This window comes from Haliaeetus leucocephalus, unplaced genomic scaffold (genome assembly GCF_000737465.1).
Source record: "Haliaeetus leucocephalus isolate CR32 unplaced genomic scaffold, Haliaeetus_leucocephalus-4.0 Scaffold251, whole genome shotgun sequence".
Lineage (NCBI taxonomy): Eukaryota > Metazoa > Chordata > Aves > Accipitriformes > Accipitridae > Haliaeetus > Haliaeetus leucocephalus.
Window position 1 is genome coordinate 11,241,593 of NW_010972687.1, and position 71,874 is coordinate 11,313,466.

Genomic DNA, 71,874 nt, shown 5'->3' on the forward strand with positions numbered 1-71,874 from the left:
CTTTTGTCTCAATTACCTGTACAGTGCTGGTGAAGAGCCAGTGTGGATCATTCATCCATCCATGCATTCGATGTGTCTGTGTCCATGCTGACCTCCTTACCGATATGTCAATGGAAACCTCCTGCAGTCTCAGGATTAACATTTGGCAGCTGTCCCCTCTGTGTCCTAGCTGCCTTTGCTGTTGAGGACCACAAAGATTCACACAGAATAGAAATTATAGCAATTGGTTTTTTGTTTTAATTGTGGTGGAACATGGCTTAAGCTCTTTCCTTACTGAAAACCTAGCAGCAAATCAGTTATCTTCCACGCTTCCTGAAAGTGAGATTGAAGACTTGGAGCCTGCCTTCAAGGAGCACTTTGCCAGAGGTGGGATGATGTATGTTCATCTAACCAACAGTATCTGTGGTGCAGAGTGGAGTAAGAAAGAATGACATGGTGATATGGGCATGTCTGAGGGAAACAAGTAAGCAGGAATGAAAGAAACAGGAACTAGAGCATTCAAAGCCTCCATATTCATAATGGCTTTCAGATTAATAGAATCATAGACTCATAGAAACATTTAGTTTGGAAAAGACCCTTAAGATCATTGAGTCCAACCGTAAACCTAACACTACCAAGTCCACCATGAAACCACGTCCCTAAGCACATCGACATGTCTTTTAAATACCTCTGGGGATGGTGACTCAGCCACTTCCCTGGGCAGCTTTTTCCAGTGCTTGATAGCCCTTTGGTGAAGAAATTTTTCCTGATATCCAATCTAAACCTCCCCTAGTGCAACTTGAGGCCATTTGGTCTCATCCTATCACACTTGAGAAGAGACTGATGCCGGCGCTGCCTGGGGCGGCTGGCTCGTGCCGCCGTCCCTTGCAGCAGAGCTGCTCTCCGCCATGTCCTCCTTGGCACCCGATGCTGTGTCCTGCCAAGAAAGACGTGCAAAGCGCTGGAGCTTGTCTCTTGCTAGGACTAGAAAAGCCAAGGAAGCCCCAGAAGGCTGTGGGAGAGGGGAGGCAAGGGCATCCCAAAGGCTCTCTTTGTGGGCTGGAAAGCAGCACCCACAGCCCTGGGGCAGGGCAGAGAGATCCGGGGCCAGGCTGGGATGTGCCCCTATCGCTGCACCGCCTTGGATGTGGGCTGCAGGAGGGCAGGGAGGGTGAGATGGAGAGCAGGACGGAAAGCCCCCATCTCCTCCACATCTCCCCAGTGCTCAAGCTGGGTCAGGCGAGATGCCTGGGGCACGCTCTGACGAGCTTTTGGGGGGCCCTGGGGGAAGAGCTGGCACACCCAAGACACCCAAGCCCCCGTGCTCTCCCCCAGATGCCACCAGGTTAGCACAGGGCACCTGAAGGAGGTGATCAGGAAAGACAGAGGAACTTGCTGAGAGTCTTCATGGCTGCCGATGTCCCTGGGACCCTCCTCACACCCATGGTCCCAGGACAGGTGCTGACAGGACCCGCAGCATCGTGCAGCAGGGCAGAGGAGAGAGCACTGGAAGGGACTGCCTTTGCACAGCAACCAGATCTGCTCTCCCCCATGCCAAAGCTGGTAGAGCAAGACGAAGGTCCTCCTGGAGCCTGCACGCCTTATGTGTGCGCCCGCAGGAGCCCTGGACAAGATGCATGGGCACAGGGGCTGTGGCTGCTGAAAAGCAGCGAGGTCAGGGGCTGTCACAGCCATTCCCTGGTGACGTTACAGGGTTGTCAGGGGCTGCCCCCTCGACAGCCACCCAGCCAGAAAGACTGACACCCCAAAGGGGAAAAGCCTGCTCCACAGGGTGTTTCCCCTTGTTGGGCTTCACTAAATTCCTCCCAGACCAATTCTTCAGCCTTTCCAGGTCCCTTTGAATGGCATCACAGCCCTATGGTGTTTCAGCCACTACTTCTTATTTTGTATTATCTGTGAACTTGCTGAGGGTGCACTCTCCCCGTTGTCCACTCCTTAATGAAGATCTTAAACAGTATTGGCCCCAGTACTGACCCTGCATTACAACACTATTAACTGGCCTCCAACTGGACCTTGTACTGTTGATTACAATCCTCTGGCCCTGCATTATGTTACTGATATAATGCATTCTGTTTAAGGAAAGCTGTCTTTGTCTTCATCTGGTGCAGTTGAAATTGTCATATTGCATGGTATTTTATGCAGAATGAATATTTGATAGTGGCTTACTGAAGACTGCCTTCTTCTGTCTCTTCAGTTACACCTTTCTTTTGCAATTAATAAACAAAAGATATATCAGTAGATTAGTATGTGATCTTAAACCAGTAACCTTTGGTTGCAAACCACAAGAGTAATAAATAACATGCTGCACACAGCTCTATTTTGTAGGGCTGCAGTAACTCTGCAGCTTTGATGTCTCCCTTTTTTGGCAAGGTGGGAGAAGACCAGAAGATCTGCACAACACATGGTTTGTCCTGACTGTGTCCTGTCTAGTTTGCTATACTGTGTGAGCTTTGTTCATTCGACTTGTGTGTTCCTCCCCTCGCCTTGCCCCATTCTTCAAGTATTCAGAGAGCAGTACAGCTATTTATCTACTGTTTCTTGACCCAAGCACAAGAGACAGCAGATCACCTATGGTCCATTGATGGACCATATCTGAACTAAGCAGGAGGCACACCACAGCTCTGCCTGCTGCAGAGCTGCCAGGGAAGGTGCCAGCTTTAAGCACCCTGTGCCAAAAGGCCCTACCTTAAGATGCCCATTCTTCAGTGGCAGCTTTGCACTATGGACCCTCTCTTCTTGTGTCGTCCTCCATAAAGTCCTCTTCACCTGTGCTCATGTAACTTAGTTACATGCTTTGGCCAGCTGCAAGCCAAGAGGTCTATTAACCCCTTTCACATACATCCTGAATTATTTAGTGCTGATTCCACAGACTGTTGCATGGCTTCCCTGAAACTGTGCCCTTTGTTTAAGTGTGAAGAGCACATTGGTTTTGCTGCTATATCCTGCACAGCAATAGAAAAAGGAACTGAACTTCTGATCCTTTTGTCCGCTTCTAGCCAAGGTAATGGAAGGTGGGAAAAGAGAGCTGCAGTAACCTGAATAAAACACAGATAACAGTATTTTGTAGGTTAATGCTCATGGGTTTCATGCTTAGTATATATACATTTTACTTAGTATACATACATTGGAAAAAAAGAATACAAGCTGTGCAGTACTCTTGTAAATACAAAGAAACAACTGTGTTTTTCCTTTGATATACTTGTAGTGTTGCCTAGTTAGCCTAAAATCTGCATAATACACTACAGATAACAGAGGCTGTCACTTATTTCGTATAGTTGAGAGTATTTGAATATCAGATTGTCGCAACTGAACTTAAAAGACAAGGAAATAAAAATGTTGGCAATTAAGTGAGATATTTCCTAAGGAAAAGTTTAACACATACAAGTAATACAAACATAAGCATGTACTGCTAGTTTTATTCAGCATTTCATGTGTTCTCTGAAAGTAATTTTTCAGATGATGAAGTCATTTTACAGATGCACAGGCAATACTTAGTGGGATTTTTCTTTTCTTTCTAGACTGAAAGAAGATGTTGAACTGTTCCTAAATGGAGTTCCCTTCTTTTTATGCCCCATAAACTACAGATGTAACAGTCTGTGGCTAATCCTATTTAAACAGTGATTGGATTGGGGAAGCATTTGGAGGAGAAAGTGTATGAAAAACTCGTAATGTTGCAGGAAACAATTAATGGCTTGACTGGTGAACTTGTAATTACATAAGTAACTGTAGTTGTAGACCACTTCATCTGACAAAAAAGAACTTGCAAATACTGTTGCAAGAATACAGATCTCACTGGTGTCAATATATTCACTTCCTATCCACTTAAATATTATCAGCATGTAGCTGGGGTATTCTTCCCAGTGTCCATTAGATAGTCATTTAAATGTCACTAATACGAATAATAAACCAAATTCAGCTTTTGCGTTCTGATGCCTCCTCTTCAATAACTTGAAAGAGACAAAAGTAATTCCAGCACAATATTTAGCTGTCCAGGCAGTGTAAATCTGCCGTGGGGTTTAATGAAAATAAATTTCTCTGCTGGCAATGTAGGTTAGAGGCTGGGATAACTCAGGGAAGACAGGGCACAAGAAGAACAGTATTCTTGTAGCTAGAGTTCTATAGAGTCCTTGTGCATATTTTTTAAAATATATCATATATTAATATATATATAATCTCATATATATGATATATTAAATAAATATAAGATATTTTTATTGTTATATTAAGAATGTAAGAATTTCAGCCGTTTATGTTACATTCACTATTATTCTTCAGAGATGCTGAACTTGATTCTCTTCTGTGGGTTTGTTGGTAGCGTGCCTTCGTATTATTTCAATATAAGGTGTTTGAAATGAAAATTGTTCAAAAAGACACTATCACTTTTTTTCCCCCATTAAAAAAACATTTGGTAAGTCTCTATGGAGAGGAATGTTAACTATTTTAATAAAGGACTTTTGTCCATACTCAGCCCACATACTGGCATAAGCTACTCATAAGCAAAATTATGATGGCACAAAACTGGAATGAAAAACTGTTCTCACTGAATCTTTCTTACTTAGTTATTTCCTTTTATTGGGAAACACCTCAAGGCCAGTACGAAAGGATGGATAGAGGCATTCAGGCAAGTGAAAATGGCAGGACCTCTATATGGCTAGGCAAAGGAGCAGAGAGGGAAAGAGTTAAAGGAAACTTCTGCAGTTATAGGAAACATGTATTGCTATATAACAGGGAGAATCTTTCTACTGGGATTTAGAAAGACAACTTCCAAGAAGGTAAAAACAAAAATGTGATCTTCATCCGTCCTGGTTTTGGCTGGGATAGAGTTAACTTGCTTCCTAGTAGCTGGTATAGTGCCCCGTTTTGGGTTCAGTATGAGAAGAATGTTGATAAGACTGATGTTTTCAGCTGTTGCTAAGTAAGTCAAGCAATTCTCATGTCCAGCCAGCAAGAAGGCTGGAGGAGCACAAGAAGTTGGGAGGGGACACAGCCAGGACAGCTGACCCAAACTGGCCAAAGGGGTATTCCATACCATGTGACATCATGTCCAGTATATAAATTGGGTGGAATTGGCCTGGGGGCGATCACCGCTCAGGGACTAACTGGGTGTTGGTTGGCAGGTGGTGAGCAATTGCATTGTGCCTCACTTGTTTTGTATATTCCAATTCTTTTATAATTATTATTGTAATTTTATTATTGTTATTATTATCATTATTAGTTTCTTCCCTTCTGTTCTATTAAACTGTTCTTATCTCAACCGACAAGTGTTACCTTTTTTTTCCTGATTCTCTCCCCCATCCTAGTGGGGGGTGGGGGTGGTGAGTGAGTGAGTGACCATGTGGTGCTTAGTTGCCAGCTGGGGTTAAACCACGACATCATCCCAAAATCTTTTAAAAAATGTATTACTGACATATCACGTCAACTGCCGTGTTACTGGTTTATCCTCTTTTTTTCAACTGATACTCATGTCTCTGTCTTTGTTTTTCAGATACAGAATACTAAGTTTGCTACTTGGAAGAGAAAAAACATGGCTTCCAACACAGCAAACCCTGCTAACCATTTGCCATACTTCTTTGGCAATATTACACGTGAAGAAGCTGAGCAGTATCTGATGCAAGGAGGAGTGAGTGATGGACTGTACTTGCTCCGCCAAAGCCGGAATTACCTGGGGGGCTTTGCATTATCCTTGGCCCACGGAAGGAAGGTTCATCATTATACAATTGAGAGGGAGCTGAGTGGCTCATATGCTATTGCAGGAGGCAAGTCACATGCCAGTCCTGCTGAACTCATTAACTATCACTCAGAAGAAACGGATGGCCTTATCTGTCTACTGAGAAAACCCTTCAACCGACCACCAGGTGTTGAACCCAAAACAGGACCCTTTGAAGATTTAAAAGAGAACCTCATCAGAGAGTATGTCAAACAAACTTGGAATTTGCAGGTAAATCCAGGCTGATTTTGCCGTAAGGTTGTCTTTGTGTTAGGAGAAAAAGAGATTGCAGTGTTTGTTTCCAGCTGTTGCTGCTGCTATGTAGTATTTTTTCATAATGGAATCATAGCTGTTTAAGTTTTGAACAGTAGGGTGGGTTTTTTTCCCCATCAATACATGCAGTACCTTGGCCATAAGTGTAGTTTTCCTGAAATTTTACAAAACTTAGGACTTTTATGGTGTCTTGGGCGACCATAGCCTTATCTACCACTGCACTAACCTGTGTTACCAGATTTCCACGTGCACCAAAAATTAATAATGGTAAGGAACAAGATATAGAAATGGTTTGTTTGATTGCTTTTGATTCTGAATTTTTATGGACTGATGTGCAGGCAGGCATTGCAACATCGTGACTTGTTTTTACAACCTGCCCTCTTAGCTGGCCTTGTTTCTGTTATGCTTATTTAGATTATGTCCAAAACAGAAGTTGGTTTCTTAACTGCAGAGCACTGCCTATATGTCTTCGGTACTGCATATGTCAAGCAGGAATGTTCCATGCTGAGGAAGACAGGCTGGATTTTTTCCTTAGAATGACTGTGAAGAAGCCAGTCTTAACATGGAAACACTAGTGTAGGAGGCTGCAACAGGAATATTATTTCACCTTGGGATGCCATGAGTTGCCATTATGAACTCATGGAGTTACATTAGATTTTTCATCTCTTTTGGTACTAGCAAGTAACCCTATGTGTTCTGCTCTGTAAAATATGGGGAACAATGCCCAACTGGAAAAGCCTAAAACTTATACTACATTTACTACAAGCGCTGAGGCTTATAGTTTTTTCTGATGAATCTGAGCCCAATCTAGAAGGAAGTTGATGAACTCAAGTTGAAAACCTATGAAACTAGGGAGTTTTGCCCTTAGATTCTGGGTGAAATTTAGAAGTGATAGGCTGTAGATGGGTTTAGAAGTGTCTAGGTTATACCTAAAATATTAACGTAGTTCACTCTCAAATTGGGACTGTCCTGTCTAGTTTGGGGAAATTTGCATTGATGTCTTTAACATAGACATGCTACAACAATGCAAAGCATGTTCAGTTTATTTCAGTAAACTGCCATAGGATATGTAATATGGAGGTATGTTATGACATCTCAGAGTGACATTAAGTGTATATTTAGCTATGTCTCATTAGCATAAAAATATGATGTAATTTTCAGTTTAAATACTGATACACTAAGGGCTTAATTTACTGGTTATTTTTCCTTCAGTTTCTCAGAGGTAAGGGACAAATCCCAGCTTTGTGATGTTTAGATTACTATACATTAGTTTCTGGTTTATCTTTATAGCAACAGATCTTTCCTTCACATACAACAAATATGTGCAGATTTTGGATGTCCCAAAAGCAATCTTATACTGGGAGTCTACCTGTCATGTTTTTATTGCAGAAGACAGTTTGACTGTCCCACTGTGTTTTTACCACTCTGCAGGGGCATGCTCTTGAACAAGCTATCATTAGTCAAAAGCCTCAGCTGGAGAAGTTGATCGCCACTACAGCCCATGAGAAGATGCCATGGTTCCACGGCAGGATCTCTCGGGAAGAGTCGGAACACCGTATCCTCATTGGGTCAAGAAACAATGGAAAATTTCTGTGAGTGCTTTTTTCTGTGGTATTGCTGTTTGGCACTGGTGTTACTATACAATTCCCTTGAATGAATCTCAAATGAGGGTATGCCCTAATGTCTCCAAGATTAAGTTTCCACTTAACTAAAGATGGGAAGCTATAGCAAAAGTGTGGATTGTTGTTTTTTAATCAAGTACTAGGTTTAATTCTAAAGAGAGCATCAGAGAAACTCAATACCAAGAAAAACCCATTGAACTTTGTTTTATAACTGGTCAGCAGTACTAAGTCATTGTGGTAGGTTAACCTTGGCCCACCAAGCTGCTGTCACACTCCCCCTCCTCAAAAGAACATGGGGAGAAAACAGGATGGAAAAGCTTATGGGTCAAGATGAAGACAGGGAGATCATGTACCATGAACTCTCATGGGCAAAACAAACCCCACTGGGGAAAAGTAGTTTAATTTATTGTCAATTAAAATTGAGTTGGACAGTAAGAAACAAAGACAAAAAACATAAAAAACCACCTTCCTCTCATACACACACAGCCCCAGTTTTCACAGGCTCAACTTCACTCCTTCACACCCAACTCCTCTCCCCACCAAGCAGCGCAGGGGAGGATGGATGGGGGATGGAGGCTGCAGTGAGTCCCTAACAGCTTCTCTCTCCTGCTCCTTCCTCCTTGCTCTGTTCCGTGCTGCAACGTGGGCTCTCCACAGGAAATATCCTTCAGGAAGTATCCAACTGCTCAGAGGGCTGCAGTGTGGACACCTGCTCCACCATGGTGTCTCCCACGGGCTGCAGGGGACTCTCTGCTCTGGTACTGGAGCTCCTCCTCCCTGCCTCCTCCTCTGCCCTTGGTGTTTGTGCTGCTGCTTCTGGTTTGTGTTTGTTTTTTGATCTCCACCGCCAGCTCCCAGGTGTTTTTCTGCCCTTTCTTAAGGTTGTTTTCATGGAGGCGGAGGTACGACATACATGGCTGAGGGGCTTGGTGGTGCCCTGCAGGGCTGTCCACACTGGGGGCAGCTGGACCAGCCCAGGGCATTCCCCACCTTCCTCACAGAGACCCTGCAGCCCCGCTGCCAAAACCTGGCCAGTGCTAAAAATACAGACAATCTGCCTATGTTAACAACTGTTGGGATCCATAACTGTTGGGTCAGTTTTCCCGGGGGCAGTGGTGGTGCTTTGTTTTGCAGTTAAGCAACAGAAGGAATTGCTTTTACCTTGGTAACGGCATTTTTTCTCTCCTGCTGTCTGCATTTACTCGACCTCATGATCTTTTTGTTTTCTGAGTGGTAATGGGTCATTTAGGATAGTGACTAACAGCCATCATCTCCTGAGGGTTAGAGCCAGTCAAAATCTTCTAACAAAAAAGTTTTTCTTTTCGAAAATCCTCATTTGAAAAAAAATCAATGTTTTCACTGAGCCATTTTTCACCCCCACCCCACCCCCAGAGTATTTATATAATGATAGAAATTGAAGCTTAAAGGTCATGTCCAAGGAAGGATCACTTAGAGCTGTATAATTCCTGAGAGAAATTTCATCACCTACCTATGTAGTCTCCTTCAGTACTCAACTATCTTTGACTTTTTTAAAGCTAGTCAAAGTAAAACCCCAGGAGTGTGTGCAGGATGGATATGCTTCTTCAGTACCAACTCTTTCACTTTACTGATTTGCCGTAATTGTACCACACTAATTGCTATGTAGATGCAACCTTCATATGTTTCCATGTTTCAATCTTAATTGTCAGGAACTGGTAACTCCTCTAAATCTTTCTTTCCAGTACAGTTAATACCTATCAGGTCCTACCTATGAATACGTTGAGTGTACTGACATCTCATTTCTTGAAATCTCTTTCCTTCTCTCAGTCATTGAATTTTTTTCTGGTTCACGGTCACCCTCACCCACATCACCATGCGACTTCACATTTTCAGCATCATACTCCCTGTTTCTTGGGATCACACCTGGACAGTCATTTACGTGGTTGCTTTTGTTGCCATTTGTAACAAAAATGTTATAAATTTGTTACAGATTTTGTTACATTTGTAACAAAACATTGTTACCAAAGTTTGTGGAGCTAAAGATTCTCCTTAATGACAGATTCATCTTTTCTGAATGCTTCTTCCTATAGCAGAGGGGAAGTTTCATCAATTTGATGAACGTAGTCACTGTCGTAGATTACCAGCACAGCATTACCATACCACCTCTCCATTTCATTGCCCTGTGAATTTGCTAGTTTCTTTTCCTGCTTTTTAGACATAGGGGCAGGTGGATATGTAATCTGAAACAAAGCAGCAATCTTTTCTTTTAATGACCTGGTTTTTGTAAAAAATTATTACTTTCTGTATTAACATTTTACCAAATCGATGTTACATCAGCTGAGTCATGATGTTGATCATGTATTAAAACTTGCAGTTTTCTGGTTTACCTCTTGCACACATTAGTTTCTATGTGGTCAAAGTTCTTCTCTTTGGGGAAAAAAAGAAAGCTAATTTTTCTTCAAAGAAATGGATCCCTTAGCTAACATTTCTTAACAACAGGGATGGGCTTTGGAGTGAGGGAGTGTAATTTTTTAGCAGACTTGACATTCTCAGTCTCTATTGTAGACCCTGGTCTCTTTTTAATCTTCTATAAGTATTTCTACAGCTTTGAGTAGAAATACTTCCTCAGCATTTTCCTGTTTCACTTAAAGATGGCCTAGGAGGCATTTCTGGTGCTGTTTGCAGTGACATGCTTGATGAGCTGTGGAAGGAGCAGTCAGACCTTCTCCTGTGGGACTGGTTATGTCAGTGAGTGCATATCTTATATAGTTCTGTTGGAACTCAGATGGCTGCTTTCACATCAGGTGGATAAACCCATAGAGGGGAAAATGCTAACTTTAAGGCTCTGTTTAAACCATGAGAAGTGTCACTGGAGCTTAAATAATATGAAAATGAGTATGTTGAGCTTAGGTCCCTCTTATTAAGGACAACACTCTTTACTTCTGCATCTGTAGGATGCTTTCCGATGCATTAGTTGTTCTTGAATGGACTGCCTATCTGGCAGGTTTAGAGCTCAGTAGCCACTTAGCTGCCTTTTGCTCTTACGCTCCCAGGGAAAAAACAGGATCTTCATCTGAGATCTTCATCTGCCCCATAATTCAGCAGCCAGAGCAGCAAAAGAAATAATGTTGTTAATTTCTATCAGAAATCGGTTATTTTTGCTTCCGCAGCTCTTCTAGCTCTCAGATCGGTAGACCTAGCGGCTCATAGCAAATAGCAAAAGACCTGTCTAATTCAGAGAGGTTTTCTGTTTCCCGCAGTGGTTTGCCTAACATAGGCTTGCTCAGCAGGTGTTGAGAAATAAACCACTCATGTTAGCTAACTGAAACAGTAGCAGCAAAATTGTTGAGTGCTAGAGAGGTGCATTGTTATACACAGGCATCACATACTTTTTCCTTATCCAGCAGCAGCACATGTCAGAATCTTCTGTACACCTGTGGACTGAAGACTGAATTTGTGCTTGTGAGTGTAGCAGCTCAGGGACTGTTTTTCTGACATTGGTCGAGACACTCAAGCCTGGTAGCTGACTGAAAGGTAAAACTTAGAAACATTCAACGTCTGAGAGAAGTTTGCTTGTTGAGGTAGGAATTGGAGCCTGGGAACATAGAGGGAAGCTAGATTTTCAATGAGATGAGGTATTCTGAGGCTGTTCACCAAGTCTACAAGCAGGTGCTGGTATGTGACAAAAATAATCTTGTTTATTATGGAAAAAACCAATAAATTTTAGAAGGCTAGAATATTTCTGTATAGTCTTCTACAAGGGTCTCTAAAACTTCATTACACCAGAAATCTGCTAACTGACTGACCTAACTACCTTGAAACAAAATCAAGTGCAGTGGTCTCTGTGAGAACACATCTAATACCTAGATTTCTTCAGCGCTGCTTTGCAGCACTACAAGATTATCAAATCTAGATTTTTTTTTTAATATAATAAATATGGAAATATTTGCAAAGCTTCCTGACTGCAGTTCAAAATGTCATGAATAGCATCATAAAGCTAACACTGCAACTCATCCAAGCTGCTGAAAAAGTTCTGAGCTGTGGGTGTTTTACCATGGAATTTTCAAAGATCTTTTTCCAGTTTTTGTCATGACTGAAAAGTCAGTAAAATGAGTATGTACGTAGGTGCTATAGAGTTTGTTTTCAAAGCCAAATATAGAAACAATCTCATGAAATGACATGAAATAGAAAACAGTGCCCACCTCTTCCAGGAAGAACATTCATGAAAGATTGCCACTCCAGCCACAAATTTGGAGAAAAAACTATAAAACTACAGCAGTGGAATGGAAGGAAAATATCATATCTCTAAAATGACCTGAAGAGCAACTGAAAATAGAGAACTTCAGTTCTCAAGCCCCTGTTAGCTTCATTAACACTACTTTGCATGCTGCTTAGCATGCTGGTTCTTAGGTCCCTCTTATTAAGGACAACACTCTTTACTTCTGCATCTGTAGGATGCTTTCCGATGCATTAGTTGTTCTTGAATGGACTGCCTATCTGGCAGGTTTAGAGCTCAGCAGCCACTTAGCTGCCTAAGGACTTCTGTATTTTCATTAGACTTTGCCTGGTAGGGGGCATAATTGTAGAATATGGTGCTCAATATTGTATAGATGCTCATAGATAATACTATTAATATTATTGATACTGTTATTAATATTGTGATAACATTTATATTAATAATATATAATAATATTATTGATAATATTGTTAATATAATCTTTACAAGTGCATGCATATGTGGACCAGTTGAAAAATAAATTAAAAATTTGCTAACAGTGACAGACCAGCAATATAAGAAATGTTAATTTTCTCTGCAGTTTCACATAGGAAACAACTCTGGTAAGTATGTGGTAGCTCTTGGCATATCTTGGTTTGTCATCGGTAGTGACCACTTTAGTTATATGAACATGTGATCTTGCATATGTGTTAAGAACCAGCAATTCTGAAGCTGAAGGGAGATAAGTAATATTCAGAAATACTGTTAAACTTAAAGATTCAACATTAAGGAAATTGTGAGTGAAGGCATTGCATAATTAGCAGTTTAGTCGCTATAAACCTTTTATATGGGTTCATTGCCTTATGTAGTTCACATAAAATGTGATCAGTTGTTAAAAGGAAAGGAAAAAATAATTTTAGTGTCATAAGAATGTCTTCAATATGCAGTGAGATATACTAAAGAGGACAAAACTAGTTTAGACTGTTAAAATGACTCACAGCACTACTCATCATGGCATCTCATGACATCTAGAGACTAAACTGTCTCTTGTATGTCACAATAGTTAGCACTAGTAACGCCATTTCAAAATAACAAGTTTTGAAGTGCAGTTGTCTGTAAGAGTTTTCTGGTCTTTTTTCTGACCAAAAATTTGTGTTTCTGATACATGTGGCAGTCTATATGTACATTAATCTTATTGTCGTCCTCTAGAAATTTACCACTACTGGAGTGCATACTGTGCTAGGTGATTTATCTGACCTTGTAGAGTAGTCTTTAAATAAATCTATCAATATTATGTTTGCATCCATAAATGGAACTGGACATTGTTGACATCAGACAAGGTGAAAAGAATCCTACTAAACATGACATTAATTCAGGGATATTAATTAATGATCAAGTTCCTCTTAAAAGTGCCAAGAAGTTGCTAGGCTTAGATGACCATAAAAATTTTCAAAGGTAAATGATAAAATACAGACAGTGAACCATGTTTGTGGAGGTGCTGTATTCCCTGCCACAGCAGCCTAGACGATGCCCACAGCTCGTTGGAAGAGCCGTTTATTGATCTTCAGTTAGGTGCATAGTTAGGTGCCACCTGCAGACCACCGCAGCAGGGCTGTGGCTTCTCAAGGCTAGCTCTACGCTGTATGCCTCAGCAGCAGAGTGGGTCAGAGGTGTGAAGAAAAGATGCGATCCCTGGCTGAGATAGCTGTACTAAGAATGTCCCCTGTTGCAGGTGCAGTTGTACAGCGAAGCTATTTGTTAGGGTTTTGGTGGAGTGTGGTGTGTCTTGCTGGGAGGGCAATGCTAGCAGAGCAGACTACAGTGATGCAATCCTTCTTGCAAAGGTGTTTCGTTACTGTGCAGCAGCACCCCACGATAGCCTTATCAGGAGATGAAGTTTTAGGTTCCATTGTAGATAACAATAGTGTATGGGTGAGCTAGCTCCTAAACAGCAGAGAAGAAATTATGTAAATGAAGACTGCAGCCAATCCATTTTTTCCTTTGTATGATCCTTTTACAGATGGCACCAAGTTCATTCCTTATTCCCTTCAAACTTCAAATGTGTGCAGTGTGCTGCAGATATTTGAAGTGATAATGAATAGCTTTCTTGTTAATAACATTACAAGAGAGACGGTGATAAGGGCAGACAAGCAGGGAATGGCTGGAGCTCGATCAGCAGCGGGGAATGCCAGTATCTCTGGCAGCAAGGAAGCTGAGAAAGCAAAGCAAGGCCAAGAACAAACTTTAACAGGCCCCTTGGATTCAGGAGTAAGAATAGTTTCACACCACTCCTAAAGCAAGCTTTTTGCTAGTTTATTTCCTTCATTATTCTCCACTGTAGAAAGCTGTGACTTCTTTTTTTCTACACAGTCAATGAGGCATGTTGTAATAGCTATTTACTTTTTTTACCCTCAGGGATTTTTTCCTTTAAAAAGAAAGGGATCATCTGGCTTTTTCACTTCGAAGGAGAAAAAATTGGGACATTGTTCTTTTTGCTTCCAAGCAAAAGTAGAGACTCTACCAAAGTAGAGAATGGATAGCTATTTACACAGTCTGTAATGCTACTGCTACTACAAATAGTTATTGGTTGCTATTTGGGTTACATTCACAAAAACATAAAAAACACTCAAACATAGATTGCATGAAAATTAAAATCAATAACTAAACCTTCTTTGCATTGCGTCACGTAACAATTTGAGCTTCTCAGTTCCTTCTAATATTGCTGTTTTAAAAGGTATTTCATAGAAAATCTAGATACCTTGGTACTTCTCTAATATATCTATGAATTCCAATTTGCTGTCAATGAAGTTGTTCATTTTTCTGATTAATCTCAGTGTACGAATGGACAATATTGTTTATTTACAGATGTTTATTATCTTTATGTCTTTCTTCTGTAGATCTGTAATTCTCTGCAATGACATGAAATGGAAGACCAGGTGATATTTTACTGCTGGCTTCCTTCCTTGTCAAAATACTTTTTTAAAAAAATATAGCCTTTTAAAATTAAGGGGGTTTTGTTATCAGTTTGTATTGAAGAACAGTAAATATTGTGTGTAATTTCAGAGCACATTAAAGCAGATAATGCATCTGGAATTTTGGATTTTTTTCTCAACCTTCTGAAAATTGTTACTTTTCATAGAAGCAGAGTTCCATGTATGAACAGAGCCCCCAAATCTGATGTGGTGACCCTGAGTAGTACAGCCAGCACCATCAAGATGTGGAAACCTTGATTTCTATTTGAAGAGGTTTCAGTTTATAACCTTTCAGTTTGAGCAGGCTTTTTCTTTGATTCCATTTTTTCCAGTAACTGTAAGGTACTGGATTCTGTGTACCCAGCTGGAGTTCTGGAGGTGTAGCCTGACCTAGACAGCCATTATCGCAGTCTACAAAGCCAAAATGGAATTGTGATACATGGCCTGTGACGATCCTTGTCAGCAGACTAAGTAAAAAGTTTTTTGTTTGGACTGTGATGGCAAGTTCTGTGAGAGCACTTTTTGGACCAGTAAGGGATCTGATTGCCAAAACTAAGACTTAGGCCGTCATTTGGCTGTTGCTTCAATACTCTTGATACTTCTGCTCTTCAGACATGTTTTGGAAGATAGCAGTATCTCCTGTTGCATTTTGTGGGGATCCAAATTGTGCTGGACACTTGGACCACAACCCCAAGAGAACGAGGCTCCCTCTGGACCCTGGTCAATCATAAGTGTTAGAATGGAGAGTTTTTACACATGCAGTGATAGAGCTGTCTGATGAAAGTTGCCATGACTGTGAACTGCAGTCTTCGGAGTTATGTAGCTGTTGCAGGGGGGGAAGGAAATGCTCAGAAATGCAACACTAACCTTATAAACCTGAACTCTGCCTAAATCCTGCTGGATACTGATAGGGCTGTTTAGATCTGTGCCATGGTCCTTAGAAATCAAGACTTTTCTCCCATTGATGCCTGTGCTCTCAAGAAACGTTTACGATGCCTTTTGTGATAGTAACAACTTGCAAATGAGAATCAGTTTCAGTAGAGCTAATTGTATTGGAGCCACCATTTCCTCATGTGAAACATGAAGGACATTTGTTACTGGGAAACAATCCATTGCATTTTTATAATCTTACTTGTGCTGTATTCTGAACAGAAGTCTGAATGCAATGAAATGCCATTCATTCGTGTTTTAGAAACAATGCCCTCTATTCTGAGAATATTTTTCCAAGCCTTATTTGCTAAAAGCAAGTCAGAGGAAGACAAAGTAAAAGTCATTCTTCATTTTAGCAGAACCTGTTGCTCTCCACTGGTCAGTCAGCACAGGAAATCAGCATGCTGAGAAAATACCTGCATGTCATGAAAAACCGCAATGTGCTTCAAGTTGCTTTACAGACACTAAGCAAGTTGCTTTGGTTTCAGAAAAAAACCTGACCCTACTTCCCTTTTCCTTTAGCCAGTGTCCTGTTCACATCTTCGGCAACAAGAATCACTTTGCTTGAAAAAATAGTTGTATGAGTAGGTCAGATATAACACAGTTTTAGTTCAGCCTTGAGTGAATCAGCTGAGGAGCAGAATTTAATGCTTGTCTCTGCAATCTTCTGAGATGCGATAGCAAGTACCAGTGTTGCACCAGTGAAGCTTCCCGACACCTTAGTGAGCATATCCTGCTATATTTCTTTTCAAGGCTTTCGAAAAATTCAAGGGAGAGTGAGTAGACTCCTGCACACATTGGAACAAGAAATGTTTCAGTGTTGCTGAATCTGGATTTTTCTTAAGAAAAACCCATTATTCCAGAAAATTTTAATCTAGCTCTATTGCTATCTCACTCTCAGCAGCAAGTGAACACAGGCAACTCAAACTAAAAGAAAAAGCCTACTTTCTAAACTCAGAAATGCTATGCTAATCATGATGGAGCTAGTAGAAAATTCCTATAACTCTGGGTCAAGTCACCAGAAGGCACTGGTCTCAGTGTGAGCTAGCCTTGAGTATACATAAAACAACTCGGGAACACTTTACAGGCATCTCAGGTGTTGCTTGCAGATCTCCTGGAAGACGGAGTTCATCTAAAATTGTGAATTTTAGGCAATGTTTTTACATTACATTCCATGATCTCTCCCTGGTGAAGTTTAGAGCAGATATATACCCCAATACCATGTGAAATTTCATGTGACTTTTATGTGAAATCTGCAGCAAAGCATTAATGTCTTTACAGAAATCATAAGAATTGCTGATTACAGAAACGTTTCATTTACTTTAAATTCCCAGCCAAACAACAAACTGTGGCAGTGCACAAAGGTTTTCCCTTTATTTGTATTTCAGATTACATTCTTTTAGTATTTTATCTTCTGCCCTTACTGTCAACTCTTCATTTCAAAATAAAAGAAATGAGAGAAATCTTGCTTTAATGAAGGCACTTATCTGTTGTTTTTAATTTTAGATCAGCGGTAGAGGAGATTGAAGTGTAGCTGCTTGTATACACTAGATCCTGGCCTGAGACTTCCATGGGCTTCATAGGCCTGCAGTGTACAAGCCTTTAAATGCTTCCTTGCTGAGAGAGTGCTTTGTGCACTGCACAGTGTTCTGTAGCTGCCTAGCAAAGAGCTCCACATTGTGGATTTTCTGTTGTCATCTGTTGCCTTTTAGGGGGAAAAAAAAAAGAAACTTCAGAGAATTCTGTCTGAAAAAAAATGACTAAGAGATAAATAAAAGGCTTAACAAAACGTCTTCAGAAGTTGTGGTGCTGATTTTACTTTGGTTTGAATTCAAAAGCTTACAGGAAAGCATGATTTCAAAAAGAATTTCAACACAGATGCTCATTCCTAGTGAAGCGTAACCCTGAAATTCTCTCTTACTCTTACAGTATCCGAGAAAGGGACAGCAATGGTTCCTATGCCCTGTGTCTGCTGAATGATGGAAAAGTACTGCATTACCGAATTGACAGAGATAAGACAGGAAAGCTCTCCATACCGGATGGAAAAAGATTTGACACCCTCTGGCAGGTCTGTTATATTTGAATCACTTGGATATCTGTCATCGTGTTTCCATAAAGCTAAGTCAGCTTTTTTTACTTTGCTGTGCAACAACAGTCTTTAGCTAAACAGCAACATGTTTTGGCAGGTTATTTGTCATATGTTTCCAACTTTATGTGGCTTCTATACATGAAGATAATACATGTTAATATAAAAAGCTATATAAGTGTAGAGAATTTAATAATTTTTAAATGTGATGTTGCAGCTTGGCCGAGTTCAAAATTGCTGTAATTATTATTCAGTTAGCTGAACATTCTCTAGAATGGAAGACTGTTTTCATTTGCAAGTGACCGTATTCAATAATAGCTATGCTAGGTATAGTCTTTTGTTAATGTTTTTTATGACAGCAATAAACAGAATTCTAGGAAGCGTAAGGGGGATGGTTTAGGATGCTGTATACATACTGCATTCTTTAGCTTTAAAATTCTCTACCTTCAAGGCTGAAAAAGCATAATTTGCTGAGGGTTACCACCAAAATATGCCTGAAGCCTGGTAAAGATTAAGCAATTAAGGAATGCATAGCTGACTGTGCCATAGTCGATAATAAAAGTGAATACTGGAGAAATGACTGCATAAATTAAAAATGCTAAGGGAATTGACACCCCTGCAGAAATCTCTTATGTCCTCTTGCTTAAAATTCTATTAAAACAAGTAAAGTGAGTCACAAATCTAAAATATGAGTCTTTACTTGCATATATTAATTCTTAGCCTTTCCTGTAAATGTTCTGCATATTTCTTTCCTGGAGTCACTTGAAATTTAAAAGGAGCTATGCTGTCTTACAAGTTTTTTTGAATATGTCTGCAACTGTTTCACTCACAGTCCCCCTCCTTTCTACCCAAATGCACCAAAGGCAGAATAGCAGTAATGAACCTGCAATAAAATGGCATGGAGAGAGCAGTCCAGGAACACAAATGGCCACAACTATTGGTGCTCTACATTTATTAACTGCTTACATGCCATTATGACTTTGAGGTCCAAAGAAAGCATTACGTATTGGAACAATTCCTGCACTGTAGTTAAACCCATTTTGAAAAAAAAAAAAAAATAAAAAAAGAGGGTGGGAACTCAGAGGTATAAAAAGAAGTGATTTGCTCAGAGTTACAAAACTGGTTAGTAGCAGAACTGGTAGGGAATGCTGAGTCTTAAAAATCCAGTTCCTGGGTCAGGTTCCAGATTAATTCACAAGGTTACTTCAGAAACATGCACTCTTGCTAAAAAGAAGTAAAGATGAGGTGACAACATGTGCAGTAAAGATGTGCTGTATGCTGGTTCATTTGCTGTAATATATACCAATTATTGTAAATACGCACACAATTTTAAGGAGACAATATATTTAATTATACCTCCCTTACCTTTTCATATCTTTTTCTCTCCTTCTCTCTTTTTTTTTTCCCCTCTCATTCTGGTAGCTAGTTGAGCATTATTCATACAAGCCAGATGGATTATTAAGGGTTCTTACCATTCCCTGTCCACAACTTGGCTCAGAAAATGGTGAGTTATTCCTACTATTTTGAAACGTATAGTCACGTTGATGATGATAAAGATCTGTGCATTTTTTCCACTTGCCATGGCATGTAGGTGGGTGCAGGTTATGGTAGATTACAGTTGGATTAAAAAAAATTAACTGTTAAATTTCCAACTTTTCAAATGAGTTAAGATCTGCCAGACCATGCAGGATGGAGGCAGATCCTGTAGCTTAAAGGAGGCTACCAACTCCAATTATTGCTGTCTCTAAATTAATGTCAGATCCAAAATGTGCTTTGCTGCTCGAAGTGGCAGGGTGTGTTAGTTGGCCCACACACACTACCAAGGTGGTCATCCCAGCACTCTTCCACCAGTCCTTACTCCAAGCTGAGGGCAGCACATCGGCAGCGGTGCTATAGACATTCAGGTTGGGTGCAGATGTGTGCCTAACAGGTGAGTTGCTGGTAGATGAGGAGTTACTTCCCATGTTGTGGAGAGCAGGGCAGAACAAGGGATTGGCTGCACCTGATGCTGAAAATGAATGTCAGAGAAACATTCCTTGATAACTTGGGGGAAGGGAGGGGAAGGGATAGGGTGAAGTGTCCTGAGGTCCAGTATGCTCTTTGGCCTGTTTCTTCTTTAATGTCATGTTGAATACCGATGAGACTTTGTCCTCCCTCTTGCCCTGACTGCCAGGGGAAAAAAAAGATGCTTCTGCCTGATCCTTGTCTAACTTGTACTATTCCAGAAGTGGTGTTTTCTCCCTAAGGCCGCCTTCTGTCATTCTGACTGGATACCAGTGCTATGGTGAGAAGATATGCCCATACTTTTTCCACTCCTTTAATCATTTAGGCATTGCACATACTTTTGTCTCTATGGCAGCAAGAGCCAGAGTCTGCTGCACATTAGAGACAAAAGCAAAGAAGATGGGCCAGGAGAAACACTGTGGTGTGATTTAAAAACTGGAAAGTTGGTCACCTATGCAAAATTTTGTGTTCTTACAGTACATTTCTCACCTTGCTCAGCATCCTTCTACATTTGACTCTTTTACAGATAATGTTGTTTTTAACATGCGTTCTCCTCTTCCTGGAACCCCTTCTAAGGTAAGAGTAGGTGGTGATACAGCAGTAGCATTCATCTGAGAAGGCTTACAGTCACATTCTGTTCTAGGAATCCTAATGCTTGGATATTACTGCAGCAATGCATTTGTTCTTGTAGGGGTATAAACAGTAAGTTGAAAAGAATAAGCTTAGCATATTCTAGCATGGCTATTGCTTTCATCAGTATTTTCCATAAGCTATTCATCATTTAATTCTGTGAACTTCTTTTATATATACAATGTATGTGAAAATCAGTATTTTTCATATGCAAGATGCCTCATTGATGCCTCATTGATTCTATAGTGACTGTATCAACACTAGGAGGGACACTGCTTTGTTTATGTTGTCCATTTGGAGAATCTGCTGACTGAAGCAGAAATGGAGGTTCAATTTATTTTCATATATGGTGTGTGCAGTTAACATCAGACTTTGCATGAGAGTTTGATTCCTTGTGCAGTGAAATTAGGGGAAGTTCCTTCATCAACTCCATGAAGAATGAGCAAGCCCACCTGTGATTATAAATGCCAAAGTTCTTAGAGTCCATTGATTAGAGGAGCCACCTGAGGTGTGATACATAACACCATCTCATTCAGCTGTAGTTAATCTCATCTGAAATAGGGAGTTTAATTCAGTTGTTTCACCACTCCCTGGAGAGTCTAATCATCTAGGTCATTATCTTGATGCAGTCCCACATTACAGAAAAAAATATTTTGGTTCAAATAGGCAATTACATTTATTTCAGCACTGTTGAGTCCCTGTGGGTCCGTGAACAATCATTCTCATACCACTACTTTCTGAAAATCAGGTGGCCTTTCAAATGATTGGAAATTGTGCAACGAAAATTGGTGTAATTTTTCAAAAAATGTTGTTTGGATCTATGCCATTTACAAGGACAACCGTGAAGTTTAAGCACGTGAGACCACATGTATATCATCTGGTATAGACACAGGTATAGTGATAGAGCAAGCACATTCAGTGGGGGAATACTATGTAGGTTTTAGATTGTCCATAGAAAATTTTGCAGTTTAAGTGTAAATGAAAGTAAATTCAAGAAATCTTACTTTAGACATTTAACTTATCAAAGAAGTAGTAACAAAAAAACCCATGTATCTGACTAAGTTGACTGATGTTTAGGTCTGTGCAATGAAAGTAAAATGGGCCAACCTCCTCTATTTTCATCAGTGCATTGCAGTAATACCACCCCAGTTGTTCATGATACTTTACAGGTGAAAGACTCAGGCATACTAACAAGGTATGATTAATCTCACCTGACATTAATGAACTCAAATGAAGAGCCAGGCATTCAGCAAATCACAAAGGCTCGCTTTTGAGGCATTTTGAAGCAAGAGAGATACACATACCCATCTACATGTCCCTTCAGCCTAAAAGTGGTGCAATGACTTTCCACCAATATGTGCCTATGTCTTTCCAATCAGACCGGGCCTAGGTGATACTCAAGACTATGTCCCTTACTTTTAGGTAGCCATAGTTAGGTGAGATTAAATCCACATGTACTTGACCATGTACTTCTCTAGCAAATAGCTGACTTAAATACACTTGGTCACTTGCACATGTAACATACAACCATTAATATGTTTTCAGGATTGATCAGTAGTAGTTACATTTAAGACTCATCATGATGGATAGAAAGAAAAGCACCAAAGATATGAGTGAGATGTGTTGAGTGCATATTTTGCAAATATTCTCCTAAAATGTTGTTTAAAGCTACAATAGGTTTGACATTCTTAACTCCTTAAAACTGAAATCTGAATTTTATGTTTTCTTTAGGAATTTTATAAAACCAGCCTGCTAAGTTACTTTCCTGTAGTATAAATGTAGAAAATAGAAAGTGGAAAAATTTAAATTAATATTATTATTTATGGAGCTCAAAGACTTCAGTTAGTATGGCCAGGTTCTTCTACATTAATATCTATCTCCAAAAGCAGTAACTGACTAAAGACACTCATAGATTCTTCTTTATGCAGAGCCTGAAATACAATTAATTCAGATTGCAAAAACAAAAAAGCATCCTGAAAAGAATGAATACAATCACAAAGTCTTATGTAGAGGAGGTGCAGTCTATCTTCACATTATTTACACCATCATAATTAAGATTTAATTTTTAAAGCTTCTGACATTTCTGAAGCACTGCACCTTTTTTATTTTACAAAATGGATTGCCAAAATATGTGAATTGGGATTGTGAATATTTGAGTTGGGACTCAGAATAATTGTGATGAATTGGAGAAATGTCCTGGGAAAAAAAAAAGGTGAAGTTCAGTAGAAACTAGTGGAAGATATAGCACTTCTAATAGTCAGCTGTAGAACACAGGATGGAGAGCAGCGACAGTTTTTCAGAGGTTGTGATGCCTGTAATAGATCAGAAAAGGAACAAGGACCAGCAACCGTCATGCTGGTAGAAGAAAGGCAAACATCAAGAGTGTTTCCAGCTTGTTCAACACTGGTAAGGTCTCAGCTGGAATACTTTCACCAGTTTTTGGCACTGCACTGAAGAATGTTGTCCAACAGGAGATAATCCAGAGCAAGGCAACTGGAATGATCGTGACTTGTGAGAAAAGATTGGTTAGAGTAAAGAAGCAGAAGAGAGAGAGTAGAGGGACAGAACATGATTAACAGCCAAAGAAAGGAAGGTAGTAGGCTGTTCTGAGAGACAATCTAATAATGGTGTTCCCATCTAATTTTTCAATAGTTTTTTTATTTCTATATATATTAATGGCTGAAATATACTGGTGAGATTCCAAAGCCTTAATGGAGAGCGTGCCCAAACCTGAAGCTGCTTTGAAGCTAAGAGGCTGCATGACCACTGCAGAAAGATCTGCTGGGTAATCTGCAAGGCAGACTGTCCAACTAATTTAGCTGCAAACTCTTGGTATGTAAGGGCTTGGAGTAAAATTTACAACACAGAGGGAAGGGATTTGTGTAGTATTTGCTAATGCTCCAAAAAAAAACTTAGAGTAACAAAATGTTACTGTTTCTTGTCCACTTTTTGTCTAATCTGGACATCTTCTTTTTAGTGATACTAATATGCTTCCTCTGCGAAAGGAAGGACTTTCTGATGGAAGTCTGTATTGGAGATAATTTCTCCATGCAGAGTATGGAGGCTTACATCTTCTTACTTCTCTCAGCGCATGCATGGACTAGGACTTTTCTTGCCTTTCAGCAGGGGCTCCATAACTACATTTAAGGTGCTTTTGATCCCCTTTGACTTTGTGAATTACTTTTTTCTCCCTGCACATCATCCCAATATGTATTTAAACCTGCAGAGGAGCTTTTGATATGAGCCTAAAATCAGTTGTTGACATTATAGTAAAGCTGCCAACTTCTGGCCACTTTCCAAATTCTCCCTGTAACTTTTTTCAGTATTTTATTTGTTTAGCCACAGTGTATCAGATAGTAATAATAGACCTAAACGTTACGAGTACAGCCTAACTTTAGACTAGTACTGTTGCTGTCCCTGATTAAATATTCCTCTTAGCATGCATTTGTATGTCTAATACAAACATTTGGGTTAAGCAGTATTACCATTAAGGCAGTACAGGTGGTTACTTGGTCAAGTGCTGGGAGATACTCTTGTCGGTAAAGTATAATGAACCATGTTCACCATGGGCAAAAGAGTACTTAACCTCTTAGAGAATTTATCTGTTTCAAAACTATAGCTAAGAACTGCTTCAGGTTTCATTTGTTCCCCATATGGAAAGAGAATTTTGTGAGGTAAAAGAAAACAGCAGATTCAGTAAGCTTTTTCAATATGCAGTAACTGAATTTTTCTGTATCACAGCTATGAAGACTGTCAAGCATCAAAAAAGTTTCTGTTCTTCCAGCAGGAATAGGAACTGCATGGCTGTCCTTGCTGTTTTGAAACAAAAGATACCTTTTTTATGTGAAATCAAACTTTTTTTTCTAAAAAAGAAAGCTAGGAAAAATACTGATCCTACCCATTAGAAAAGCTATCTTTTCAGGAAAAAAAAATATCCAAATGAGTTATTGAAAAGTTCAGAACATCTAACTGTAAGTCAGTTCAAAGGCTGTTTATAGTGGCTGAGAATGTGGCTCAGATTATTATTTCAACCTCAGCATCAGCCTAAAGGCTTGGTTAATAAGCACTGCATTGCAGTTTTAATTAGGCAGGTATGATCTCTCAGCGATCCCTAGAAATGCTAATTAGTCATGTTTCATTAAATTAATGTATTATTGTAAAACATATTTGCATTTATTTTAAAAGTATCTGTATACAGAACATAAGTGCACATGTAAAATTTAAAGCCTGTTCATTTTTGTTTGGAATTAATATCAGTTTGTGTGCTTTTTGCTTAAATAACCACATTTTTTTGTTTTAAGACCAAGGTGTGCTTCAAATCTCACTTGGTACAGTAGTCATACTTCAAGACACTAGCTGTCAACTGGTTTACATTGCTAAATATGTTGCGGGGTTGTCTAAAGTTCAGTAACAGAGGCAGGAGAAACATACTGTGTAAAAGGCCTGGAGAAAGGGCAATGTGCTTGAATTTAAAAACTGCCTTAAGGTATATCTACATAATCAAGATGGTTTGAGAGTAATACAGCTGAAAGAAAATTTAGTACTAAGATTTACTATACTACATTGGTTTGATGCATCATATGTGTACTTGCAGGCACACACAAAAGACAGGTTGAGTGTTTTGTTCTTGTATACTACATCTGTTTTGTAAAATACCTTTAGCTATTTTCCTGACACATTTACTGTTCCTCTTTGACATTGTGGTTTCTAGAGTTGGGCAGGAGGTGGAATTATCTCAAGACTCAAATCGTACACCTTTCCAAAGGCTGGCAGCAAAAAGGTGCCTCATATAGTCTTTTTAGGTTTTTGACTGAGTTAAAAGGACTTACACTTGACTAATTTCACTCTTTCTCCCCCCCTCCCTTTTGGCTTGCTGTTACTAAATGTGTGTCTTAGATACTAACAATTGGATTGTGAAGATTTTGTAACCTTTCTGCTTCTTTCCTAATCATCTGCATAACTACGTCCTTGATTTTATAACTAAAGCAATGGTTTTAAAGAAGTTTTAAAAATTGAGGGACTATTTTTAAGTAATTTCTCACATCCCAAAATATTAGTGCAGATCTTAATATGTCTGCAAATAAAATGTGATAAAATGTTTTTCAAAAAATGGTCACTTAGAGCAGAACTAAATGATATTGCTTCTCTGAACTATCATTCTTAATCAGAAAATTGGCTTACTTACACAGTGCTGTTACTGAGCACATTTAGGAAACAACTTGTTAATATCAACCACAAAATGCGTTCTTACAGAACCTGTGTGCACAAATCTTGTTATGCATTGACAAAGTTGTAATGTTAATTACATTTGGGCAAGTGTAAGATGTCACAAGACCAAGCAGAATGGGAAAGGTGATAAGAAGTCAGGGAGTCAAGGGGAACCCAGGCCTGTACTAATGAAAATGCTGCTGCGTGGCCAGAAAATTATGCTGTCCAGTAATTAATGTAGTTGTGAAGCATGTAACAATGAGCTATGTTTGCATGCTGAGAATAACATGTGTTCCTATTCTACCCATGAGTCTCTCTTTTTGTTTATTTATTTATTTCTTGCCAGTTGCTCTTCAACAAAAAGGAGCAGACATAAAAAGCCCAAGAGGTATGCTGCTGTTCAGAGTGAAAAACTGTTTGACATATACTGTGTTTGATAATCCTGGTAGATAACAATTATTCTTTTTTTATAACTTCAGTTCATTTTTATACTGAAGTACCAATACCTGTCGTCATCTGTATATCCTTACAGAACCCATGTCTTGTTTTTAATGTGCTGTCATCTTGTACAAATACATATACAGTGTCAGGACATGTTCTAAAGCCATCTGAAAAAAACTACCATACTATCACACATTAGACAAGAGAATATTTTGGTTTTGTTCAGAAAAGTGAGTGTGGGGTCTGAATTATGTAGACATGGATTTGGTCATTCTGCTGTCTGTTCACCTGGTAAACCTGTGCTTCTCTCTGGTTGCTTTCTGCAGTCAAATACCTATTTTCTGCCTTCTGGGAAACATACACAGAGTACCGACTGAAGCATGTTGGCAAAGACCAATCATTTGAGAAAATAATTTCAGAAATCTGATTTGATCACCATGTACGTGTACTTAACCCTGAATATTCAAACCCACAAATTTCATCATACTGAGAAATTTTAGACTCTAAACAAAAGTCCTGCTCTGAACATTTCCAAGATTTACCATCCATTAACCCCAACATGCAGAGTTTACTTTGGACCTGTTTAATTAGGCAGTTCTCTTACGTTAAAAAATTTCAGACAGTAAAGTGGAAAGTGTATGCTGTTATATTTATTCAGTCTTGGAAATTATGGGGTTTTTAAATGTCACAAACTGGTTATTTGTACATAATTTTAGCACTCAGATCAAAATTTTTCAAGCCATTTTACTCACAAATGTAAAATTGGCAATTTAGACGACAATTTAAATGAACTCGTGCCACCTAGTGGCGACTTAGATGTCTTAGCCAAAGCTCGTTGAGGATTTGGCTAATAAGGTCTTTGTCACGCAGTATGTTGCTATTCAGTTTGGCTTAGCAAAACAAGACGACTTTATAGTCCTACATATATATTTGCGGTTTTGCAAATCAGAATTATTAACCTGAAAAGAAATAGCACTTGCTGTACTGATTGCCTTCATAAGTCTATTCTTTACTATAAAATTATCTTTACTATAAAAAATCAGAGTAGTTAGAGCCATTTCATTTATATTTTAAAGCAACAGTATGTGGGTCATTTTCTCATTGTATCAGCTAGATGCTATCAAACCTACTGAGGCTTTATCCATGTGTAGAAAGTGGTATTCCTTTTACTAGAAAGATAACTTTGAGTTAGTGCAAAATCTCTGACTCCTGCTTTTCTCTCATTGTGGATGTGGCTATGTTACTATAAAAGTGCCACACTAGTTTAGCTAGTCCCTAGTAAGGGGAAGAATGGTATATTTAGATTAGCTTAAATATGGGTACCTGAGAAGTTTAGCCAATGAAAATTAAACCAGCAGAGGAAAAAAAAAAATGTTGATGTGAAAACAGGACAGGCTCACAACAGATTTCTAGTATGACAGCATAAAATGACAGCCTGCCCCATAGTTTACGAGTGTACGTACCACAAGGTGTCACATAATATGTGCCATTTTTAACAGGCTCCTCTAGTGGACCCTTTTCTTGTTTCCCTTTTTACTGGATGAGCAAATCCATGCTCATTTTGCCCATTCTGTGCATCTTGTAAGAATACAAGGAGTAACCTCGTACCCTATACCTTGGTTGTTTTAAGACAAAACTCCCTTTGTCAGAAAAAGGTCTGCAGAATTAAACTTGCTGTTTTTAAAGTGTAGGGCAGAAAGGACTCTGGCTTTAAATGACAGTTAAATAAAAAAGAAATTCTATTGTATAATTACCCAGACCACTGTACATGCAACGATACATACCTCCTGCACCATTTCTAGTGAGCCTTCAAGAGAAAAATTCCAACCTTTCTGCTAGCAAATCCTATTCAAAGGCACGCAGGGTGCTATATGCCACGAATTCATAACTGGCAGAACTAAAGAAAAATATTTGAGGTTTTCTGAGTGCTGCACAATATTCCCAAGTTACCAATATGAGCTGAAAAGGTACCTGTGAAACATGAAATTGCAGTTCAACCAGAATTAATGAAAAAGCCATTGTTAAGCTGTTTAATTGCAGCAATGGGGAGTATCATTCCACACATACATATATATTAGTTAACTAAGCTAACACTGATGATATCTAAGACATTATCACTTATCTTAAACATGAGCAGCTCTCTGAGAAAGAGAACATGCTTTGTTAGATGTGGCGTCACTGTGTCATTTCCAATTCACAGCTGCAGAGTTTTATTCATAAGCACAGGAGTGATGCACTCTTTTTTTTTTTTTTTAATGCAGGTCCTGAACAAAAGCATCCAATCCTTTCTGATTCTTTTATTTTGTTCTTGAATTGCAAAGAGCAGAAAAGTGTCTATACGTCTGATTTGAGGAGTCAGTGTGTCATGGCCAGAGCTGTATTTTTACCAGCTGTTCTGCACTGGTGAATGGATTCTTGAGATGTATGAATTTGGTGTACATGAATTCTGTTTGGCCAGTCCAAAGTATGCCAGTTCATACGCTGAGACCTAGGATCAGGGATATTTAACTACCTCGCTAGTCTGCAGCTAATACCCATCACATGAGACCTTATGCCCTCCAAGTTTTTTTTAAATTTGTGGGGTTATCCAGTACTGTCTGAGTACTTCTTAAGTGTTTCTGCCCTGTTGTTCAGCAGCAATCAGATGAAGCTTACTTATCAGACCTGTACAAGGTGTTGCAGTGGAATTGGTAATTTCCATCATTATGGTTCAGCCAGCAGGGCTATACTGTCATCAGAAAAACATCACTTCTTCAAAGAGTAAGTTCAAGTCCATTTGAAATCTTGAGCTTATAATTTTCAAAGGCCTTTCCCAAAGTGCTTGTATTTCATTTCTCGTAAGCTTGGGTTGCGATGAGGAAAAGTGGTACATAATCTTGTTACTCATCTAAAAATGAGGAAAATCTGCTGAAGTTGTACCCTTCTGTGGGCTGAATTTATCTTCCTTGTTATGTAACAGGAAGTACACAAACTCTGTCCAGCACTTGACTGTTTGTGGGAAGAAAAAAACGGACCTGCTATGTTTCATTGGTTAGCTTGGAGCTCCAGCTACACCTATGTGACTTTACCTAATTGTCGTTGCAGAAAACATTTCAATTTTTAAAGTGAGGGGGGCATTTCAAGGCTTCAGTTCAGATATTCCCATCAGACTTTATGGTGCACAGTTGAGGTGCTCCCCACAGTGAAGAGAGGACAATTGATAGTCCTATCAAAGCTTTCAAAACGCAAAGGAGTCCCAGTGTGATGCAGTCTCTTCTGGATGTCATTTTCTGAACACTTTGCATTTCTATCAGAAAGATTATTTTAAGGGTAAAGTATGCAAAAGGTATCCTTTGAAACTATGATACTATAATTCCGAAGTATTTCAGAACTTTTCTTCCAGTATCCTGGAAACTGCCACTGAAGACTCAGCATCTCAGTCTCTTTCTTAGGCAGTCACCATATTTTTATCCTTTTTTTCCCACTCTACTTTTGGACACCTTGGCCAAGAATTTTTAACCAGAGGCTTCCATAACATCCATGCAATGTGGCAATTTGCACCTGCTTTCTTTGTACTTGTATCTGTCTAGCAACAGTCAGTTGTCCATATTGCTTTGTATCCACTCAGTTAATTGATTCCAATTACCTTTTGGAATGTAAAATGGTCTCCCTTTAAAAGTATAAATATAGTTAATGTAGGAAGCAAGAATACGTTCAGGAAGCTATCCAGTGGAACTATAATCACTTCTTAGTAGTAATGCTGAATGGTTCAAGTAAGTAGCAATGAGATAAAAAACTCTAAGCATTCTTGATGTGTTCTGAAGCAGTACAGGATATATGAAATGCACAAACTAAAATCACTGTGGTCTCAGTAAGTATAATTCCATCTGATTTGGTTTTGCTTTGCAAAAGATTATTAGTATTTTTGACTGAACATAAGCATTTCCCTATATATCCTGACACAATGTAGGTAAAGACTGTCCTAAGTGTTCACAGTGAAACTGCCAGCCCACCACTTGAGATATTTAGGGTTGAGTTCCAATCTTAGTGAGGTTTTTTGGGTTAGTGAATGGCCTGTGTGTGAAATAGAGTGATACAGGTCTTGGAAATACAAGTCTTAACTTGCAGACCTGGCAAGGTGTACCAGACTAGAAAAACAAAACTAGAGCTGAGGATCTGGTTTTATACCATTCATTTGCCTCCTTGTTCTTGAGATGGGCAGGTCAGTCTCAAAAGCATCTCAGGGTTCTTATAGCTTGCCCTGACAGCAAATGGCCTTTCAACACTGTTCCACGAGACTGAGTGATTCAAGTCAGAAACATTACCCTTACCATCCCTGATGCCACCATGCTCGTCCTACCAGGTCAGAATCTTGCCAACTGTCAGCCTCACACTCAGGGTTTGCTGTAAAATCTATGTAGTGGAACCTTTTCTGCTTCATCCAACTGGGCAGATCACTTCATTACAATTAAAAGTCTGTACCACCCCGGTCAGGCCTTTTCCCTACAAAATGCAGTTTGCAAGTGATAAAACTAATATTGCACTCAATAACTCACTCCTGGACATTTTGCAAGCTGTGTTTCTCTTTACTTGAAAACCACAACTGTTTCAGGCAGGAACTTATGCCACTGAAAGCTTTAGTTATTAAAAAGAATTTTATACTCAAATATTTGCAAAATAGCCCTATCCAGTGTTTTGCAAGTACAATATACCTTTGTTTCCTATTTGAGCTGACCAAACTCGTGTTGGTGTTTGAATTTCTGGTTTTAAACCACTCTCTTAGGAGGGTGAGGTCACTCATGAGTAGAGCAAAATGTCTACACTGAGAAAGAAAAGGGACTAAACCGCAGAAATAAGTTCTGTAATTCCCTGTTCCTGACAGTTTATAGACAGAAAAGAGCAAATTATAAGTTTCTCTCATCTATAGTTTATTGTGCCAGACTCATCCTTCAGCCAAGGAGCTCCAGAACACACTGTGTTTCTGCTGGGGAGGTTTGTATGCTCCATAGTATTCCTCTGACAAAGAGTAAAGGCAGAGGGATTGTATCTGAACCAGATGTTCAAGTACAGTCAGAATTAGCTCATTTTCTTCCTCCTCAGAGCAGACAGACTGGCCTAGTATCTGGCCCATAATGTTTGTCCATGACATTACACAGGTCTATTAAAATAATTACTTTTTATCCCAGTTTCTTCCTAGGGGAGTCACTCTATAACATCCACAAGAGAAACAGGGAAGTATTTTTTGTTTTCATTTGTGCTCTATGGCCTAGATATGTAGAGAGATACCCTGGAGAGGGAGGAAGGACAGATTGAAGAGAAATCCTTATGACTACCTGTGTTACAAGGAAGATTTGAAAAGAGCATGTGAATTTAATATCTGCAGAATAAGATTTGTGCATGACCCATTCCAGTTAATTCTCTCAGATCAAATGCTCTGAAATATTTGCAATAACTTTTAATGCTTCAGCAGTGTATGTTTCATTTGGCCTGCATATTTACTCAAGCAATAACCTCCAAAATGAAATAAACTTTGTTGGATCCCTTTCTTACTTTCTGATTCTCACCTATGTGTCTTTTGCAATCATTATCCCATATCCCTATAATCCTTGGGGGAAAAAAAATGCTTTTGACCTACCTATTCATTACTAAACATAAAAACTTTATTTGTGTACTACAGCTTCAGCCAACTATTGGCTACTCACCTGATGAAGCACCTTTTAATCCTTATGTGCTACAAAGAAAGAGAGGTCTTACAGGAGCAGAAAAAGGTAGGCAGAGTAATTTATGTCATTAATACACTTGCCTTCTTTATGCCAGAGATCTCTCCTCAACCCATATTTCTTTTTTCCTGCATATATTTCACACCATGTTGTGTATTGGTTAGCCACTATCATAGCTCAAGCCTGGTAGCTGAAACTGCCAGATGTCGCCATCTGTAATAAAAGTCATTTAGCAGAAGTCCCTTTTTCTGTGTTGAAGAGAAAGATTATTACTTCCTTGACTCTAGAAGCCTCATCCTTGCACTTCATAAAAAGAATTGTGCCCTGTTGCATCCACAGTGTCAAGCTAGTGCTCAGGCTTTCTGTAAAATGCAACTAAAGATGGGTGCCTAAGAATAAACTACATATAAGGCAGCATTCTGAGTGAAGAATTGTCTGAGGTAACTAATGGGAAGTACTAAGGAGAAGGGCCTGCCTTTAACCCTCCTGTCAAGGAACCTGCTGGTTTCACATTATACAGATGCTCAATAATTAGAGCATGTCACCAGGTGGAGGTCACTCTCTTTTGAGGTGTTCTAAAGTGCCTGTAGCCGGACTGCATGTGGTTTCTTTATAATGCCCTCGTAAGTCAAACACACTGATAATCCTGAACATAGAACAGGTGAATATAGTAGCTATGGCAGCAAAAATGTCTCACATAATGTCTGATTTTTTCATTGATTGAACCGCAGGTGATCAGAGGGAGGCCTTACCCATGGATACGGAGGTCTATGAAAGTCCATATGCTGATCCAGATGAAATGAAACCAAAAAATGTCACTCTTGACAGGAAATTGTTAACCTTGGAGGAAGGAGAGCTTGGGTCTGGCAACTTTGGTACTGTAAAGAAAGGGTTCTATAAGATGAAAAAGTAAGTGTTTCCTTCTACTTTCATGGAGTCTCATATGTGAAAGCTGTAGCCTTTATTTTGTGGAGCAGCAGTAATCTTTGCATGTCATTTCAGGTGTCAGACTGTACCTAAGTAATTTGGGCTACCATTCACCGGTTTCTCTCTTTGTACATACACTCATAGACTAATTTTCTGTACACTCATTTTCTGTTCGTCTGCTGGCAGACACTTCTTTGCCTGCAGCATAGTCACCTCCCAGCCATTATTTTTGTCTGTAGAGTGGGGAAGTGCCCCTTATGACTATTTTCTTTCCTGTCAGGGATAGTAGAGTGGGAAGTCTGCTGCCTTCCTCCATAGTTTGCATGGGCAGTCATGCTACTCAGTATTTCCCAACTGCACAATCTCTCTTTGAGAAACAGTGTGAGTGCCATGGACAGCTTACCTGTAGCAAGGAGATTTTCATCTAAAATAAGTATGATAAATACCTGTTTCATGAAGCCGAAATGTTGATTTTCAAGAACACAGACCATCTTGTGACCTCTTTTATCATGTGATTACAGTAGGAACAGACCCTGTTTATACTGGCAGAAGTGAGAGCACCTGACTGTTCATACATTTTCATAGTAAACTGTTATCAATATGTTTAAGTGCATGGGCTGGTTTCACCACTTGAAGCTGGAGGCATTTCTTTAACCAAGGTTTTCAGAGCCAGGAAGGATTTTTCTTTTCCAGTACAGTCTGAGGGGATTTGAAGGGCTCTGGTCCCAGCTTGTGTATTTGCTAATCTTGTTTCACACTTGAGCTCTGTCGATCTCATCAGTCACTCTTTCACTTAGTTGTATGAGCTGAAGGTTGTAGGAGTAGGCTTAGTTTCTAAGGATTTCAGAGCACTGCCTTGGGGCCTTGCAACGCTGCGTGTTCTAGTCTCACCCCCAAAACACCTCAGTGCTTAGAAAGGCCTTTATACCTTTTCTGGCAAGAAAAGATTTATGGAATTCTTGCCAGAATGGGCAACAAAATTTTGTCCATTAAATTTGTTTTCAGGCTTGTTAAGATGTTTTTATGACTATTTATAGTTTTCCCAGGTTCTTCCCATTTTCTCTCTTTTGCTTAGCTGTCTTCTGAGCATTTGATAGAGAGATGTTACTATTACAGTTGGATTTTTTCCATCAATTCTGTCTTTTGTCACAGTTTGTACTATGTGCACAGAAACGTCAAATGAAGATTGTGTGTGTTTTCACACAGGTTTTTCAGCAACTAATCCCAGAACTGGATTCTTTTTTGTAGGGGTGCCAAGCCAGTGGCTGTAAAAATTCTTAAGAATGAGAGTAATGATCCAGCCATAAAGGATGAATTACTGAGAGAAGCAAATGTAATGCAACAACTGGATAACCCATATATTGTCCGAATGATAGGCATATGTGAAGCTGAAGCCTGGATGTTAGTGATGGAAATGGCTGAACTTGGGCCATTGAACAAATTTTTGCAAAAAAACAGGTATGTAAGCTTTGATTCCATTGCATAGGATTTATCCAAAGGGGAAAAAAGATAGAGGTTCCTTTTTTTTTTCTTTAAGGGCAATTTTAAATTGACATGTTATTAATGTAATAATTAATGATTGTAGTCAGTCTTCATTGGGACACGATTGTCTTGTACATGTCTCCTAACTGTCAAATACTTCTGGTAATATAGTATATTTTGAATAAATGAAAGAATTTTCACATGTCCTTCAATTGCTCATTTACTGATATGATCACACATCATTTCACTCAGGACATTCTTACGCTGCCTGTTCTAATTAAAGCTTAGCTAAACATAAGTAGATCAGGTTCCTAGTATGATGTGGGGAAGTTCATAGTAAAGATTTATATTTGAACTCCATGAAAAGTCATGAAAGTGAACTCCTGACCTCTTAAAAATTCAATTATGATTTTCAGACATGTCACGGAGAAGAATATAACAGAGCTGGTACATCAGGTTTCCATGGGGATGAAATACCTGGAGGAGAATAATTTTGTTCATAGGGATCTGGCTGCAAGGAACGTGCTATTAGTCACACAACATTATGCCAAAATTAGTGACTTCGGACTTTCTAAAGCTCTTAGTGCTGATGAAAATTATTATAAGGTAAGGTTTGCACAAGACGTGAAAGCTGTATAGTAGTATAGCCTAACAAGGTTATTTTCAGTTGAAGTGCAGTTGTTTTTAAAAGTTGAAAATTAGAAATAATATGTATCATCCATTATTTTATAGCCTAATAGTAGGTCACTGATTTTCAAAATGCATCTTCAACATTAAAAGATGTGTAGGGAGGGAAAAGCTAGTCCCTCCTTTATTTGCTTACTTCTTTCATTTACTTTTGGTAAACTTGTCATCAGAAGATTGAAGTTTGTGGTGGAAATAAGTTACCCCCTTATATAAAAGGGGAAAATGTCTTTGTTGCAGATATGAAGTTTTGGGCACTTAACAGTTTTCACCTTGTGCAGGGAAAATTAGGCTAGCACACTGTATTATTGACTAACAGAACTGAATTTGGGGAGGTTTTTGAAAGAATACCATTGGTAAATAATCAGTTGATCTAAGCAGAATTTTTTTAGCTTGGTTTTAAATTCATTGGATCCTTGTACAGCTAAAGGGACTGAAATAACAGCCACATTTAATAAGGTGAAAACATCTGTGGAAGACAAAGGCTCTAATCGTGTCTGCATCTTTTTTTCTGATATATTGCTCTTGCAGTTCAAATTATTTCTTCCTTCTGCCTATTCCCTTTCATCAGCCGTTTAAAACTAATAAGCCAGACCATGAAACGCTGCAGAGGAGGAGCAAACACATACTCCCTTCTGATGACCTTCCTACGGGAATAGTAACTGCTGCCAGAAAAGGCAGTAACATCTTAAATCACTGCCACTAGCCTAGCCAGAGCTGCTTGTCAGAGGTTTGAGAATTGGTATCAAAGGCCCATTCCCTTTAAAACTCCACAAAATGCAGTGGGGTTCCTTCACTAGATCTAGCACTGTGCTGGGATAGCTTTACACTCGCAATGTTGTGACACAGTGTTATGGCATAATTTTATCAAACTGCAGTTTGGCACAAGGCAGTCACTGTGCTTTGAAATGGAGCATCAACTTCAAGTAATAATGAGACTCAGTGTAGCTAGGTGTGTATGTCCTACCCTCTGTTGAGAGCCTAGAAGAAAAATCTTAGTTTTAAAGAGCAACTTTAAATTAACTGCCACTAAAAACATGACTGCAGGTCATTTAGCTAAGCTTTGCTTTACCATAGATTTCATTTCAGTGCATTATTTTGAAAGCATAAAATTAGGAACATTTTTGTAACACTTTTGGAGAAGCCGCTACCCATTCCCTCTAATGCCAACTGCATCAGAAATGTTATGGTACTTAGTGCAAATGTGTGCAGAGCTAAGTTAAATTGGCTTATATGAATACTGATGTTTACTACTTACCACTGTCTCTAGCCTGCTTTTTTTTTCTTTCTGTTATGATTTATTTTAGGCACAAAGTCATGGAAAATGGCCAGTCAAGTGGTATGCTCCAGAATGCATGAATTTCTACAAATTTTCTAGCAAAAGTGATGTCTGGAGCTTTGGGGTTTTAATGTGGGAAGCTTTCTCTTATGGTCAAAAACCATATAAGGTGAGTAGTTCTATCTGGCCATTTTTTTTCTGTAAAAATTCAGAGCAAATTTGAACCATCACCTTTTCTTACCTAAAAAGAGTTATTGCAGGCCAAAGCAGGCCTTCGCGCCCTGTCTGTTGCAGCGGATGAATCAAAGGATAGCCCAAAAATCAACGCCAGGCCTCTGTGTTTTATGCTAGCATGTGTGCTGTAATCATTTCTGTTGTGGTCACCCTCTTCCAGGGAATGAAAGGTGGCGAAGTCGCACAGATGATTGAAAGAGGAGAACGAATGGAACGTCCTGAAGTCTGTCCAACAGAAGTCTATGATCTAATGAAATTGTGTTGGACATACAAGTGAGTGTGGTGTGATGTGATGCTCTCTCTTTTAATAGGAGTGTATTTTAATCTACTTAATTAATAGCCAGAAAGTGGGGGGAGGGAGGGAAAGGCATTTCAAAATACTTTGTTTCAGCTGGTGTTTAGCTTACAAACAACCTCCAAACTAAGGAATTAGTTGCACTTTCAAGTGAAAATTATTTGAGTTATTGAGTGTACTACAACAAGCTGATTTTGCTGGAACAGATATATACAAAAAATAGGGCATCATAAAAACCAAGTAGTTCCACAAGGAGTTCGGTCTGAAGTATTTTGAAAAGAAAGTTTGAAATTAAGCAAATATTTTTGTTTCATTTTGGATGGTATTTTGTTTAATTTTCATTTCCAAGACTTTTTTTCTTTACTGAAATTTCAAAATCATATTGCCAAATTATTCATTCCATTCCTCAATAACTAATTGTTTCAACCCATTTTTCTCTTCTGTCATTCCTAAATATGCTCAGATTGGATCCCACATTGGCTTCCTATTAGTGAGAGGCAAAACTTCTTTTCAGATCATACCTAATATGTCAGAAACGTTTTTTTTCTGATCGATAACAGTTCAGAAGTTAGAATTATGAAATACAGAGAAGAAAAAAAGTCTACCTGATATTCTTTTTTAATTAATATATTGCAAAAAAATTATTAAAGATGTTTTATGATTTATCATTTTAAACTATTTTGTTGAAGTTACTTTGAGGTATAGGAAGGTCTCCATAAAGCACCCAAAATCTGCTGTAATGTCACTTATTCTTCCAGTTCACCATCTGGAGAATATGTGTGTCCAACAAAGGTCTCTGGATTCCATTTAAGGAGCTGTGGTACTTCACTTTTAGGTACCTTGCTTCTTTGTTAGTTTTATTACATCTAGTACTCTAGAAAGAATGTGGAGCCATAAAATAATTTCTGCCTTTTGGTTTGACTCAAAAAATGCCGTAACAGTTCTAGACTGAAAGGGATCATTTTTTTGTTATGATTAATAAGCATATCATAAAGCATGCTGCTTTTTATTTGTTTGTGCTCAAATATCTTTAATACTGGAAAGAAAAGGAAAAAAAAATTTTAAAAGAAGGCTCAAGTCATGCAGTGTAGCTATCTCAATATGTAATGTATTATTGTAGGGGCTTGTTGTCAGTTTAATTGTGTTCTACCAAATCAACAAAGACTTGCAGATATAGAGGAAAGAAAGACAGTACAGCCATACAGTGTATGCATAGGCTCCTCTCAGTGGTGCTAAGCCACTCTGTATGACTGTAGTACCCATTATAAGGCAGATATTGCACTGTTCTATAGATTATTACTGAAGTAAATGAAGTAGAAAATGAAATGGAGCTGATTTACCATTTCTTTCTTGTAGTACCTTCACCAGCCACGATGTAACAGGCATGATAGTAAATCCACTGACTGGGTGCTCTGTAGTGACATTTGCCGCTTGGTATTCATTTTGTAGCATCATGTTTTTTAGCCTTAAAATACTGCAAGCAGCTCTAAATGAGCTGTCACTGGGGTGAAGTCCCAACCGTTACAAGGCCCATGCACCTTTACAGCTTTCTCCTTCCTATGCAATGATACTTGTCATCTTTCCACAGTGTTGATGACCGACCAGGATTTGTTGCAGTCGAGCTGAGATTACGTAACTACTATTACGACATTTCCCACTAACAGCATGAAGAACAGCAGCTTCCTTGCCTCCAGGCAACACCCCCTGTGAAGCAGTTCAGTTTCTGAGACAAAGCGACTTTGATTTTTGTACTGCCGCTTTCACCCTGCAAAGCTCAGAGCTAAGCCCTGTGTCTGTAGGGTTGCCTTTTCTTGCCTTCTGCACAATATCCTGCCCTGAAATAGTGTTGAAAGTGGAGAGGCCCCAAAGCGAGCAGCAAGGATGTCAGAGCAGATGCTTATAATTTTGCTACATTTTGTTTCATTTTATTTACAGCTTTATTGGCATTACATTTTGTGGTTGTGGAAAACCTATTTAATGTCTTTCAGCCCTCTTCCTCTCTTGTATTTGAATTGAGATTGGAATTTAGATTCTTTTTATTAATATTCTTAGCCCTTAAATGCATTAAGACTTCTTCCAGTCTTCCCCCCACTCAAGGAAGAATAGCATAAACATTTCTCACAGTGAAGTAAATTCACTGTGAAAGTGTGTCAGTTGCTTTGACTGACAGCATGTTTGATTTTACCCCCAAGCCCCTTTAAAACCAAATCGTATTCTTTTCTGTAGTAATGTAGGCAGAGGGGAGCTAGGAGATGTGAATTTTTAACATCCTCATCTCCTTTAAATGTGACCAACTTCTCTCATTCCTCATCTCATGTGGAAGCTCAGCTGTCCCTCAGGGAGTTACTTTTTTCCTGGTGAAACCCCGGAATTCAGGGACTTGCTTTCATCTTGGAATGAAATGTATCAGCAACTAAGACAATGATTCTGGGTTTTAACATAAACTCCATCACTGCATTCCTGAAAAGACGGCTGTACAGTGAAAGGTGATGGAGCAGCACCTTTCTTTCTCTGTACTGTTCCAGCCTTCTCCAGAGACACCTTTCCCACATATCCCTTTAGGTATACCAAAGCTCCTTGTGTTGTGTTTTGAGCAGCAATCATTTCTGTCTTTTTCCAAACCTTTCTTGAAAAGCATTTGTGAGAATTCACCACACCTTATTGCCTCTAAAGCCAAATTTCACCCCTAGCTCAAATATTTTAAAACAGGCATATGGACATCAAGTTTACTTTCATCTGCTCCTAAATGTTAGTATTTGTCCTGTTATTAATCCCTGTGAGCATCTCAGGAAAAGGTATTAATCTTAGCACTTTTTTGTAATGCAGTGTGCATCTCCATTAATGTGCAAGTATAGCGATAGTAATAACAAATAACGTAATCAACTTCTTATACTATTTTTACCCTTATGCTTTGTTTGTCCAATCTCATTTTAAATATTATAGATATCAAAATTTCTATCACTTCTTCCTCACAAGCAGCTACTTTACTGGCATTTACATGTATCTCAGGAGTCTACATATATTGCATCTACTAGATACAGAGATTTTAGAACAATATAAAGAATAAGATTTAGAGTTAGATATATTTATTGCATATGGCTGTTTAGAACATACATGTTTAATTGTTGTGTGAACAGAGTATTCTTAGAGATGCAGTGATTTTTTTTCTCTAGCAGAGAAAACTGTGTAGGCAATTACAGGGAGAAAGTGTGAAATAATTTTCATAAAACAGGTGACTATAAACAAATGTAGGAGTTACTGTATTTTTTTTTCTTTTTATTAAGTTTATGGTCTATTTTTCAAAAAATACCTGGTGATTTTTGGTAGTTTAGTCTTGGATGTCCACTGCAAGACACTTCAGAAAACACACGCTACTGAAAGACACTGAGTGCGATAGACCACATTTCAAATGTGACCAAATGTGACTTATATTGAAGATGATTTATTTTTTGTTTTGTTTTTAAGAAACATTTTTCTACAAGAACAGCTTGTGTAGAAGTTAGCCATAGTTATATGTAGTTGTTTTGTCTTTTTAATCCTATTGCAGAGAAATTGTTAGCTCTACATGTGCAATTAGTACATTCATGGGGATATTAGTTATAAACAAATTGCACAAATCTCTACTAGCCAGTGAGTGACAGTACTCAATTTCCCTGATGTCTCTCCCCCCCCCCCCCCTCCCCCCTCCCCCCCCCCCCCCAAGTGTTATCTGATACAACAAAACTGGAGGAATATTTCTTCCCCTCTCTTCTGAGTGAATGTCACTTTCTGGTGTTACTTGATTATTTCTAACTTGACTATTATGTAATAAAAATTTACAATGAGAATATAAAGTATTGTGAAATAAATGGATTAGGTTTTAAAATTGAAATTAAAGATACTTTTACAAAATCTGTTGTTTTAACAATAATCCTTTAACATTTAAGTGCTTTCTAAAAAATGCTGATGCTGTGGAGAGCGTGTATATTTGCTGAATTGCTGCGGAACATTAAGATTCCCCCACTGAGACTGAAAGGTACCTGACATGACAGATAAGCCCACTGAAGCCTGGGCTGCTTTTGGAGCTATTCAGGACTAGCAGGAAAATCTCCCAAAATGAGCATGTCATTATTCACCTAAGTCTTTCCAAGATACTGCTTTTCAGCAGCACTGTGCTGGATATGCAAGGCTAGAGGTGTCAGGAGCTGGTGCAGCATATCAGCTGTCCAAGGATTTCAGCATTACAGGTATCAGCTATGCAGGATTTAAGTCATATTATACCACATGGAGCCTCCCTCAAAGGTGCAGGCAACTGTTCTAGGTATTCTGAAATAACAGAGACATCTTAGTCTTTCACTTAGCTTTTGCTGCAAGCTCAAGTCCTCAGGAAAGCAAAGGCTGGAGGGGACTGAATGCGAATCTGAAAAAGAAACAACAAAGGCCAAAAGGCAGGCTACTCCTCAAGCAGGTGCTTACCTTTGGCGGGGATCAGTCAGTGACTGACTTACACTGTACTGCTGTGGTTGTTTTCCTGCGTAGCAAATCTGGCCTAATTACTCCACCTTCCCACTTGTGGGACTGCACCATCAACTGATGTGAAGGGGCTTTTGTCTTTTGGCTGTCTGGATGTGGTTGTCTTTATTTTCAGATTGACTCCTATCAGAAATGCCATTTGGCAGCGTGGCCCCACAAGTAATTGTCACAGCAGGGTCAAGGGGTAGCGAACTGCAGCAAGGAGGAAGGGAGGCTGATGTGAGTAACTCAGAGAAGAAGGAGCAGGTGTGAACATGTTAAACGGGTTTTTCAGGGGAGGAAAACAGAGTGTAATTACAGCTTTGGTTAGGGCTCAAATCTGCAAAATCATGGGTTTTTTTCAGAGCACAGGAGGCCATGCACCTTTTCCCATAAAGACCCACCCAAACTTCTTAAAAACCCCAGCAAAATCTCCACCTGCTTCAAACACTATGCAAAAGGGGGACTTTTAATCACCCAGTCAAAAATACCCATGATTTTCCCACCTGAAATCGTCACAGTTGGAACGGCGGGTTTGACAAGAGAGCGCGTCCGAGCGTTGTGGGCTGAGACAGCTGTACGGCCCGGCCCTGCCAGGAGGTGGCAATACTTGAGCGCTGTTAGACGGACGGACTTGTCCCACCATTTCTGGCACTCTCCCTTCCACCCCGGCCCTTGATGTGCCTGTGCAGTACGGAGGAACCTGTTTGGCCATTTTCTGCTTGCTGACAAGCAAAGTTCCATGCGAGGACAAATCATCAATGATTTATGTCATGAGTGGTTAACTGTGCAAGATTAACGAAGACGTCTGAGACTCTGTGTCCGTTTGTCTTTTGAGTCATACCAGCAGTGGAGGATTGCAGGCGGAAAGATAAAGAATATGTCCCACACATGCAGAGAAGGGAGTGAGGGTGGTGTCTGGGTTGAATAGTACAGGGGAACTTTAAGCCAACAATTGTAGTTACCTGCCCTAAGTTTAGTAAGGACAGAAAGCCTGTAAGTCATTCAGAAGAGGAAGAAGAAGAAAAAAAAGGGAGAGGAAAAAAAAAATGCACCGTCTGATTCTTGACAGTGAAGAAAAACAGTATTGGACTTAAAACGATCCCAGACTCAGATGGAAAAGAGCCACATCAAGAGTCAGTATCACCACTCCCCAGCAGTGTGTCCCAGCGCTACACGCCATGGTGTGATGCGAGACAGTGGCACAACTGCATTTGGGCCCTAGCTCTCCCTGCCGGGGTGGCTTGTGGGGCAGCTGGGGACTGAGACACAAACAAACACGTGGGGCACCCATGTAACCTGTGAAGGTTTGCAGCTGGAAAAGGAGGGGAGGAATGAAGGTGGAGCATGCAGTGAGTATCAGAAAGACAAGGTGTGTCGGGAAAGAAATTGTCTCCTATGTGATTGATTAATAGTGCTGGAAAAAAGAGACAAGCCTATGGCATACTCATCTTCCTTCAGGCTTGTATTACACCATGGATTCCTGTGAAACAACAGTCAAAGCAATGTAGTGCAAACCCGACTGAAAACAACAGTTCTCCAACTGCCCAGAACTCTCTGAAGCCAGGCTAGCACTGTGCATCAATCTCCAAATGGGTATTTTTTTCTTTTCTCTCATGGTAATTGAGGTGAAAACCCACTGGGTTCCTTGGCATATAATTAACTCTGCACTGAGTATAACCACTGCTTCCCTGAGGCAGTGGAGATGTGCACATTTCTTGATAACCAGAGAAGCAGAGGAAACAAGAGGCAGCTGGGGAAAGCATTACACTGCTGTCCATTAAAATTCATAACTTCGAATGTAAATAGCACCTGGATAACTGGTCCAGTACAAACATGCACAGATCACTAACTCCTCACATCTGTCTACCATTGCAAATGCCTTAAACTGTCAGGGTGAAAGCCTGTTTGGTCCAGGCCTTTCTTAACTGTAGCAAAGTGCTTGTGGAGGACTCCCACCGCCACATTGGTGCAGCTCCAGCTGCCCGCCTGGGATGCCCTGTGCAACAGCAGGTTGGTAAGGTGAGTGCCTGGCTCCCCATGCCTCTATCGTGTTAGAAATACAACCTGCAACAACAACAACAACAAAATAGAAACAACTTTGCAAAGAAGGGTTCAATGCCACAGAAAATAGTGTGAGCCATCAGTCCATGCTGCAACACATGGATACTCACTTTGTCCCACCACATTGCCACCAGCAGTGGCTGCATTAACATCAATATCTGTTCTTTCTTCTTTCTGCTTTGTTAAAGTGAAATTATGCCAGTTTCAGCAACAGCAAGAGTGCCAAGACGGTAACTGCATGCCTGTACAGCAGAACAGGTAGCAGAGGCCTTTTATAGCTGTCTCTTGCAGAGTTTGAAGACTTTGCTTTTAAAACATTACACACACACATACACATGAACATGTGCACGTGTAGTTTCTTGTCATTCTTTCCTACCTGTGTTCAGTAATGCCCTGTCCTGCTGCCTCAGTTCTTACTACACAGCCACTGTAGCTGTATCTTCAGATCTTCTTCTAATTTGTGTGCAGATTTCATCAATGTTATCAAATTAATTCTTTCTGACTGGTGTATCAGGTCCCACCTCCAATACCCTGAAGCAATGACCAGCTGGCAAAGAATTGCTAATGTTGGTCTTGAGTCATATTTCTAGAAGATAGCAAGGAAACTGCGTGGAAGGGAATGGCTGTGGCAGGCAGGGATGCATATAGAGACACAGAGAAACAAACTCACTGAGATTGCCAAAGAGCAGAACTTTGGGGTATTTTTTCCACTCTACTTTGGAGCGGTTGTAAATTGACTGTTTGGCTTGGTTTGATGTTTCTTTTCCCAGCAGATGTGTAATTTGGAGCCAATGCTTCCCTATTTTTCCACAGTAATGACACGTCTTAGCCATGGCTGGGTATAAACACCTAGATTATCAATGTCAGTTTGTTTCAGCAAGATTTCCACTGTTGCCAGTAAATCCCCCAAACTAGTCCGTTTATATGTGTGCAACTACAATTCTCTTCTAGCAGCTTCCACAGGCCTCATTCTTCCGACTACTATGCAAACACATGCTTAAATTACCACAGGAGCACCAGCAGCCAGCCCTCTCCCAAAGCCTTCACGCTCTCTCTGACGGTCACGGGACAGCGCAGGGAAGTGATCCACAATAAACTTCAGCCACCACCCACAGGAAGGCTCCTAAGCTCTTTCTCACAGCACGGCTGGTTTTCTAGATAATATGGCCTCTTTAATAATGCAAATACAAAATGGTACAGATATTTAGTATCAGATGGCAGTAGTGTAACAGGACCCCCCACACACACCTTGCATTGAGTGCAGATTGGGAGTACAGGTTCCCAATGCACTAGAGAATAAACTCTTTGGGTTTTTTCTTTTGCAAATGTGTTGTTGACCCTGTCATTGATGCATGCACGTCTTTGGCTATTTTAAAATCTTATATCCACTGGTATTACTGCTTCCCCAGGGGCATGCAGTAATCAGGTACTATTTTTAAACTCTTCAGTCAACCATGACTTCCTTTTTATCTGTCCACCCTGTAGCTGCTGTAGGGAGTCAGCATAGCATTCCTCATCTTTTTGTGGTTTCTACTTATAAGGAATAGGCAGGACAAGTAGTTATTCTTGTTGATGCCAGAATACTACACAAGTTAGATTACAGGACGAAGTACAGATTGAATCATGTCTTAGAAATTCACCCTCCAGTGTCACATTTTACCCGAGTTAATGCAAACCAGAACTCATGCTACACAAGCACAAGTACAAAGCTCTCAGTTCGTTCCCAAAGCTCCCACGGCATTTTCCATGCCAGCCATATATATTAAAAAAAAAAAAACAAAAAAAAACTAATAATACAACACATTCCTATATTTGTTTGCGGAGCTGTATGTGGGCAATTTCTTGAGTCATTTAATTACAAGAAAGCTGAGACCTGAACAAAGGAATACACTCAAAGTTTGGTTGGTTATTGAGGGCAGTCCTTGTCTTCCTTTCCCCCAAAATGGAAAGGTCCCAATGTGTTTGAAGTGCAGCTAGAAGAAATGGAGATAGCAGATGCCACACCAAACCTGGACACTGATACAACTGTGAGACTGCTGGTACCTACACCTTTTCTGAAAACTGCATTATTTGATGGTAGTACTGGGGTACATTATTTGATGGTAGTTTGCTGGGCCCATGAAGCTGGTACACCTTTCTGCTTGGCCACCAAGCAGCAGCAGGACCCTGTTGATTGCTACCCATCATGCATTAATAGGCATTTTGGGGTGAAGGAGTGTGGAAAATACTGGAAGAACCTCAAACCCATATCTCTGATTACACTGTAACACATACCAGCTATGATCCCCCCCATAGTGCTATGTTGTGGGAAAGAAATCAATCAGCCCTTCATCCTGGGAAGACCAGGGAACTATGACTTGCACACCAAAGCACATAAAATGGTTAAAGAGCTGTGTCAAGGTCTGAGGCACCATCATACAGTCCTGCAGCCTCTCAGACACATTTTTGCAGGAGCATCTCAAGAGCAACAGAACAAGTAGAGCCACTTCAGGAACTAATAAGAGAAAGCATCAGGAACAGCAATCATACCTCCGAAATACTAAATACTTGTTGCAATTACTTGCTCACAGTATTTAAATAAGGAATGCTATGCCACCAAAAGCAGAGCTACGTGAGAATGTTCTGTTGGTTTTTTACTCAGTGCATTAGCTTTTCTTTTTTGTACAACATGCTGTTACCTTTTAGTTTATGAGTACTTCGCTCAAATTGTTGTACAGGACATGATGTACCAAGACAGCATTGCTGAGGACAGCCACCTTGAGTATGTGTTTTAAAGATCTGAGTTACAAAAAAAAATTAAAAATCAGGCATAAGGCCTATTTTTTTTACATATGTTCTAGTGCTATTCTTTCCACTTTACTATATTCCGTTCCTACTGTCTTGGGCAAAGAAGCAGCCTTGAATCTGAATTTCACAGTTTACTTTATTGTCAACTAACATAAACTTTAAATTAGCAATTCTGGTGCTGAGAAATAAACCAAACACTTAAGGGAAATATATCAGCTTCCCCCCAGACACCTCTTCTGACCCCTTCCTGGTCTGCTATCCCCTCAGTGCCTTTGAGGGGGCCATGGATGGTGCAGGAGATTGGGCTCAGCCACTGTGGTTCCTCTTCTTTTGCTGGTCCTTGTTTCTCACTGCACTGCTCTGGTGTGGCCCTCTCCACTAGCCACTGTCCCTCTAGAGTCATACATCCCCCGGTGTCTTCTGTGTTCCTGCCCCTGCTCAGTGGGTTTCTTTGCTTCAGCACTTGCTGGTGGCACCTCTTTGGTCCAGCCCTGCTCAGGCTGTGGGCCAGTACAGGGTGGCTGTGACCTCTTCCTCCCAGGTCACCCCTGCAGTCCCCAGCTACCAAGACTCTCCCAGTTATGCCCAGTGCACCTGTAAGATTTTCTGTCATATATCCCAGAGTCACCAAACCACTTTACAGTCATGAGTTACCTAGGGGCACAATGAATCATTTTTAAAGTAGCTTAAAAGGTCATCAGTACGTAAGGACAGTGTAAGAGAGAAAGAGTGGGATTTGTTAATTCCTAGATCCAGCCAACTGCTGTATTACCTGGTGTTAGGCAGCAAGGAGGACATTCATGAGTGCCTCAGGGCAGAGAGCAATGGGCCCTGAGCAAGCGTTGTGCCCATGATGGGGGCTGGTAGGACTGGAACAGTACAGCTAAGTAATTATCCTTAATGTCAGGGGAAACTGTCCCGAAGGTGCTGTTGCAGCTATCTCCAAAAGCTCAGTTATGCTAAATCCAGGAGACTGAAAGTGCTCAGCAGGGAAGGCAGCTCTAGTGGGCCCAAGGAGCCCCCCACAGCCCTCTGCTGCCCAGCAGTGTGTCCTGGATGGGTGCCCCAAAAACTGGCCACACAGCCACAGATCCAGCAGCAGGGACAAGGGACATGCTAGTCCTACCAGCCTGCCAAAATGCCAGGGGGAAAGAACAAGTGCACGTGTGATGTTAGGTCTTGTCAGTACTAGAGATCTCATAAGCAACCACAGCAGTGGAGCTGGGAGGCAGAGGGGGAAAGGAGAGAGGAGTTGGAGAAAGGATTTGGGCGCAGGCAGAGCTTGCAAACCATCCTCCCAAATACAGAGGAACTGCTAACATCCACACAGTCCTTCCCCCCTTCCTGATCCCCCACACCACAGCTCTTTATATGTTTTCTTCAGGCTCACAAACTCTTCCCTAACTACCAGCATCCTGAAGCCTGGGGAAACAGTAATGAATTACTATGCCAAGTGCTAGGAATGGCTGAGAGGGTTTAACCTGGGGAAAGGGAAAACAAAAAGCATGAACTGGTGTTATTGGTACCCCTTCCCTCTCCACAGTGTCGTACATGTTGCATCCTATGCCCTGTAACAGTGGTCTTCAAGGTGTAGCCAGGCACCACGGTTGGGCTGTTTGCCACTAGAAACCATCAACTCAAATGTAAGCCAGTGTAGCTACACAAAAATTTGCACAAGCTGCTCCCCAAGCCAAAAATCACAGCAAAAAGTACAGCGTGTTAGGAGGGGAGAATAAAAATGAGTGACTGTCCAGAGACTAACCTACTGTTCACTTGATTGGAAATGCAAAGCGGTGTGATGACAGTGGACTGGCTGCCCCATAGAATTTCCTCCAGAGAGCTAGCTTGTGCTTGGATTTAACCCCACCACACAGCAATCAAAGTGCGGTCAGATGGAGAACCTGCACCACTCTTTGGAGTCATCCAGTGCCCACCCCATGCATTCCCACCCTGTCAGATTTAGAGTGCACAGACACAGAAGGCTGGTTGCATGAGATATTTATTTGCATATCCTCCCATGTTATAGGGGAAAAGTCCTTGTTTCCTTAAGCAGTTTCAGTCCTAGTGCATCTGGTCGTATGTGCCAGCTCCCTTGTAGGCTCCAACGTAGCCGCTGTTGTCCATCAGATCCTGGCGTCCGGCAAGACCCTTCCCTTTGCCACTCTCATCAAAACGCTCTTTGTGGCTGCCAGTGTATTTGCTAGTGTCCGTCAGCCTCTCGACCCCACCAACCTTGGTGGCTTTCTGCAAGAAAGGAGGCCAGCAGGAGGCAGCCAGCATTAGGAAACAGCTCACAAACAAGCTCTTCGCTACATGAGAGGACAGCACATGTCCCTACAGCAGGGACGGATGGTCCCATGGCAGCTCAAGGTGTACAGCAGGTAAGGAAACTCATGCTCACCGTGGCACCCACACTGCCAGGCTCCTTTCCCTCTAAGAGGCCATACACAGCTTGCAGCGCTTCCTCCGGTGATTTGCCCTTGAAGCGCTTGCTGCAGAGCTCCTTCATGGCCTGCTGGAACTCAGCAAAGGTGATGGTGCGGGCACCTTTGGTCCTATGGTGAGGGGACACCAAGAGGAAAGTTACCTGGCTGCTGAGTGGCAGGGGGATGCGAAACCCCCAGGGCTGCCCCTCACATGAGAGCCCTGCCTGGCCTCTGCCATTCCCCTCTCCCACCTGGCTGTGCTGCCCACCGTGCCTCCCTGCAACACTCACTTGACTTTGTTGAATACGATGTCAATGTCAGTGCTGGTCACGGCTTTCCCATCCATGACCCCACACTCTTTGCACATCTTGGAGAAGTTTTTCCCCGTCATGTCGTTGCCACTGGCAGATGTGTCACCATATATTGCAAATTTACGGAAAGTGTTTTCCACCTCTGACATCTTGTTGCTGTGGAGAAAAGAAATTAACAGGGAAGGAGCTGAGGACCATCTGCAGCTGCTGGACACACACTCATGTCCCATGCTTCTCATCTCCAGCAGAGCAAGGGGCACTACCCACAGGTATCTCTCCACAATGGGACAACCATGATGACCACACAAGTATTGACACAGAACACCTGGGATCCAGGCAGGATCGGGGCAGGAATGGGTTGGCACCCAAGGCAAGGCAAAGGAGGGGTGGAGGTGGGGCTCTGGGGTGAATTAATGACTGCTGCATGTGAAGGAATGAGGCACCCAAATCTTCTGAACCTTTTTGAAATACAAATTTCAGTTAGACTGTCTCAATAACAAATGCCTACATTTGTAAACTGATTCATACTCTGCCTGTTATTTGATGATAAAGAGTCCAGATTTGTCTTCCAGGCCGCAGATAAGCACCTAAATCTCACAGACCTTCTTGCAAGTCATCACCAAGGAGTTGTCCCCATCTCTCCCCATCACACTTCATCCCCTGAATTGCTCCCTGAACTAGGTTGTCCTCCTCCCGACACCAGTAAATTTTCCACTGCTGATTAACTTAGACCACTGCAACCAGGTATCGGGGATCTCTGAGAACATAAAAGACATCACTTGGATTGTAAATCAGTCCACCACAACTTGAGCAGCTGCTTGTGAGACATCCTCAAACCCTTCTGAAATGCCCAGCCTCTCCTACAGCCTTGTGCTTCACCCAGGGCCTCTGGGTCTCAAGGTTGTTTGCAGGCTGCCACTTAACACAAATCTTGTGCGGGTCTGCACCTCTCTAGAGCAAAAACCAGGCAGGCTTGTACCAGGGAGGCTGTGTGCTGCGAGCATAAAGGGAGTAGCAGCGGGCTCTGGGTGGCCTCCTATGACCCTTCCCTTCCTCCCTGGGAGATGTGGACCCAGCTTACCTGCGTGAGCCGGTGGTGATGGTGCTGGCGATGGTGCTGGCACTTTCCCCACTGTCCTGGAGGCAGTGGGCACTCGAAGCCACCCCTCGTGCTTCACTGGCCAGTTGTGACCTCAGCACCCATGCATGTCACAATCCTCGGAATACCCACCACAGGGCAGGGGGTGGGGGTGGGAGAAAAGAGGGGGACAACCCTGTGCCAGCAGAGACATGGTGGTCCAAACCCCTTGGGGGGATTATTACTGTGTGACAAAAACCCAAATACTGCATCTTCTTCACCTAACATAAGCATCACACACTGGAAATGTCATCCATAATGGGACATGTACTCCAAAGGGAATGGGCATTTATCCCTATAACCAGTAAATGCAGCAAGTCCTTGCTCCTCCTTCCTCAAGGAGCTGATCTGCTGCCAGCATGCTCGTGCCCTGGCTAGGGAATGTGCTTGCACGCCTTTGGGGTTCACCAGGAAATCAGTAACTCCAAAAGGCAGGAAGGGGGAGAGACACAACACGTCACCTGTGAAAAAACTTTGAGAAACACAGTTTTCCACTCATAAGCTAACTTAAAGTAGCTGGAAATTGGGTCTGGGATGTTCAGGCCAGTGATAAGGCTCAGAGTGCACCCTGGTAGTCATACCATGTTTGCAGGGGCACTGTGATAGCACACTGTTAAAAAAGGCATTTCATCTTTGTGGCCCATGTAAGATTAAATTAATGTGCCTTCACTGGTTGATTTATTTATTTTCCTTAAGCTGTGCTTAGCAGCATGGAACCATGTATAAATATGCTTATTTCAGAAATATTTTATTCTCACCACTAATTAACAGGTATGTACTTTCCAGTCTTGCTGTTGGTTGCAGCAAGCCCACAGCACCGGGATGAGCTTGGCCAAGTTCTACCCATCCCAGGAGGAAAACCTTGCAGACACTGCTATATGCTCACTGCTCCTGCACTTCTGCACGGCCTTCAGCCTTCCTGTTAGGCTGACCATAATTCTTCACCAGTTCCACTGCCACCCAGAGAAACTCGTTTGCCCTTTGGTAGGTCTTCTGCAAAGGGCCCTGGACAGCTGTCAGCCTTGAGAGGCTTCTGCAGGGCAGCTGGCCGAGGTAAGGGTGAAATGGCAAAAAAGGGCCTGGTGCCACCTCACGCCAGCGGAACACAGCCTGGTATCCCATCCCGCTGGGGCAACAGCATCACAGCCCTGGCACAGCCATGAAGTACACTGGTTCTGCAGTACCAGTGGCGAGCCAGGGGCAGAGACTAAGGATGCCAATGTAAACCTCAGACAAACTATTGGTAGCAGTGCTGTTTCTGCCTTTTAGACAAGTGCTGATCACCCCAATGAATTGTTTCCTCTTTTCTTGTTGCAGGCGGCCTGTTTTGGGGCTGTCCCAGCAGCAATGTCTGTCTCCTTGCCTGCACAAAGAAAGCAGGGAAGAAATGAGGCGCTAGATGTCATCACAGGAATTATGATCTGTATGGTAGATGTGCATGTTGTTGGTGGGGATTTTTCTTGTATTCTGGAAAAGTGTGTCTTTTCTGTGGCAGAGTGTATTTTTGGAACGGAACATTTTTTCCCCTTTTAGTTACAGCATCTGACTTTTTTTAAAATTGAAATATGTGTACCTAGCTTTAGGTGATTAGATAAAGCTGAAGGACCCAGAAAGAAGGCAATACTCTTTTAGAGTGAGTAGCCAAGTGCCCATAAATTTCAAGGTCAGGAGTTCACCTCTTTTTTTTTGGCCTGTAGCTCAAAAACACTTCAGATTGGTTCTGTGATGCCAACAGCTGTTTCCCCTCCTCACAGTCTGCATGTGACAATGGATAAACCAAAAGGTGACTTCCCTGAAAGCTCTCAGGGCAATGCTCCCCAGCCATAAACTCAACAAAGCCATAAACAAAACCAGCTCAAACCAGTGAAGTTTCCAAAACTGCAGAGATTGCCAGGGAAGGTGGGGCACACACCTGTGGATCCGGATGGCCCAAATGGGTGGTCTCATTTAACCCCCATCTGACCCAAATGACAAAGACCCCCTCTCCAGCTATGCACCTCACAGGTAGAGTGAGCATGCAAGAAGTTCACCAACGTTCAACAAAAAAAGAGAACTATATTATTTCCCTTCTTGTGCACATGAGCACGCACACACACACACACAGAGGCATGTATGGTCAGAGATTCTTATTAGCCAACACACCTTATTAAGAAAAAAGCAAATGGCCAGCTTGCTGTTCTTCTGAAATTTCCTGCCTTCTTTATATTTGTATTTCTCTAGCAGATCTCTCTCTGTTCCTGTTGTTACCTGAAAATTTTATTAACCGCAATTTTTCCTGTATTTTCAGCTCTGTGATAAAATCATGCAAAGGCATTGCTCCTAACACCAAAAGCTACAGAATCCCCCCCTAAGACACCTCTAAGGAAAACCATCTCCTGTAATCTGTCAGTTCACCCTTGCTAAATTCATTTAACCTGGAGGACAGGGCTTTAAAGAGCCGCTTTCTAGAATGATGGCCGCTCTCTAGAATGATAAGTGACAGATCACACAGCAAAATTGTTTTAATATGTTCCAGACGTATTGCTTCAGTGAAGTTAATACAGAGATTAACCTGAATCACTGTGCCTATGGTCTCTGCTCTTCAGGTCTCCCACAGCTACATGCCAAATTTTCTTTGCTTTCAACTGAAAGGCTTTCAACAAAGACAGGCTAAGGGAGTACACAATTTGGTCCCGAGTAACTAGTTAAGTATTTGAAGCTGCTGTCAGCCTTTTACGACCTCAGTTTAAAATTACATTTAGGGAGGTTTGAAGCATGTTAGATAAGACAAATGCTGAAGAAATAGAAGAGGATCATCAGGAAAAAAAAAAAAGAAAAGAGAAAAAAAGGAAAAAGCAGTATTCTACTGAAATAATATAAATAACATATATAAACAGGCATGCACACACACTAATCCCCTGTTCCTGAAGCAAATGTACCATTAACAAGAAATTCTCAAATTATGAAAGGATATGGTAAGTTACTTAAATCTTCAGTTGTAGAGAAGTGATTTATTCTGTATCAGTAAAATGCTTAGCTGCAAAATAGAGACCAGAATTCAGTGTTCTGTTCAAATACTTACATAAATCTGCAAGCTGGAAGAAAGCTTTGATACCATCTTCATGGAATCAGCATTATTTATTTAAGGAAAAACAGTATTTTGAAGAGACTAAAAAGGACAAAAAAAGAAGTTAGGGCATCTGTAATACTGAAGCAATCCATACTAGCTCTGCAGAATAGCAGAAATCCAGGAGAAAAGATTAATGTCTGAAACTATTTTGTAGGCAAGAAGAATATTAACTTCTGCTGTTATGAATAAATGAATTCTAAATTATTCTTTGTCTGCTAGATTTTATGAACTATTACCATAATCACATAAACCTTTTTTTCACATGAAGCTATGTATAGCATAAGACTTCCCTTTCAGTCCCATGATCAGAGAAACTGTTTGAATGAAGACATTAAAGCAGTGAGATTCCAATTACTGTATGAAACACTCTAAATCTGTCAAAACGAGCTGCTCGGGTTACTGCTAGACCCAGAAAACCCCAAACGATGGAGAATGAAGGTGAATCAAAATTCAGATGTGCAGCTGTACCCATTCCACAAGCCCTGCTGTTTGATCCCAGAGCACGTCCTTTTGCAGCCAAATTGTCCTTTTCCTGGTCTCTGAGCAGATGAAGAACAAAGTTTTATTTAAAATGAGAGTCAAGTAGGAGAATGTAATACATAGCACAAGTTTGAAAGGCAGTGACTTCAGCTGTCTTGCTGAATGAATATAACCTGTCTGATGCAGATGTATGGGGAAAGAGGAGAAAAGAGAGCAACAAGTTGGTGCCTGGCCTTAAAAAAGAAGTTTTACACAATAGCTGAAAGAACAAGAATCTTGCACTGAGAAATTTGAAGCTACTTCTCAGAAATTAACATACAGCTAAAAAGACCAGACAGGCAGCTGTTCTGTGTAAAAATATTTTATGGGACTTCTTTTCAATATCTTCAGTGCATCTTTTTTTTATGTCAGGCGCGCACACACACACAGTCAGAAAACCTTTCATGGATATGTAGATCAAACTGTTGTTCAAAGGAGTAAATTAGGACAAGTTTAATAATTGTCCACTGAAGTGTCCTTCTATATGCCTCCATCTAGCCCACGTGAACGCAAGGTTCTCGTCCTTTACTTGAAAATCAACATGTGGAAAACTATGTTTCTGCATTGTCTCTGGTGAGTCACAGACCCCACAGTGAGCCCATAGAAATAAATCAAGAAATTATCCACCCTTACCCCTGTGCTGAACCACTGACCTTACTGACCATATCCCTCCAGTAAAAACGGATAATGACAAAAAAACAGATTCCCTCTCTATCTATGGAAATCATCTGCCTCTTGTTTCAGAGGCTGAGCACAGAAGTAGTTGATGATTTCTTCTTCGACCTGTGGTCAGTCTGAATCTGCATCTGTCCAGGAAATACATGCTTTAGGGGGACACCCATGGGACAGTCCTTTCTCATGGGGATTTCTCTATGGTGGGTGACGTTTTGCAGTCATTGCAACGGGAGATGCCCGGTTCTGTCTGAGCCAGGCTCTCTCCATGGCAGGCTGTGCTGGTGCGGGAAAAGCCGAGGTGTCCCCTAGCAGTGATGTGATGGATGACGGAGGACAGGCACTGACGCCCACAGCACCGATGCCCAGGAACCATGTGGGAAAAAACCTGCCTCACAGACAGCCGGGGCAGGTTGCCACAGTGGCTGCTGACCCCCACCTCCCTTGGCTGCCCCAGGTGCGATGATCTGCAGCTTCTGTGGCCACTTTGGCTAAAGCAAGGCTGAGGAGGGGGTAAACTGAGCCGGAAAGGTGGGCTGCAGAGAGCAGCCATGCAGGGAGGAAGGGTGATTACAGCAAGCATGAAGCAGCATCAGACTGCATTTCTTTAATGCTTCACATCCACTATTGTCTCCTTAATAGAAACCGCACACTCACTCTGCCATCTTTATGTGTTTAGAGGGGGCTGAGGCAGAAATGAAACAATAACCGGTTTTCACGACCCTCCCTTCAAATTCTGAGTACTTAAACTCAGTGCTGCTACTACTCTGCCTTGTAGTGATACTGCAGGTCTGACAGCTCATGGAGGCACTAAGCAAGATCAGGCTCAGTGCTTGGTACAGACATGGTAAGTATAACCTGTAGCACCACTTCCCTTCAGAGCTTTATACAGTTCCTTATATTATCCTACAGTTTAACTGCAATGTCCTCTTCAAGCTGTGCATAGGAGGACATGGACAGAAAAAGGTACATAAACAGATAAACTGAAAGTTAAGCCAGTTCTCTTAGCAAGTTTCAGCCACAGCTTGCTTCTCTCCTTGGGTGCCTTTTGGATCACAGCATTGGCTGGAACTGATTTAGCTGGAGATCTGAAGAAGTTTTGCTCCCCAAGCCCCCATGAGGGCTCCAGCACAGCCCTCTCTCCTGCTTACTGGTCTTCACATGCCTCATTCTTTAGATTTTCTTTTTAGACAGTAAAATCAGTGTGAAATCTTCTGACGGTCTAGATGCACCTCATGATCTTGACTTCTATGAAGAGATATATTGCTTTAGATTGACCAGTTTTACACAATGTTCGCTTATTTTCAGGAAAATTTCTGAGCGTTTTTTTTACCCACACTTGTCATAGTTTGTTTCAAGAATCATCTCAGTCAGGAGAAAAAAAAAAAGGAAAAGGCCTTTTAAGGATATCAACCACAGAGCAAATCAAATGCTAAGCCTAGTCAATGTATTCTGATCAGAGCACAAAACTTAATTTTAGGGACACTACAGCTGTATTTTGAAGGTATTGTTTGTTATAGAAATACTGGCAGAATAATGATTCTCTCTCAAATTAATTAATCTAGGACAAACATGTGTTCCCCTTGGCCGGAAGTCCTGCTTTGCTATTACATTGGAGTTTCTTGGCATAAGTGAGAGTGGACTATGGCCCGTGGTATCACGTTAAAATGCTGGACTACTAAGCAGGTGTGCCATTTTGCTGAACTCATCCCAAGACTTAAAAAAACCACTTAGATAAATGCTTTTACAACACACCTGCCAACTCATTAGGAAATATGTCATTCAATAATTGCATTATTAAAAGGGATTACTAACATTAAAAAAGGCTGTTTTCATATATTGAAAAGGATGTATTCATATGTATATATAATTTCTATATGATAATGTGTCATATTCATTGCCAGGGTAACATCTACTGATTCCACTGAAGCTGTATTAGGAACTAATTTTGCCTCTGAAGTCTGTTTTCCTATTCTATATTAGCTACATTATATTATCTCCCTCCCCAGGCAAAATTGCATTTATCTCAAACTTGATTTGATGCAATTATCAAGGAATGAATGATCTTGTTTTGACTTGTTTCAACAAGTTGGGCCGTTTGCACACTGTTCCAACATCCTTCTGCCTGAAGAAGTCTCTTGGCAGTTCTTCAACTCTGATCTAGAAGTCTATCTGAAAAGGTACGGATCCTTTGTGTGTACTTACTGTACAAACACAATTGTTGCTGCTTATTTTTTTCCACAACGTGTCAAAACATTCTGTAGGGGGTGTGGGGGAGGTACAAGAATGTTAAGCTAAAGCATTTTTTAGGGCTAATATACTTGCATACAAAAAGCAAGTGTACCGTATGCTTTTTTAAAAAAATAAATGTCAGATCATATTTTAGATGCTTATAAGAAACATACTTCTAGATACCTATTCTACCTTAAGCTTCTAAATTGCTTCAGTCCTAATAGAAAGGTATTTGCAAGCCATCAGTTGTGTGCTGTTATTCAGACTAACAGAAAACTCAGATGCTGGCACACATAGGTACATATAGGACTAGTAGACTTCCTTGTCACTTAGCACCTTTATGAACAAATTCAATGAGCTTCTTGAGTTATTCTCATTTATACCATAGCTGATGTTGGCCCATTATTTTCCTATGATAGTTCAAGTCTTCTGTCCTTTTGCGACCAGCTGCACAGGCCTATTTCAATCACAGAATTCTATTTCAAGATTTTAAAAGTGAGTTTCAAACAAAAGAATTTAAAAATATTAATAACTTATTACCAGTGTTATTTTTGTGCCTTATTTTATCAAACAGCAATATTCTTCAATATCAGTCCATAAAGGTCATGACTTAACTAGTATTTAAAAGCGCATATTTGACCTTATTTGCTGAGATACTAAGCAATACAATGGCCAATTTCACAAACTGCAGTCTTAATATTACACTGACCTTGCACTATATACTTAGCTTCTCTTCTACCTTGCCTTCCATAAAAGCAAAGAAATCACTTATACAACATACACCAGCTAAAAGCACTGAGCATAACCAGACTTGAACAACCCAAGAGGATTTACTTTATGTTTTAGAGCTTCCTGCTTGATTGCTTAGATTTTCTGCATCCTGTTTAGTAAATAAAGTTGTTGTGTTAACAGCAGGTTGTAAAGTCCAAGAGTAGATGTGAGGATGGTCTAGGACACCAGACTTCTAAAGCTTCAGATCTGTTCCTATTCTGGTCTATCAATCAAAAAAAAAAAAAAAAATTGGGGTTATGTTTTTATCACCACTAACAAAATTGACAACCTATTTCAAAACACATTACAGCTTGCAGAGGAAGTGGCTGTCTTTTCTTCACTGTCAGGCAATGGTTCAGACTTCAAATGTCTCAGTGAAGGCAAAGAGGAAAGGCAGGGAGCTGGGCACCCTCCCCTTTAAACACGTCTGCACGGAAGCGCTGTGCTGGCTAACACACAGATACACACTTCTGTTGCCTTTCTGTTGACAAGAACAGAGTTTCAGTTTTGACTGAAGTAACACCTTCTGGGCATATCAAGAGCAGAGATGCATTTGGCGGATACAGCCCCACGCTTTGTCCCAGGGCAGAGGGTGCTCCTTAAAGAGCACCATAAGGAGCTGAGAAACCAGCCAGGCCTTCTCATTTTTCTGGTTATGGTCTGACAGGTGTTCCCCAAACCTGCACTGTCTAGCGCCAGGTCAGGCATCCAGCAAATCTAGAAATGGCAAAAGAAAAGTAGTGGCTATCTGCAGCCTTGCACACCCACTTGAATCCGCCTGCTCTTGCTCAGTGAGTATTTCAGTGGCCAGCTCTTGGGAGCTGAGCTGTCTTTTTGCTTCATGTTTACAGCACCTTGAAAATGCAGATCAGATCCAAGTTAGGACCTTTAGGTAATACTGCAATAAAGCTGATCAATAGTACTGATATCCTGGCAGTCAGGGAGTCACCAAGCTAGACCAGGACCCAGCACTGGCCCTCTGTACCACTCTAACCTGGATGGAGGCTAGCAAGAACATTTATTTAGTACTAGAGGTTGTTGCTCCAAGGCACAGACAAATCCCACTCCACCTGGCATCTCTGATTTTCACATCAGTGCTGGGTGCTGACACACTCCTGTGGGCTTGCTGTTTTTCCTGTGCTTTCTATGTTTCCATGCTCTTATAGCAGGCTGAGAAATGGCAGCCCCTCACTCTGTCCTCACAGTGTGAAATGGTGAAAATCACGACCATGAGATGCTTTGTGCAACAGAAATACAAAGAGGTTCAAAAAGCAATTAGGAGAGAAGGTCCTTAAAAGGGCCACTGAAGATAGAGAGGCAACAACCTCCAGCATGGCAAGTCTCTGAGTGTGACTGGTAGCCAGGAAGTTCTATACCAGAGGATGCTCTAGGAGCACATGCTTGTTCTGATCTAAGCTTGCACCAGAGCTAGGACATGTGAGTGATGAACTTTTCTTCTGATCCTATATAGTTATTTTTGTACTGACAGTCAATTTAGTTTTCTTGTTTTCCAGACCTAGGGAGACATTAACCTTTTATATTTTCTCCCAGTTCTCATTCTTCCAATTCTGGCCTACAGTGCTTCTCCTAGAAAATGGAAAAAATCTGCTGTGGCTGGAGATTCTTCTAAAACAAATAAACAAACAAAGTGCCAGCACACCACAAAATACTGCTTCTTTTAGGTTGGGAAGGTTGTAAATGCCATGTGCTGCTGCAGATGGGAGCCAGGGCAGAGTCCTGGACACCAGAAACTGAGAGACGACAGCTTATGAAAAGTAGGAGAGTGCAAATGCTCATTTTCCACTGTTTTACAGCTTGTAAAATAACTTACATTTGACTTAAGCAAGAAGAAGAGTGTCAGAACTGTGTCAGAAGAGCTGACACCTGTTTTGCACACTCTGCATTAATCAAGCAGTGCAAGACAATGCAGGCAGAGACTTGGGGCAGCACGTGTGGCTGCAACACATTTGAACTTCCCAAGGGGGATTAACTTAGCTCAGTCTGCCTGCAAGTCAGGCAGCGCAGGCTTTGTCACATGCAGCAGCCCAGGAGAAGTACTGAGGCTGCTGGACTGCACTGCCATCACCTCGCTGATGGCACTACCAGGTTATTGCTTCTCTGGGTGTGATGCCTGGCCTATTTTCACAGCTCAGTTTGACAGTACGCATCCCACTTCCATAAGATGAGGAAGAAGGACAAGGCGGGCAGAGCCAGTTTTCAGCCAGGTCCAAAACCCACTGAACAAAACAGAAGGCCTCTTCTGGCTAAGAACATTTTGTTTTCAAAAGCAGCATTCTTGCATGATTTCACTGACCAATCCACATGGGACTATTTTGTGGAATTGAGATAATTTGTAGTATGATTTTTACGGTACGATTTTCTGAAAAATACATGTATGCAGCAGTCAGTAGTGGTTACCAGCTTCAACTTCTGCTACAGTGTAGCTCTGCTCCCGACAAGGCTGGGAAAGGCCAGGGGTGGGAATCACACGACACTGGAAAGAGAAAGCGGCATTAAGAAGACCAACAGCAGTCTTGCCACTAACGATGCTCCTGAGCATGCGGGCTCCTCACCATCTTGTGTTGTGCAAGGCAAAACACTCTGTTTCCTTCACACTTCCTTCTCCAGGGCCAGATCCCCAGCAGGTATAAATCAGCTTCCCAACGCTGCGGTCACTCGTCTCTGCCAGTTGACACCAGCTGAGAGTTTGGTTGGAGGTCCTTATTTTCCTGAACACGCAGCAACACTCCTGAAATGTGTCGGAAGCCTTAAGCTCTGTTGTGTTCCCTCTTCCATCCCTCCTGGCAGCAAAGCTAGGTGCCAGCAGTCTGTTAGGAAAATGCGTGTCAGTTTTTAAAAGCATGACTGTAAAAGGGAAAGCAAACCTCCCCCATACCTCTTCCCTTTCTCGTTGTCACACAAAGGCACCTCACTGCCCATGGAGGGAGAAGGCTTGCTGGACACAAGCCACAGCCTTGGCGAGATGTTTCCACCTGCCCAGCGAAGCAGAAGAGACCCATCGCTGTCAGGCCAGAGCCAATGCACAATATTTTACACAACTATTTTTGTGGTGGGATCGAATGGCTTAGTATCTGGGACATCTGCCGGAAGCAAGACACCCTTTGTGGGACTCTACACAACTCAGCTGGTCTCGTGCTGCCGGTTGCTGAAGCCACAGCCTGGGACTGCTTCTCAGGTTTGGTTAAGGGCAGAAAAAAAAAAAAACACAAACCCAGATTGCTTCAAACTGATATCAATCATGTTCAGTGTTACCATGTTAGGTATACCTTGTGCAAAACCCAAGAACCTGTGACATCCCCCTGCATGCCTCCTTGCTTCCCCAAATCCTATTTTTGACTGAGGAGCCAGAATGAACACATGGTTGTGGCAGGACCTCAGCACCCGCCACCTCTAATTATAGGGGAGTCCTGGTCTGTATTAGCAGAAAAACATGTCTCACATGCACACACATTCATGCTCGCTCTCTGCGAATACAACTGTTCAACCGCTAATTTCAGGCGCTGGTTCCTTCATGGCAACAACACATAAATATAGACCTTCATGGCTCTGAAGACTCTTTTTTTTTTTCTTTCTTCAGTTTAACCCTTGTATTATTTCCATAGCTGATGCTTGAGGTCGATTTTGTGATATGAAATCCAATACTTGGGGCCGTTTGCTGTCTTAAACCCAGGTACCAGTACTGTTAAACCAGTATCCATCAGCATCAGTTGGTGCTCCAGGCACAAATGGTAAGCAGTCAAGTAGTAGAAAGATTTTTAGACTGACCCATTCAACCTTTGCTGAGAGAAGAAAAACCTTGTCACAGTCTAATCGCTCTTCTGCTTGCAGCAAAGACACTTGTCACTTGTGCCTGCAGTGAGATAAAACACATAGATGTTTTGTATTCAGAAGTAATGCTGTTTGAGGCTACGAGAAGGTAGTGTGATGTCAAGGTTTATAAGTCCTCCAGAGGCCCTCTTGCTTTGTCTGTGGCAAATATTCAAAACAAAGTCAGGGGACTACCTGTGTAAAAGCCGCAGTACCCAGACCTGGTCTGTAGGCTTACTTACCCATGGGCATAGTCCCATGTATGTATGCATCTACGCATTAAAGAGAGAATATCAAATTCTAGTCTAGAGGTTTTGTAAAATTCTTCAGGAAAAGGCATCCTAATGTCTCCATGCAAAACAATTTTTTTGGAGAATGGGTCTTACCTTTTTAACATCACAGGGGAACGCAGCAGTCCCTTTGGCTTCATGACTCAACAGAAGCTTGGCTTCAAGCAACACAATTGAAGGGCAGAGTGAAATGTGTGGTTTACCTGCTGTGGAAGGAAGCACCCTTTCCTTCTTTTCCCTTGCTCATCTGCTAAGTGAGGATTTGCATAGTCTGAAAATCAGCCAGGCTGAGGTATGAAGACCACCCAAATGATCCTATAGCAAATCCCCTCCCTGTGATCCAACCTATATACTTTGTGGCCAAGCAGATGGCTCACTGGCCTCTGAGTGGCCTCTGAGGACCTTAACCTCAAGCTTACCATGTCTTTCTTTGGCAGGACAGCAGCATCAGATTGGTTTGTTCTTTGCCAAACTCCAAATCCAAAACTGCATTCTTTGTTCCAAACTATGGTTTACCAAGGTGTGGTTTAACAAGGTCATATGCTATTTCAGACGTGTAACAACCAAAATGTAGTTGGAAAATCAAAGAAAATTAAAAACAGCTTATTACGCTCATGTACCCAACAATTATATGCGAGTCCTCCATGGTACGCAGTTAAGAAAATAGAAGAGGGCAGGCAGAAACCTCAAGGAAACATAAATCACAGGGAAAGGAGAGGGGAGGATGGCAGCAATCTGGAAAGGACTTCAAGAGGCCATCCGCTTTTTTTCTTAGGGCAAAATCACTATCTCTGTCATTCCCTACAAATGTTTGTCTTATCTTAGATGAGATAAGACAAACATCAAACACTAGTAATGGGGATTCCACAGCCTCTCCAGGCAATCTGTCCCAGCGCTTTGCTATCTCTGCTTTTAATTCCTTGCCTAAGTCTTTCTTCCCTTACTTTGAGTCTGTTTCTTCATGTCGTATCCACCAGAGACAAGAAAATGAGTAGGAATCAATTTAGAGAAATTACACTGTGTTTTGAAGAAGGGATGGCAAATGGTTTTTCTTTACAAGTTCATCATAAGTTGTTCTGGCTTAAAAATATGGAATTTTTTTGCCTTCTCTTTTTCTTTTTTTAGGGCCAAATACATTTCCATGTGCAAACTGCTGGCAAATTGATCTGCTGCAGAAAAAACACCAGTAACAGTAAATCCCTGCAAAGATATGGAGACAGGCAGGAAAACTGAAATCTTTCCTGAACCTATTTAATAGTGTCCCTGTTAGAGGTCTGAATCAGCAAAACCTGGAAACCTGCCAGGGTCTTCAGTCCTGACACCTAGGAAGGTATGAGCAGATTTTATATTCTTACCTGTAAGAACATATGCTGAAGTTTTCAGATGTATTCTGGCTTGGCCAGATAGTTCCTCTCAGGCAACAGAAGTTTTACCGCTGACGTGATTTGAGAGCTTTTAATAATTGATGAGAAATAGAGTCTTTCTGAGTGCAGGCTGCAGCATTATTGTATTGCATTGCCAGAAAGAAACCAGCACACAGTTAGCAAAAGTAATGTTTTTGAGAGTGGTGTCCTGTTCCCATGGCAGGACATTAGTCAGCGTGGATGGCCACATTCAGCTTGTCCCACATTACCCACACAAACATGCATTTGCAGAAGCCAAAGGGCATATCCACTGCAGGGCATGAGCTGTCATAGCTTCACTGACTTCCGCTGGGTAGCAGTGATTTCCATAAATTAAGAACCTTGTCGCCAAACATCTACATGCTTGGTTTCCTTCTGTATTTACAGAAACACTCTCCACAGGCTACACGTTAAAGGGAGAGTCAAGCCTCCATATGCAGGCTGATCTCAGCTACTTTTGGATGCATTCATGAACATGTTATGGTTGTGAAAGCAGGCCTTCAGCTCAGCTTGATTATAAACACTTCAGTACTTGCTAGTAAGTATAGAACTACCAGATTTTTAGAAACTGAATGAACACCCTCCCCCCCGCCATGCTTTACAACCACATTACTTCTGCATTGACAAGAACGTATTTAAGATGGCATTAGTGCAATTTATGTGGGACTGTTATTACAAATAAATATTCAGTGTGTTGTAAGTTTTGCCACAGAAATGGGTTTGATAGCATAGTGGGGAGAACCATTTCAGACTTTAATGCTTGCATTACATATCCAACAAACAGTAATAATGCTTATGAAAAGGTTTGGCATTTGTCTTTTATTGAGATTCTACTCCCAAGATTTAAACTATGGCATAAAGATACAACTGCAAGGTGGTGTAACTATAGGGAAGAAAAAAAAATCATACCCAGACATAAACTGATTACAACGGCTTAAATGAAAATAAGTCAGGTAAACTGTTTTAAGCCTCTTCTGAAAAGATAAATGGCATTTTCTTCAGGTATCCGCAAACAAAAATACTTCTGTCAGCAAGGCAATAATCAGCAGAATTTCAGCATCAGAATTTTCAGGTTTTGGTGAGAAATGGCATAGGAAACTCCAAGTAGGTGCATTCTGTGCACAAACTTAAATGCTTCAAATTTTGTAGATCAAAATTCTGCTTGTCACAAACATTCAGGCTAATGCTGTAAGGCCTGGAGCTGCTGGGCACTCTGCTTGCCAAAGCTTCCTGACAGAAATTGTCTCACACCACCTAAGTCTACTAACAGTGCGAAAGTTTGATGGGGCAGGATACAATCTGCTACAAACTCCTGATCTATAGAAACAGAAAAGCACATGTACAACTTTCCATTCACGATCAGATCATGTGTAGTGCCAGGCCTGTTCTCTTACGCAACTCATCTTGAGGTTGAGTTTTGCAAGAACTGACTTTTCATCTTTTGATTTTGTAAATGCAACACATCCATTACCTGCATTGCACAATATTTTCCCTGGACTGAAAGGGGAAAAAACAGAGACGTAATAGGCCATTTTTCAGAAGAGTATGTGTCTTCCTTTCTCTCTCCGTGACTTAATGCTATTACTTTCCGAAAGAATAGGGGCACATATCCAACATCGCACAGCCCTGAGAGACTTCCCTAAGCAAACTCTCCACTTTATTGTTCTCCAGCATCTCTGCATAGCTGGAGCAGAACGTGGCCTCAAGTCTCTTACTCATCTCCCGCCTCTGTGTGCGATCAGAGGCATTCCTCATCAGCGTTGAAAGATACTGTCAGTGCAGCTATGATTTCTTTTTCATTCCCTGCCTGACATGCTTACAATGGCAAAAGCTCTAGAAGCAAGATCCATTTGGCAAAAAAGTTGCAATTGCCAACACATCCAAAAGGAACTACTTTACCCAAAAAATTCCACTGATGTTTTAGCAGAAGCCCCTGGGAAATCTGGGCTAGCAAACCCTCTCCAGTGTAGGCAAGATCTCCTCTTCGTTTTTCCTTCCTTTCACTACAGAGCCCCTGTATCATCATTTGAGGCATCTAGAAGCTCATACACAACCTCACAGTTACATGGGGAGTCCCAGACCTTCTGCCTACCACCCTGCTGTGTGCCGCAGCAGCGTGGGGCAGCATGTGCCCAGGAGGATCTGCTTCCCCCCCTGTGCTACCAGAACCCAGACCAGGCTTGGCAGCTCAGGGGAGGAATGCCTAAGACCTCGGTGTGGCTTCCCAGCACAGGAGAATCCCTGGGAAGCTCTGCCAGCCTCCCAGTCACTCTTAGCAACAGGCTGTAGCAAGCCAGATGTAATAGTGTATTTATTAGGTTAACATGCAAGGTTTAATAAATGTGTTGTAAGGAAGGAGATACAACAATATAAAGGGGGTGTATTTAGCTCAAGAGGGCTTCTCTGCTGCATTCAGCCAGTAGTTCCAAAGCCAGCCTAACTTTTGGGACAACTATCACAGCTCTGAACAAAAACAAAGATATAGACTTCCTATATATTGCTCTTTTTCTTGGTGTACTTGATGCCTGTACACTCATCCCTAAGGATTATCTGTAACCCCCAGCTCCAATAACTGATTCAACCAGGATGTCAGCTGGTATCTATCTATCTGCCTTACTAATGAAATCCCATCTATCACCAGCTCAGCAGCTGGTGGGAAAATGGCTTTTGAAATTCATCTTCACAAAGGGCAGGTGTAGAGGGGTGGCTGAGAGCCACATTAACTTTGAGTTCATGTAAGTCTATATGCATAACATCTCTGACAAGAACTATTTATTTATAAACCCATAGAGAGAATAAAGAATGCAGCCCATTAGTACTGTAAAGTAGAGTTTAAACATAGGACAAGCAAGTAAGCTTTGACAAATAGTAACCTTGGGAAGGTGATCTCCAGACGTAATTTGCTTAGTGGAAGCAGAGAACAACCAGTAAGTCTTCTTCCATGGCAACATCCTCATTTACTCCCTGAAATCATCGGGACTTCCTCCCAGGAAACCAGAACAAGGCACTTTCTGCCCTGTGGATATTGTGCTGCTCTCTCTGCCCAGGTCTTAGTCATTACTCTTAGTCAAAAGTCAGCAAAATGCGCTGTTGCCATGTAACCATAAACTTGAGTGGTCTTGTATCAAATTACCCATAATTTGCTATTGGGGTTATCAGCTATTTTCCAGATATAATCAGGACTCTCTTCTAAAGTAATGAAATTAATTAGGTTCACTAATAATGTGAGAAGTTTTCTAATTAACCTCCTCTGTAGCACGACAAAACACCTTTCTCGTTCTGTCCCGGTAACTCCTGCCCAATAGGACTTCAGCAGCATCCTGAGCTGGTACACCCGGGGAGAGACATCAAGCGCCTTATTATAATTAGTATTTTATGACACTTAAATTGGAGATCTCTGACTAATGGCATTAACTGCCGTGAGCTAAATGCTATGAAGAGCTAGAGGAAATCTAAATTTTGGCCCAGGGAATATTGTTTACTTCTGCTGAGCAGCAGGGGAAAGGGGAGGCCTTGCTTATTAGGAAGAGAAATCAGAAAAGCAGCCACCGAATTTCCTGTCATTTGTCAATTTACAAAACACACTTGGATGCTGCTCCTTTATAGAAGTAAGTCAGAAACAAACAACAAATGTGCAAGACAGTTTAGGAAAAGCCAGCTAACAGTGTCCTAGTGCTAGATGCAGGTGGTTTGTGCTACCATCTCTCCCTGTCCATCAGGCTCACTCCCAAGGCAATCACCAACTTTTCTTGATCCAGCCCCTGATTTGGAAATCCTTACTTCAGGTCTCTTCAAGAAGAAGGAGGGGCCCAGAATGGGGAGCACAGGCCCCCTGCTGTGAAGTTGTTTTGATATGTGAAGGAACCACCAGGCTCTGTCTCTTGGTTTGAAAGACGGGAGAAGTTAAGAGCCTGGCAGATGCCCAAGTGTGGCTGCTACACAGCTGCTCCAGGTACATCTGCCATCCTAACTTCATCCAGTCATCAGCCCCCAGGCACATCGATTGAGGTTAACATCCTCACACTTTGCATTACAGGAAAATCTGGTGTTACTTTTGTCCTCACTGGTCTTTGCATTCAGCCAGCTGTGACTATGGGATATAGGACTCCTTCCAAGCCCCTTGCAGAAGACCTTGCCTACTTTAGGCCCTATATGGAAAGCCCTGTAAGTCCCATCAGACCCCAGATACCAACTGTCCTTGGGTTGTGTCAGCCTGCACGTAAGCAAAACCCATCCTCAACACCACATCCCACAAGACTAAACCTGCCCAAGCCTAAAGCATCTCCAACCTCTAAGCAGGCACAGCTCCTGAAGCTTTTGATCTAACAGCTGCATAAGTCCCCATTTTAACATGAAAATGAAGGCAGGGAGCTTTTTCCACTGTAGGTGTCACCCAAAAGATTTCTATGCCATAAGTCATTAGCAGTGTAGCTGTAACCATAACTCTGAAATAAACTCATTTTCTAAATTATTGTGAGAGCAAGTTTCCCCACACACACCTTACCTGTAAGGCCAAAGTAGTCTAGCTTTTAAGAAATACTGTTAACACTTCACTATAAACAGAGGTATGATCTTTCAAGCAGGTAATGGCAGTTTGCCCTGTGGCTGAATAAAAAAATAATGTTACTTGCCTAGTGAACAGCCTCAAAAGAACCAGTGTCTTACATGTAAAGATGAAAAAATACTGTTTAAGATGCAGCTGTTCATTCAAGCCCTCGTAAAGTTTAATGATATTGTGGAGGGTGTGGCTGCTAATGTAAACTGTAAATAAATCCTTGAAAGTAATTTATGGGAAGGGACCTTCCAAAGGTCTTGTGTGTTTTTCTCCCACAGTCAGTCACACTGACTTACACTAGAACAGCTGTGCAGAGGCTTGGGGGCTACTGGGCTGAGTAAGTAAGGCCCAGCAAGAGCCGTACTCCTGAAGTGAGCTAGTGATTCTCAGGGGTTTTAAGGATGGAGTTATTGGTGCATTGCAATACCTGACACCTTTTTGTGTCAGCAAGTCCTTTTGATTTTTAATTTTTCCTCATTCCCTTTTACTTTGGAGAGAGGTGCTGGAAGTCCTGCCAATTTTTGCAGCGCCTCGGCCAGCTGCTCCACACACACGCACGCAGCAGTGACATCCTCCATCCATCCACTCATTCGCAGTGGCAGACAAAGCCAAGCTCCGGCCCCGCTGGCAGCACAGATGGCCCCAGGGCTGTGCTGTGGTCGGCGTGTGGTTGCTCTGATTTAGAATTCCTCCTCGCTGTTATTTACAAATACCTTTTTCTCTCTCGAATCTTCCGTTTGTGGCTATACTTGCCCTCCATCAAGAAACTGTGTGCCAGTTTTAGTTCTCCTTCCTGCAGTGGTATTTGTAACTGACAGTAATTAACGCCTTTCTGGAGCACGCTTTATTCATACTCCTGTAACTGTAAATACCATCCAGTATGTGCGCAGGGCGGCTCTCACCTCATCATTGCCTTTGGGCCTGTTCGGGTTTGCATTTTGTGGTCAGAGCAGAAACAGAATGTGGGATTAGCTGTCAGTGCTACCATGGTTAGCCTAAACCTTCCTGTGGTCACCATTAAAGCCCCATTCCTAAAACTGGAGGTTTTAACACGAAAAAGAGGTATATGTCAAACAGAAGTGGATATTTTAACTTCTTTCCCCCTCCAAAGCAATACGGCATTAAGATCTAACTTTTTTCCTCCTTTTTTAACCAACAGAAGTAATATATAGCAGAAGTCAGAGCACCTGGATTATTTATCTCTGAGACCACCTTTGCCTTTTGGGGAGACACCTTGCTTTTCCTTGGTGCTTCCATCTCCCTGTAACAGCCGTTCAATTTTCTCAAAGACTTCAGTGGGAAAGGTCTCTCTGTGTGTTAAACTTTATGGTAAAGACTCTCTGGTCACATTCAATGGAGAGTGAGCTGAGCAGGCTCATCTCGCACACTGTGCTGTTGATCTGCCTTGACCTTAGTCACGCTCCTCCAGCTTCATTCCTAAGCCTCAGCCCCTTTCCTTTCACAGGAGGCCTCATTTCATATGCAGGCTTTATTTCTCAAGTGTTGTAATGACCAAAGTCTCAAGCATACCAAGGGAAAAAATTACATTTTGAAAGAAAAATATTGATTTTTCCCTCACCACTTTAAGTCTCCTGCCTGTGAATAATGCACAGATTTCTTTTTTTTCCCTTTCCAAAAGGATAACAGATGGATATTTCACCCATTTTCAACCTGGTTAAACTTCCCCACCCCCCTGCCCCCAAAGCCTCTTTTCACCCCGATCTAAGGTCCTGCAGAGAGGCAGGAGAGTAAGGACTTTTCCATTCACTGTTATGGGCATCCTCCATGCTTTTCTGTCTGTGTAAGTCTTTATTTCTAAAGCTAGAATTGCGGAAGGGATAGTGATAAACTATTCCTCTTGGTTTACATGTAACTGTTTAAGCTTTATCATTAATGTATGCAGAGGACATGTAAAAACAAGGTGGAAGTATATGCACGTGATCTCATATGATGAGACTCAAACCATCAGCTTGTCCTCAAAATCTAAATATTTTTCAGTATATCAACAGTGCTAAACTCTGTCATGGACTGAATATTTCCACTGGAGGAAAATTTGATCCTTTAAATTAGTTAGGAAGCATATCAAGAGAGCCTCAACTACAAATTTCTGGAATCTCAGTTTGTATGAAATCTTTTTTCACACCCCAGACCAGAAAAAGCAATAATAATTTGAACTGATATTACCCTGCTGTATTATAATACTTCAACATACCACATGTGGTACTGATATTACTGACAGAAAATAACTAGTGCAAGCCCAGTTGTTGCACTCCTTAATAGGCACCCTTCCTATGCTTTTCAGCAGTTTTAAGACTGTCATTCAGCTTACCTGAAGTACTAATGAAGCTCGGTGCAACAGACTGGATTACATTTTGCATAAAGGTTACAAAGCGTAACGTGACTTGCACTCAGAGAGGGAGTACTGAACCTGCGGTGAGGAGAGGCATGAAATGAAGAGCTGGAGAAGGAGGGATGCTTACAGCCTTCAGACAAAGAAGAGTTTGCAAGGAGAAAAAAATGTTCTCCATATGCCTGTCCAGAAAGCTGCTGGCTTTCCTGCAGAATGGGATTGGTGTGAGGATAGAAAGCAACAGCCAAATCCCAAGAAGGGGTCTAGAACAGGGTGTCTGTCACAGTGCATAGCTCACTAACCACCAGCAACATCGGCCTGACTGGGGTTAGGCAATACCTACGAGAAGCAATACCAAGCATTGCCTCTGTCCTGTTTCCTTCACAGAGAGCCCTGTTCCTCCCTGCACTAGTACAGGGCTGCTTCTTTGCTGGCTTGGCTGTCTCCTGAAACGCTGGTGCTCACCAGAGCGGGAAGCTCGGTGAAGAATAGCGAGAGCTAACTCTAGCACCCCGCGGGGCTGGGGAGGCAGCAGAAATCAGAGCACCAGCAGAGAAAAAAGGCTGAGAGGTACAGCATTTATGAAGAAAAAACAATCTAATTACAAGTGTAGACAAGGGACTAATTGCAAAAGCTAAACAATTAGACATGTATAAATTAATACTTAATTCATACCACTAGTGATAGTGATTAGCAATGCCTGTAAGAGCTAAATATTTAGAAATAGACTTATTCACACAGAGAAATATCTTTCTGCACGGGCAGCCCAATTAATTATTACCAATGCAATTGCCTTGGTAGTTCAGATGTGACTACAACGGCCAAGGACTAACAGTCATTGCTATCTAGGCTGGATGTCAGCTGCAGACATTCATTCAACGAACTGTTGTAATGAGCTCAAAGTCTCTAGCAGACCCAGAAATGAAGAAAAAAATAGGGCGCTTTTTTTACACAAATGCAGAAATCTAGCTTCCACTTCAGGAGGCCTGGGAGACACGCCAGGGTTGTGACCCTTATTGTGTGCCCCCTGCACGAAGCCCAGCGGGGCTGCTTTGCCAGGAGACCATGCAGCAGAGACGGAGCTGGATGTGAGGCTTGAGTAAGCGCCTGCTTGGCCATCAGCTTAACCCTTGTTATCAATGGCCAAGCAAAACTCTTGGCTCCATGAGCTGCCTTTGACTTTAGCGCTGTTTCCAACCAGGGGCAATACAGCAGCTACAAAGCACAAATGCAGCCCAGGGCTGCTTCTACTCACAGACTTGCACTGCCCTTTTCTTGCAGTTACATGAGCAATATGGCAATGTATAGAAACATGTCTACAGCGCACGTAGAGACACTCGCACTCCATAGTTTGATTATCTGTGCTGCTTAAAACACACACACACACACACATTCACAAAACCCTTATTTTTCCCAAGTACTGTATTCATATTAAATATTCATCTCCCTTAAAAAGCAATTAAATTTTACTGTCTAGTAATTTGCAAATCTAAACAGCAAATGTAGAAAAATAATTAGCATGGTAAGAAATCAGTTATTTCTCTGATAAGCTCATAAACCCTTTTAATTAAAATCACAATATTTTTAATTGCTAAAGGGAATATTTTGTTTATAATAGCAAACATTTCTAAGTTTTAATTTAAGTTCCAACCTAATATTGTGATAATTGAGAAATGGCCTCCAGGGGGCAACAGTATCCACCAAACAAAATAATGTGCCTCTCCACGCTACCAAAGGATTTTCTTGCATGAAAATGTGTCTTCTTAGGATACAGGAAAGGTAAGTTGGCCTATACAAACGCTGACAAGTCTCCTGTGTGCATACATTGAGGGAAACAATTGCCATTCATTTAAAAACACGCTTATTTAAAAAGTTATTATTAATCAAGATACAACAGTATACTTCCAGTAACTATGCATGCAAACTAAAATACAATTTGTAACCGAATGTATAAAAAGACGTGATTTGCTTTTTAAGCTTTCAGACATGTTATTTTGAAAACATGTAAAATACCTTAGAATTGCTGTATTGTGTCACTTTTTCTGCCAATGGCAACCTAATGACATGTAAAGGATTTACGAAAATTAGGGGTTGACAAACCTGGTGGCCTGATAGAGGTCAGGCTGCCATCACTCCGTGTTCCCTAGTCCAGCCAGTAGCAAGGCTGAGCATAGGTATGTGCCAACATGGCCAACCACACATACAGGCATGCCTAGCCATCATGCAAATGCTACCAACAGCCTGGTCCTGTTCCCTCACT

The 71,874-nt window shown here is 41.2% G+C and overlaps 2 protein-coding genes across 3 annotated transcripts; one reads left to right on the top strand and one right to left on the bottom strand.

Moving 5' to 3' along the window:
- The first annotated feature begins 5,503 nt into the window (after nt 1-5,503).
- Nucleotides 5,504-39,505, top strand: SYK (spleen tyrosine kinase). Of its 2 annotated transcripts, XM_010568707.1 has the most exons (13): nt 5,504-5,938; nt 7,412-7,572; nt 17,629-17,767; nt 19,208-19,289; nt 20,316-20,365; nt 25,131-25,199; nt 31,725-31,815; nt 32,499-32,676; nt 33,943-34,152; nt 34,593-34,782; nt 36,168-36,308; nt 36,534-36,646; nt 38,257-39,505. In XM_010568707.1, the coding sequence occupies exons 1-13, from the start codon at nt 5,525-5,527 to the stop codon at nt 38,327-38,329; spliced, it is 1,911 nt and encodes a 636-aa protein (XP_010567009.1). In that variant the 5' UTR covers nt 5,504-5,524; the 3' UTR covers nt 38,330-39,505. The 2 variants fall into 2 exon arrangements, with proteins under 2 accessions (XP_010567009.1, XP_010567011.1); XM_010568709.1 differs by lacking the exon at nt 25,131-25,199.
- Nucleotides 39,506-47,995: 8,490 nt separating this feature from the next.
- Nucleotides 47,996-48,930, bottom strand: TPPP2 (tubulin polymerization-promoting protein family member 2). Its single transcript, XM_010568710.1, has 3 exons — nt 48,727-48,930; nt 48,412-48,565; nt 47,996-48,254 (listed from the first exon to the last, which is right to left on the bottom strand). The coding sequence occupies exons 1-3, from the start codon at nt 48,894-48,896 to the stop codon at nt 48,072-48,074; spliced, it is 507 nt and encodes a 168-aa protein (XP_010567012.1). The 5' UTR covers nt 48,897-48,930; the 3' UTR covers nt 47,996-48,071.
- Between the last annotated feature and the right edge of the window lie 22,944 nt (nt 48,931-71,874).

Excerpts from the sequence above, each read along its gene's own strand:
- SYK (XM_010568707.1), top strand. The coding sequence starts at position 5,525 with ATGGCTTCCAACACAGCAAACCCTGCTAACCATTTGCCATACTTCTTT. Across the intron at positions 17,768-19,207 it reads GATTTGACACCCTCTGGCAG|CTAGTTGAGCATTATTCATA; the intron begins GTCTGTTATATT and ends TCATTCTGGTAG. Across the intron at positions 25,200-31,724 it reads CAAAGGCTGGCAGCAAAAAG|CTTCAGCCAACTATTGGCTA; the intron begins GTGCCTCATATA and ends TGTGTACTACAG.
- TPPP2 (XM_010568710.1), bottom strand. The coding sequence starts at position 48,896 with ATGTCAGAGGTGGAAAACACTTTCCGTAAATTTGCAATATATGGTGAC. Across the intron at positions 48,566-48,726 it reads ATCGTATTCAACAAAGTCAA|GACCAAAGGTGCCCGCACCA; the intron begins GTGAGTGTTGCA and ends CCCTCACCATAG. Across the intron at positions 48,255-48,411 it reads CTGGCAGTGTGGGTGCCACG|AAAGCCACCAAGGTTGGTGG; the intron begins GTGAGCATGAGT and ends CCTTTCTTGCAG.